This window comes from Miscanthus floridulus, chromosome 7, assembly GCF_019320115.1.
Source record: "Miscanthus floridulus cultivar M001 chromosome 7, ASM1932011v1, whole genome shotgun sequence".
Classification (NCBI taxonomy): Eukaryota; Viridiplantae; Streptophyta; class Magnoliopsida; order Poales; family Poaceae; genus Miscanthus; species Miscanthus floridulus.
This window is the reverse complement of record NC_089586.1, coordinates 36,797,253-36,869,341: the sequence shown is the minus strand read 5'-3', so window position 1 is coordinate 36,869,341 and position 72,089 is coordinate 36,797,253. Positions and strand designations below refer to the sequence as shown.

General features: G+C 46.5%; 2 protein-coding genes and 2 pseudogenes across 2 annotated transcripts; 1 reads left to right on the top strand and 3 right to left on the bottom strand.

The window, feature by feature from the left end:
- LOC136465359 (eukaryotic initiation factor 4A-2-like) overlaps nt 1-10,343 on the bottom strand; it is a 13,390-nt pseudogene extending 3,047 nt beyond the window's left edge.
- An 18,086-nt stretch (nt 10,344-28,429) lies between these two features.
- LOC136463048 (homeobox-leucine zipper protein ROC8-like) lies at nt 28,430-30,392 on the top strand. The gene is made up of 6 exons (XM_066462091.1): nt 28,430-28,521; nt 28,650-28,767; nt 28,902-29,087; nt 29,209-29,679; nt 29,769-29,867; nt 29,975-30,392. Exons 1-6 carry the CDS (start codon nt 28,436-28,438, stop codon nt 30,263-30,265), a joined length of 1,251 nt encoding a protein of 416 aa, XP_066318188.1. The 5' UTR covers nt 28,430-28,435; the 3' UTR covers nt 30,266-30,392.
- Nucleotides 30,393-54,918: 24,526 nt separating this feature from the next.
- LOC136465358 (uncharacterized) lies at nt 54,919-55,443 on the bottom strand. Its single transcript, XM_066464122.1, has one exon. It carries the CDS (start codon nt 55,441-55,443, stop codon nt 54,919-54,921), a length of 525 nt encoding a protein of 174 aa, XP_066320219.1.
- Nucleotides 55,444-57,274: 1,831 nt separating this feature from the next.
- On the bottom strand, nt 57,275-63,158 carry LOC136466888 (V-type proton ATPase subunit B 1-like; annotated as a pseudogene).
- Nucleotides 63,159-72,089: the final 8,931 nt, after the last annotated feature.

Genomic DNA, 72,089 nt, shown 5'->3' with positions numbered 1-72,089 from the left:
TCATATGTCTGAAATAACAAGAGCAAGTTATTAAGCCCATAATTAACTAAAACCACAAATTTTGTCATGATATTTTTTACGGGCGTTATGACTATGTCAAGCCTGTAATGTTGATTGGTTATGGGGAATGGTAGTAGCTAAAATTATTCGGGCTTTTATGTGTATATATATGGTCATCCACTGGTATTTTTATCATGGTATTTTTTGGCAGCTACTGGCAACAATTCAACAGCTTTTGGTTTCAGCTTATATTGAATAAGCTCAAAAGCAATACTTAGAAGTTAGTTCCCAGATGAAAGATCTTGAAACAAAATATAAACAATTTAAGGAATTCAAAGAGCAGTTAATATTTTTTTCTCCTTGCCATATTCTTTTAGGCATCTTCTTGATATTAGTTTTAGTTAAGTTTGTCTACAGGTCTTGAATCTTCTTGATATTAGTTTTAGTTAAAGGCGTGCAGTGTACCTGTTGACGCTGATTCAGTAATGGCTTCGTGTTCAGACCCTGAACCAGTTCTGTTCATTAATCCCCATTTTTCTTGATTAGTTGTAGCACGCACCTGCATTGCTCTGACAAGAGGTGTTTGAGGGAATGCCTATGAGGTAAATAGCATGTCCTTTGGTCTCCGTGTGTATGTCAGAATGCAAGTTTCAGTTAATTGCTATACATTTTCCTTTAGCAAATTATGGTTTTCATCTCTGAAATTTTGTAGATTGTTAATATGGAATAACTTTGGTTGATTGGTTCCGATCAATGCCTGTGATGCATCACTGGTTTTGTGTTCCTGGTATGTCAACCATATTTTCTGAAATCGGTGTTAAAAGGCTCAATATTTTTAGATGTTTTTGGTCAAATATATTGTACATGATCTAGGGAAGTTGTGATTCCAATTTCATGTCAATCGGAATTGGATTTTTTTTGTTGATTTTGTCAAATAGTGAAATAGATGGAGTGATTCCAATTTCATGTGAATTCTCCTTTCATTTGTTTTTCAGTGTGTCAGTCCACAGCAGCTCAACTCTCCTTTCATTTTCAGAATAATGGTAATAGCTTGCTCGATTTGATTTCATTTTTTTCTCTTTGCAGTACTTAGTAGCAACAGTTGGACACCTTTTTATTCTGGTGCCCAGCAATTCAACAATAGCAAAGCCAATAGAACCAGCAACTTGGAATCCTTCGCGGTTGGTTGCTCGACAGGAGCCACAGGTTTACTTCACAAATTGGTGCTCCTTTGATTCTATTTTTTTTTCATTACAAATACTGAATCTTTTCGTTCTATGATTCTTAGTGTTATGATTAATTTTTTCTAGAGACCACCGTAGCGTTAGCACAGGCAATATACTAGTCCAGTAAAAAGAACAGTATTACATCCAGTGATAGGAAATTGAAGTTTCCATGCATGGTTCTTCAAATTTCAACAAGCGCAAAGTTTCTTAAGAGAAAATAAACGCACATGCGGCCTAGCTTACTTTCCCTAGGCGTGCAAATAGCACTAGTCTGGTGACCACATCACAAGAAATAGTGACATACAGACAGAGACCTAATGGTAAACTTCAAAGCTTCCTTGCAGCTAGCCAGGAAGAACTTGTGCAGATACCTTTAGGACCAGTTCTGTATGTACTACTTCTGCACTCCATAGCCCACCAAGAGGTCATTTCAGATTTTCAGGTCGGAGGGTAGCTCCCCCACGGATCTATTGCAAAATCTCGTGATGGCAGCGAGGGTGCGTCGAGCAGCAGGAGTTACCAAATTAATGACCACACTTACTGGCTGCCTGAACTGTCTGTTTTGCTGCTGAAGACGACGGACGTATCGCATAGATTCTGTTGGAATATCGTAGTTGATGATAATGGGAACCTGCGGTATTGCACTGGTGCCTCGATGGTCAGTGGTTATGAGAATACTGGATGACCCAGACTTCAACTTCTGGATGGCTGTGGCCCTGGCACGCTGATCCATGCCATCATGGCTTGCCGAGACAGTGTAATGATTGCCAACATCTTTTGCGAGGGACACGGCCTTATCCTTTGTGTTCACATAGATGATAAGTCGTTGTTCCACCCCTGTGATATTGCAAAGATCATACAGTTTTCCTAGTTTCAGTTCTTCATTCTCAACTGTCAGATAGTACTGCTTGACATTCTTTAGTTCTTCATCTCTTGGGACAATGACTGCCACATGCTTATCCATGAATCTGTAGCTAGTCTGCATAGTTTCATTGGAATAGGTAGCAGAGAAGAGCCCAACCTGAATTTTCTTTGGGAGATGCAGGATAATATTATAGATCTGCAAGAAAGATGGCCAGTCATAAGTTAATCAAGTATGGGCAGGGCCATCAGATTGTAGCATATGAGCATAGCAAGATAGCTTATATTTGGCTCATGCATTCTATGATACTACTAGTCATACATTATGATTACCACAATAGAGATGGTAGGTAATAAAACTAACCTGATCCTTGGAACCTCCTGTGAGTAGTTCATCTGCTTCATCCAAAAAAAGCATTCTAATTGTTAGAATAATCTACTGCTTCCTTGTGTGAACACACAGCAAGGGAAGGCGGCGCCGAAAATGCCCGTGTTGTGGTACTGTAGCCGCTGTCAGAGGCAAGCGCCGAACGGCTCACCAGCCGCACTGTAGCCACATGCAGGGACAGGCACAGAAGTCAGTCCTGCTATGTTATCTAGTTACTGTTACAGCATGTGCGTTGTACTAGTACTAGATAGATAGAATTGTATAAATAGACTACCACGGCAACTCAGTAAAGAGAGTTCATATTTGACATCTCCCATACAGGGCTTCGGCCAACGCTGGGGTCTTGTATTGTGCGTGTATGCTCTGTTCTCCCTCTTCTTCAACCTCTAGCTATAGTGTGTGGGGACGGACAACGCTTGTTCGTGGTCGGCTTAGCTAGTGGGAGCTTAGCAACACTAGTGGGTGCTCGGCAAGACTGGTGAGTGGTTCACTCACCTGAGCCGATGATCCTATGGGCTAACTGTGTTCCAGCATCATCACCATTGGTCAGCTAGATGAGCGCGGTAGCAAGGTACTGATCAAGGACGGAGTCCTTAGGATCAGAGACCGGGAGCAGCGACTTCTTGCCAAGGTGAAGAGGTGCCTGCACTAGTTGTACCTGCTCGACCTCAAGGTAGAGCAGCCGGTGTGCCTGGCGGGAAGGCACACCGAGGAACCGTGGATGTGGCAAGTGCGGTTCGGACATCTCAGCTTCGACGCGCTTGGTCGGCTGGAGAAGATGGTCCAAGGGCTACCCCACATCAAGCACGGAGGCGAGCTGTGTGACAGCTGTCTGGCTGGGAAGCAGAGGAGGCTACCATTCCCAAAGGCGGCCAAGTATCGCGTGAAGGACGCTCTCGAGCTCGTCCACGGCGACCTCTGCGGGCCGATCACACTAGCTACAAACGATGGTCGGTGGTACTTCCTCCTGCTCGTGGATGATTGCAGTCGCTACATGTGGCTACAACTCCTAACGAGCAAGGACGAAGCGAAGGCGGCGATCAAGAAGTTCAAGACGCGCGTGGAGGCCCAGAGCGGCAAGAAGCTCCGCACGCTGAGGACTGATCGTGGCGGCGAATTCACTTCGGTGGAGTTCGCTGCGTACTGCGTGGATCAGGGTGTGGTGCGACACCACACCGCACCGTACTTGCCACAACAGAATGGCGTGGTGGAGAGGCGGAACCAGACGGTGGTCGGCATGGCCTGATCCATGATGAAGGCTAAAGGCATGCTGGCAAGGTTCTGGGGGGAGGCAGTGACCACGACGGTGTTCATCCTCAACCACGCTCCGACCAAGGCCCTGACGGGCAAGACGCCGTTCGAAGCTTGGTATGGGTGCAAGCCGATCGTGTCCTTCCTCCGGACATTCGGCCGCATCGGCCACGTCAGGAAGACGAAGCCGAACCTCACCAAGCTAGAGGACAGGAGAACACCCATGGTGTTCCTAGGCTACGCAGAGGGTGCCAAGGCATACTGGCTCTACGACCCACGCGGAGACAAGGTTCTTGTCTCGCGCAACGTCGTGTTCGACGAGAAGACGGCTTAGGACTGGAGCAGTCCGAGCACGGGGGAAGCTGGCGGCTTCACCAGCACCTTCGGCGTCGAGCACTTGGTCATCCACGGTGGTGGAGACGCTGGGGAAGGGGTGCCGAGCACCCCAGAAGGGGTGCCAAGCACTCCAGCGGCAGAGCCGAGCACTCCTAGGGCAGTGTTGAGCACTTCAAGAGGGATGCCGAGCACTTTGGGAGGAGTGCCGAGCACTTTGGGAGGAGTGCCGAGCACTTCGGGAGGAGTGTCGAGCACTCCTGGAGGGATGTCAAGCACGCTAGGAGTGGCGCCGGGAGGTTCTACAGTGGTGGCGACCACTCCAGGACACGTGCCGAGCACTCCCGTGGCGGAGCCAAGAGGTCTTGCAGTGGTGCCGACCTCTCCAAGACTGAGGCTGAGCACTCCTACAGTGGTGCCGAGCACTGCAGGAGTAGTGACGAACTGTCCAGAAGTAGTGTCGAGCACTACAACCAGGGTGCCGAGCACTCCAGGTGCTGTGCTGAGCACTCCGGCGGAACAGGGAACTCCATCGATGCCGATCGAGTTCGCCTCACCTCTAAGTGACATCACAGAGTTCATGGATGCCTTCCACGAAGGTGAGGAGGTGCGGTTCCATAGGCTGGATGACATCGTCGGTGGCACAGGACCCTCAGGACTGGTTGGTCGGCTGCTCAATGACGCAGAGCTGCTGCTCGTCAGTGCAGAGGAACCACCCATGTTCGCGCTGGCCGAGCGGGACGAAAACTGACGATGAGCAATGCTGGAGGAGATGAAGTCGATCGAGGAAAACGAGTCATGGCAGCTCGTGGATCCACCTCCAGAATGTCGTCCGGTCAGCTCGAAGTGGGTGTATAAGGTCAAGCGGGACGAGCTCGACGCCATTGTCAAGCAAAGGCGCACCTCGTCGCCCGAGGCTTTGTTCAGCGCGAGGGCATCGACTTCGAGGAGGTCTTTGCACCAGTAGCGCGCATGGAGTCGATCCGTTTGCTAGCCTTGGCAGCAGCAAAGGACTGGCGCGTCCATCACTTGGACGTTAAATCGGCCTTCCTCAACGGCGAGCTGGTGGAGACGGTCTTCGTCAGGCAACCTCCAGGTTTCACCGTCAAGGGAGAGGAGAACAGGGTGCTTCGACTACGCAAGGTGCTCTACAGATTGCGGCAGGCCCCACGAGCATGGAACGCCAAGCTTGACGCCATGCTAGGCGAGCTTGGGTTTCAACGGTGTGCAACCAAGCACGCGCGCTACACGCGGCGACGGGGGAAGGAGGAGCTCGTCGTCGGCGTGTATGTGGACGACTTGATCGTCACCGGCGCACGCACGGAGGACATCAACGGCTTCAAGCACGATATGGCGGCTCATTTTCGAATGAGTGATCTCGGCGCACTCTCCTACTACCTCGGCATCGAGGTGAGACAGGGGAAGGAGGAACTCACGCTCGGTCAGAGCGTGTATGCCTCCAAGCTGTTGGAGCGGAGCAGCACGACTGAGTGCAAGCCATGCATAACTCCAATGGAGGAGCGGCTGAAGCTGACGAAGGCCAGCACTGCGGCGAAGGTGGATGCAACACTCTACCAGAGCATCGTCGGCGATATGCGCTACCTAGTCCACACGAGGCCGGACATTGTGTTCGTCGTGGGCTACGTCAGTCGCTTCATGGAGGATCCCAGAGAGGATCACTGGGCTGCGGTGAAGCGGCTACTACGCTATGTCAAGGGGACGGTAGATCATGGGATCACCTTCCCAAAGACCGGTGGGAGTAGGCTGCAGCTCATGGTGTTCAGCGATGCAGACATGGCGGGGGTCATCGACGGACGACGGAGCACCTCGGGCGTGCTCGTCTTCCTTGGATCGGCCCCAATTTCATGGCTATCGCTGAAACAGAAGGTGGCGACGCTATCTATGTGCGAGGCGGAGTATGTAGCGACAGCCACAGCGGCATGCCTAGTTGTGTGGCTACGCCGACTGTTGGGCGAGCTGACCGGCGTGGAAGCTCACCCACCAGCACTGATGGTGGACAACCAGCCCGCCATCGCCCTCGCGAAGAATCCGGTTCTACACGACCAGAGGAAACACATCGACGTGAAATTCCACTTCCTCAGGGACTGTGTCGATGGAGGGCAGATCGTCATTGAGTTCGTCGAAACTAGTCGGCAACTCGCGGACGTCCTCACCAAGCCGCTCAGACGTCTTCGACTCACGGAGCTGAAGGAGATGATCGGCATGGAGGGGGTACAAGGGATAGCAGTAGGATTAGGGGAAGAATTGTTAGAATAATCTACTGTTTCCATGTGTGAACACACAGCAAGGGAAGACGGCGCCGAAAAGACCCCCTGCTGTGGTACTGTAGCCGCTGTCAGAGGCTGGCGCCGAACGGCTCACCTACCGCACTGTAGCCACATGTAGGGACAGACGCATAAGTCAGTCCTGCTGTGTTATCTAGTTACTGTTACAGCATGTGCGTTGTACTAGGACTAGATAGATAGAGTTGTATAAATAGACTAACACGACAACTCAGTAAAGAGAGTTCAGATTTGCCATCTCTCATACAGGGCTTCGGCCAACGTTGGTGTCTTGTACTGTGTGTGTATGCTCTGTTCTCCCTCTTCTTCAACCTCTAGCTATAATGTGTGGGGACGGACAACGCTTGTTCGTGGTCGGCTTAGCTAGTGGGTGCTCGGCAACATTAGTTGGTGCTCGGCAAGACTGGTGAGTGGTTCACTCACCTGAGCCGGTGATCCTATGGGCTAACACTAATGTGGTCTATAGACAATGCATGCCTTTGCAGCACGTCAAGAATGCAATCAGGGGTGCCAACTAAAACCTGAACTCTCCTTGACATAGTTTTGCTGCTCCGCATGGGCACTTGTTCCTCCTGTACAAGTTTGAGCTGTAACACCAAGGAATTGACCAAGTGCTCTAATAATTTTCAGTCTCTTGTGCTAAGTCGGGTGTTGGTACAAGGATCAAAGCCTGGCATTCTGCAGATCCATAATCAAGTCGCTGCAGTACACCGGTGCAAATTGTCTCAGTTGTTCCAGACAAAGACCGATGGACCACACCAAAGCCCTTGCATAACGGCACAATTCCTCTTTGATGGACCACCGAAGGCTTCCCCAGACCTTAAAAAAATGCACAAATAATGTTTCCAGCCCAGAAATAAATGCACAAATAATGCTGGTATAGGAATAATTACCATATTTATATATTCCCTTGAGTAGATTCTCCTGAAGACCCATCTCACTGAAACTTTCATAGATAACAACTTCCTTGGAACTTGAAAGTAGCCTATATCACACCATGTATATAGGAAAGTTAAATATATTTCTTATATGACAGCTAATGTGAATATGAATATGAATGTCATGGCTAATGAGTAAACAAATAAGCTGAAGCAAATAGACAAACAATAAAGTGGTAGATCCCGCCATACCGTGTGTCTATTTTGGATGCAAATGTAAGATATGGGATAAAAAACAAGTATCAACAAAGATATCTAATAACAGTTATGTTATAACAAAAAAAAGTAACAAATGGGACTGTTTACCAAATTTCCTAAGAAACATCATCAAAGCATTGCACTAAAGGGATGAGATCAAACCCTCTCGTTACTCATCTAAAATCCATCACAGGGAAATCAGTGCTTCCAAAAAAAACATAGCAGCTAATAGCTGCTAATAACTTCTAGGGTTTAGAATTGAGGCTTGAGTGATTGTCTAGAGTTGTATCTTTCATTCTTTCTTTGTGTGTGATTGTTTCAATTGGCTGTACTCTTTCATATGTGAATGCGGGAGGCCATAATGTTGTTATTCCCTAATCTAAAATAACTATTAGCTACCTAATTATTAGCAAGGGTTGTTTGGATCTACCTGCTAGGTAGTTGGATAGTTGATTGGATGTGCATATGAACTATTAGCACCTACTAGCACCCCTCCATCAACTAATGAACTAACTTTTATTAGGTTCACCGGCTAATAAGTGGCAGGTCTATTAATTAGCAGGCCTATTAGGATCCTCACCAGCTAATTGTAGCTGCTAACTATTAGCGGCTTACCGATAATGCAAGGATCCATACATGCCTATAGTGCCTAGTCAGGTTAGGGACTGATTAGCCTAACCAATTGCGATCAATTAGATGACCAAGTAACAATATTGCCAAATACATTGACGCATTTTCCTTCTACATTAAACTCACATAAATTATTTAAAGAAAGTAATGAACATTTCATTACAAAATTAGATGGATAAGGGATTCTCACTCACCTTTGGTATGTTTAGTGATCAACTCATCTCTCGGAGTTCTTGATGTGTTTCCTAATATTTGTGTCTTCTTCGAGTTGATTGTAGGGGCAGCTACATTATTGCACTCAGTATCTCTGCATGCTCCATGCTTTTCGGCCTTTTTACTTTCCCCTACTGGAGTTATTTCTTCCATAATCAGTTCCCTATTGGGTTCCATTTTTGAACAATCTTTTTGAGCCAGCATATCACATCCAGTTGAGGCTCCAGTCCTTGTGGCATTACTGCTGCTATGTGGAGCCACTTCTTTATCCATTTTATTTGATGGGCTCTTGTTTATTGCTTCAGTAACTTGCTGCTTCTTACCTCTCCTTTTGAATACATGTTTGATAGGAGGCTTTTGTATACCTTCAGGAAAGTGTCAACAAAATGATGTCAGAAAGCAAAAAAAAATGACCAAATAGTCCTATAACACCGAACACATTCTCCTACAGGTCTTTATATTAGGAATAAAATCTAAAAATCAAACCATCGTGCTTTTTCACCTCTAAAGTGCTCTTCTCCAATCATGCTTCATGGACTTGGGCCAATGGATTGCACCCCTTCAGGTTTTGAACTTTCTGTTGCTGTTTTCTCAGAGTTTGTTATTGTGGCTGCTGGAGCACTTATTTTGTTTTCTTTAGCCTTTCCATTTTATCTTGACTCTTCAATGCCCTTCGGCTCTTCCAGCACTATACTTTGTGTTGCTGTTTTCTCAGAGTTTGTTATTGTGGCTGCTAGAGCACTTATTTTGTTTTCTTTAGCCTTTCCATTTGATCTTGACTCTTCAATGCCCTTCAGCTTTTGTATACCTTTAGGAAAGTGTCAACAAAAATGATGTCAGAAAACCAAACAAAAATTGACCAAATTGCTAGTCCCATAACACCGAACACATTCTCCTACATTTTTTATATATTTTTTATTAGGAATAAAACCTACAAATAAAACCATCATGCTTATTCACCTCTGAAGTGCTCTTCTCCAATCATGCTTCGTGGATTTGGGGCTATGGGTTTTGAACTCTCTGTTATTGTTACCTTAGAGTTTGTTATTGTGGCTGCTGGAGCACTTATTTTGTTTTCTTTGGCCTTTCCATTTGATCTTTACTCTTCAATGCCCTTCGGCTCTTCCAGCAATATACTTTTTGCTGCATGCAGTTCCTTTTTATGCTCCTTGTCTAACTCCTTATTTTTATGTTTCATACCTTCTGTTTTGTCTTGTACTGCTGTGACCATTACTAGTTTTGAAGACCATCCAAATGCAAAGTAGTAAGAGAAGGGAGCACCATCAAAACTTCTGAATGATGTCTTCAGCCTAATAGGCTCCTTATCTCCAACTTCCAAACTTTCCTCATCCACATCCATCAACACTCCAAATGCAGAAGCAACCTGATATAACTCCTTCCAGTTTCTATATATTCTTGGGATCCCACACACTAAAAGCCACTCTTCAACCAAGTCAAGACTTCCATCGTCGCTTTCCTTCCACCTTGTTACAGTCAATTGCACCTCCTTATTATGCAGTAATGTTTCAATCTTAGTGTTCTTTAAACAACTTATTAAGTCATCCTCCGAGCTGAAGGCAGCCATGAAAGTCATATTGCATTCTCTCCTGAACTCCCAATTGCCAGAAAGCTTCCAAAACATATTGAGTTCATCTTTCAATATAACCTTGTCCAAGTTAGTGACATTAGATTTTATGAGAACATAGTGATGGTAAAATTTCTTCTTTGCAACAATCTCATCTGAAGGCTGAATAATGGTAAATGGAAATTTTGTAGCATAACCAAATTGATGTGCTGCAAAAACAAGTTTGTACTTTATCTTGCACTAATCCAAGTTGTGTGACCTCTCATTGCAAGCAAAACACCCCTTTTTATCAGATAAAGTAACACATAGTTCTTCTGGTGTGGCCTTTTCGATGCCCCTACTTTGCACAGCTTGTGATGAAATACATCCTTCAGTCCTTTCCAAAACCAGATGCATGCCCTCAGGCTGTCCTCCCATGTTATGCTACTTCTTGTATCAAAGCCAAGTAAGAAGCTGATGTCCAAAGAGAAAAAAGAGTGAAATCAGTGTAAACCTCAAATATGGAAAGCAAGGGTAACTTTGGATTCAGTAAAAAAAAATGAGATCTTTCTTCTACAGCACATGTTCACCATCGATATCAATAGCTATGCAGGCATGTACATCAGCTCATATGTATTGTCATGCAACACTATCATATATTTGTAACTATGAGAAAGTTGCTTGATGACAGATATCGTGAGTTCAAGATTTCTCAAAACTTGGCATAACAAAATAAACATAGTTACTGTATGCACTTCAACCAAAAGAAAATTGCAAACAATTTTTCCTCTACAATGTTAGACAAACACTTTAAAGTATTATTTCTAGGTTTTCACACAAAAACAAACACAATAGACATATGATTGAGTACTTGATGGCATCGAACGAAATAGTGGATACATAAACCTAAAAAAGAACAGTGGGTATATATGCAAGCTGAGCAAACAAGACAATTATTATTCTTGATTCAAATATACCATATTTGGTATCTTTCTTCTATGGCACATGTTCACTATCGATGTCTAATACACAGAAGTACTTGAGCACCCTCATGACCACACATTCTAAAAATAGTATGGTAGCTCAATTAGGAACTAGAAGATAGAAACTATATAGTGCCGGCAACCAACTACCATTACTAGATAATCACTAGCTACTATTGATTGAACAGAGTTACAGAGCTATAGAAACTCAAAGAACATTTAACATCAAGAGTAGATATGCATGCAAAAGAATCAATTGTTTCCATATTTAAAAACATCTTCAACACCGCCAACCCAAGAGCTAAACAAATAAATGATCGAAAATATTCGCTGGAGACCACCCTCACATAAGGACCAAGCTCCAAACAAGTAGATCAATGTAACACCCCAGGTGTTTGCCACCAGTTAAGCAATGGGTTTGAGCTCAAACTTGGCATATTAAGTGATGATGAAGATGTCAAGGTCAAACCTATAGAAACGAGCCCCAACCTAAACTTGGATATTGCACCTTTGCTCGCCTATAGACCCCTTTTCAAGATATATGCTTGGGTGGTGTGATTGGGATATCTTCATGTGTCTCACATCAATACCCATCTATATTGGGCACTCGAAAAGTTTCATGAAGTTTGGAATCAAGAAGTCACATGAAATGACGAGTTATGTCCTTGCTTGAATTATTTTATAAAGTGAATGGAATTCTCGATCGTCAACCAAATCTTGCAACCATGCCCAAATGACTCTAGATGAACTCTACAACAAAAGTCATGAAAGGTTCATGTTGGGCAAATGCCAAGAAAATGCTCCAATGGATCAAAAAGGATAATTTAAGCTTCATCGTGATCCTACTTTGGTCAAAGCAGAACAGCAGGATCTATATCAGTTTTGAGGATGGACATTAAATGAAAGTTGTAGTCCATATCATGTAGAACAAACTTTGTTTTTGGATGAAGAGCTAGATCATCTTGGAAGTAAGTCAAATCGAGGTCACAAGATCGAATTTGCTGCTGATTTCAGCACTTAGAAATATTCTAAGTCTAGAAATTCATCGCCATCGGCATTGACGTCTCGCGTTCTCCAAATTTTGTTAAGCAACTCGATTTGGTCCAAAGATAAAAATTGGAGTGTACATGATGGCGAAGAGCATGTATAAAGATGGCACTCAGTTGACTTCATTTTGGCTATCAATTTTTGGAAGTTGTTAATCGCCGTTAATGCAATGACAATGCTGTCTTGGAGTGTCATTAACCACTAATATGCTGCCCCAATGGCTATGACCCCTGAATCAAGTTTGTAGAGCATCAGAAGAAGAAGAATTTTGCTTCAAGGCCCATAGCCCAGTTCGGAGCAGAGCTGGCCCAAAAACGGACTCTAAGGCGGGCACAGTGACGCTCACCACGTTGAAAGCTCTAGTTTGGTTTTGATAAATTGATGAAACCCTAAGTGCTAACCTTGTTCATCAAGTGATCATGAGATAGGTAGCACACTTCAAGTAGAGAAGCAAATGAAGATCATAACATGACAATGGTGATAGCATGGAGATGATCAAGGGCTTAAACTTGAAGAGAAGAAAGAGAAAAACAAAAAGCTCAAGGCAAAGGTATAACTTGTAGGAGCTATTTTGTTTTGGTGATCAAGACACTTAGAGAGTGTGATCACATTTAGGTTTGATAGCCGTACTATTAAGAGGGGTGAAACTCGTATCGGAATGCGGTTATCAAAGTGCCACTAGATGCTCTAACTCATTGCATATGCATTTAGGATCTAGTGGAGTGCTAACACCCTTGATAATATTTGTGAAAATATGCTAACACATGTGCACAAGCTCGGTGGGATTCAACGCTTTCAGAAAAATGAAATGCCTATTTTCTATTGCGCCGGATGCAAATTCTTGGTGGTTGGCACATTGGAGCAAGGGTGGAGAAGATAGAAGTGAGAACAGAGTTGATGCCAGCGTCGGTCCAGTGACCGGACGATGAATCCAGAAGCACCGGACGCTGACTGCCTGCGTCCGGTCGCGTTGACTGTCGGTACAGTGGCTAGGGTTTACCATCGGACGCTGGCTATGTCCGGTCGAGGTGGACCGAATGCGTCCGGTCGAGGAAAACCAGGTTTCGACCCTTACTGTACTCGACCGGACGCTGAGGTTCCAGCGTCTGGTCAGTTTTAACCGGATGCGTCCGGTCGAGGTCGGTACCTTACTGGAAACGACCGGACGCTGGGGGTTCAGCGTCCGGTCAGTTGAAGCTGCTGCGTCCGGTCAGCGTCATAGCCGTTGGAATCTGACGAACAGCATTTGAAGGCGATGACACGTGGCGTCCATCGGGCGACCGGACGCTGAGGGTCAGCGTCCGGTCAGTATGACCGGAGCGTCCGGTCAGAGCACGTTTTGCCCAGTGAAGGGGTATAACGGCTCTATTTGATGGGGGCTCTATTTATAGCCCCATGGCCGGCTCAAGGGAAAACTCTTGCACATTTTCATTGACATAGCAACCTTGTGAGCCTAGCTAAAGGACTCCCACTCATCTACATCATTGACTCATCATCATAGTGAGATTGGGAGTGATCCAAGTGCATTGCTTGAGTGATTGCATCTAGAGGCACTTAGTGATCATGTTTCGCTGCGGATTTCGCTTGTTACTCTTGGTGGTTGCCGCCACCTAGACGGCTTGGAGCAGCAAGGATCGTTGAGTGGGTTTGGATCTACCTGCTAGGTAGTTGGATAGTTGATTGGATGTGCATATGAACTATTAGCACCTACTAGCACCCCTCCATCAACTAATGAACTAACTTTTATTAGGTTCACCGGCTAATAAGTGGCAGGTCTATTAATTAGCAGGCCTATTAGGATCCTCACCAGCTAATTGTAGCTGCTAACTATTAGCGGCTTACCGATAATGCAAGGATCCATACATGCCTATAGTGCCTAGTCAGGTTAGGGACTGATTAGCCTAACCAATTGCGATCAATTAGATGACCAAGTAACAATATTGCCAAATACATTGACGCATTTTCCTTCTACATTAAACTCACATAAATTATTTAAAGAAAGTAATGAACATTTCATTACAAAATTAGATGGATAAGGGATTCTCACTCACCTTTGGTATGTTTAGTGATCAACTCATCTCTCGGAGTTCTTGATGTGTTTCCTAATATTTGTGTCTTCTTCGAGTTGATTGTAGGGGCAGCTACATTATTGCACTCAGTATCTCTGCATGCTCCATGCTTTTCGGCCTTTTTACTTTCCCCTACTGGAGTTATTTCTTCCATAATCAGTTCCCTATTGGGTTCCATTTTTGAACAATCTTTTTGAGCCAGCATATCACATCCAGTTGAGGCTCCAGTCCTTGTGGCATTACTGCTGCTATGTGGAGCCACTTCTTTATCCATTTTATTTGATGGGCTCTTGTTTATTGCTTCAGTAACTTGCTGCTTCTTACCTCTCCTTTTGAATACATGTTTGATAGGAGGCTTTTGTATACCTTCAGGAAAGTGTCAACAAAATGATGTCAGAAAGCAAAAAAAAATGACCAAATAGTCCTATAACACCGAACACATTCTCCTACAGGTCTTTATATTAGGAATAAAATCTAAAAATCAAACCATCGTGCTTTTTCACCTCTAAAGTGCTCTTCTCCAATCATGCTTCATGGACTTGGGCCAATGGATTGCACCCCTTCAGGTTTTGAACTTTCTGTTGCTGTTTTCTCAGAGTTTGTTATTGTGGCTGCTGGAGCACTTATTTTGTTTTCTTTAGCCTTTCCATTTTATCTTGACTCTTCAATGCCCTTCGGCTCTTCCAGCACTATACTTTGTGTTGCTGTTTTCTCAGAGTTTGTTATTGTGGCTGCTAGAGCACTTATTTTGTTTTCTTTAGCCTTTCCATTTGATCTTGACTCTTCAATGCCCTTCAGCTTTTGTATACCTTTAGGAAAGTGTCAACAAAAATGATGTCAGAAAACCAAACAAAAATTGACCAAATTGCTAGTCCCATAACACCGAACACATTCTCCTACATTTTTTATATATTTTTTATTAGGAATAAAACCTACAAATAAAACCATCATGCTTATTCACCTCTGAAGTGCTCTTCTCCAATCATGCTTCGTGGATTTGGGGCTATGGGTTTTGAACTCTCTGTTATTGTTACCTTAGAGTTTGTTATTGTGGCTGCTGGAGCACTTATTTTGTTTTCTTTGGCCTTTCCATTTGATCTTTACTCTTCAATGCCCTTCGGCTCTTCCAGCAATATACTTTTTGCTGCATGCAGTTCCTTTTTATGCTCCTTGTCTAACTCCTTATTTTTATGTTTCATACCTTCTGTTTTGTCTTGTACTGCTGTGACCATTACTAGTTTTGAAGACCATCCAAATGCAAAGTAGTAAGAGAAGGGAGCACCATCAAAACTTCTGAATGATGTCTTCAGCCTAATAGGCTCCTTATCTCCAACTTCCAAACTTTCCTCATCCACATCCATCAACACTCCAAATGCAGAAGCAACCTGATATAACTCCTTCCAGTTTCTATATATTCTTGGGATCCCACACACTAAAAGCCACTCTTCAACCAAGTCAAGACTTCCATCGTCGCTTTCCTTCCACCTTGTTACAGTCAATTGCACCTCCTTATTATGCAGTAATGTTTCAATCTTAGTGTTCTTTAAACAACTTATTAAGTCATCCTCCGAGCTGAAGGCAGCCATGAAAGTCATATTGCATTCTCTCCTGAACTCCCAATTGCCAGAAAGCTTCCAAAACATATTGAGTTCATCTTTCAATATAACCTTGTCCAAGTTAGTGACATTAGATTTTATGAGAACATAGTGATGGTAAAATTTCTTCTTTGCAACAATCTCATCTGAAGGCTGAATAATGGTAAATGGAAATTTTGTAGCATAACCAAATTGATGTGCTGCAAAAACAAGTTTGTACTTTATCTTGCACTAATCCAAGTTGTGTGACCTCTCATTGCAAGCAAAACACCCCTTTTTATCAGATAAAGTAACACATAGTTCTTCTGGTGTGGCCTTTTCGATGCCCCTACTTTGCACAGCTTGTGATGAAATACATCCTTCAGTCCTTTCCAAAACCAGATGCATGCCCTCAGGCTGTCCTCCCATGTTATGCTACTTCTTGTATCAAAGCCAAGTAAGAAGCTGATGTCCAAAGAGAAAAAAGAGTGAAATCAGTGTAAACCTCAAATATGGAAAGCAAGGGTAACTTTGGATTCAGTAAAAAAAAATGAGATCTTTCTTCTACAGCACATGTTCACCATCGATATCAATAGCTATGCAGGCATGTACATCAGCTCATATGTATTGTCATGCAACACTATCATATATTTGTAACTATGAGAAAGTTGCTTGATGACAGATATCGTGAGTTCAAGATTTCTCAAAACTTGGCATAACAAAATAAACATAGTTACTGTATGCACTTCAACCAAAAGAAAATTGCAAACAATTTTTCCTCTACAATGTTAGACAAACACTTTAAAGTATTATTTCTAGGTTTTCACACAAAAACAAACACAATAGACATATGATTGAGTACTTGATGGCATCGAACGAAATAGTGGATACATAAACCTAAAAAAGAACAGTGGGTATATATGCAAGCTGAGCAAACAAGACAATTATTATTCTTGATTCAAATATACCATATTTGGTATCTTTCTTCTATGGCACATGTTCACTATCGATGTCTAATACACAGAAGTACTTGAGCACCCTCATGACCACACATTCTAAAAATAGTATGGTAGCTCAATTAGGAACTAGAAGATAGAAACTATATAGTGCCGGCAACCAACTACCATTACTAGATAATCACTAGCTACTATTGATTGAACAGAGTTACAGAGCTATAGAAACTCAAAGAACATTTAACATCAAGAGTAGATATGCATGCAAAAGAATCAATTGTTTCCATATTTAAAAACATCTTCAACACCGCCAACCCAAGAGCTAAACAAATAAATGATCGAAAATATTCGCTGGAGACCACCCTCACATAAGGACCAAGCTCCAAACAAGTAGATCAATGTAACACCCCAGGTGTTTGCCACCAGTTAAGCAATGGGTTTGAGCTCAAACTTGGCATATTAAGTGATGATGAAGATGTCAAGGTCAAACCTATAGAAACGAGCCCCAACCTAAACTTGGATATTGCACCTTTGCTCGCCTATAGACCCCTTTTCAAGATATATGCTTGGGTGGTGTGATTGGGATATCTTCATGTGTCTCACATCAATACCCATCTATATTGGGCACTCGAAAAGTTTCATGAAGTTTGGAATCAAGAAGTCACATGAAATGACGAGTTATGTCCTTGCTTGAATTATTTTATAAAGTGAATGGAATTCTCGATCGTCAACCAAATCTTGCAACCATGCCCAAATGACTCTAGATGAACTCTACAACAAAAGTCATGAAAGGTTCATGTTGGGCAAATGCCAAGAAAATGCTCCAATGGATCAAAAAGGATAATTTAAGCTTCATCGTGATCCTACTTTGGTCAAAGCAGAACAGCAGGATCTATATCAGTTTTGAGGATGGACATTAAATGAAAGTTGTAGTCCATATCATGTAGAACAAACTTTGTTTTTGGATGAAGAGCTAGATCATCTTGGAAGTAAGTCAAATCGAGGTCACAAGATCGAATTTGCTGCTGATTTCAGCACTTAGAAATATTCTAAGTCTAGAAATTCATCGCCATCGGCATTGACGTCTCGCGTTCTCCAAATTTTGTTAAGCAACTCGATTTGGTCCAAAGATAAAAATTGGAGTGTACATGATGGCGAAGAGCATGTATAAAGATGGCACTCAGTTGACTTCATTTTGGCTATCAATTTTTGGAAGTTGTTAATCGCCGTTAATGCAATGACAATGCTGTCTTGGAGTGTCATTAACCACTAATATGCTGCCCCAATGGCTATGACCCCTGAATCAAGTTTGTAGAGCATCAGAAGAAGAAGAATTTTGCTTCAAGGCCCATAGCCCAGTTCGGAGCAGAGCTGGCCCAAAAACGGACTCTAAGGCGGGCACAGTGACGCTCACCACGTTGAAAGCTCTAGTTTGGTTTTGATAAATTGATGAAACCCTAAGTGCTAACCTTGTTCATCAAGTGATCATGAGATAGGTAGCACACTTCAAGTAGAGAAGCAAATGAAGATCATAACATGACAATGGTGATAGCATGGAGATGATCAAGGGCTTAAACTTGAAGAGAAGAAAGAGAAAAACAAAAAGCTCAAGGCAAAGGTATAACTTGTAGGAGCTATTTTGTTTTGGTGATCAAGACACTTAGAGAGTGTGATCACATTTAGGTTTGATAGCCGTACTATTAAGAGGGGTGAAACTCGTATCGGAATGCGGTTATCAAAGTGCCACTAGATGCTCTAACTCATTGCATATGCATTTAGGATCTAGTGGAGTGCTAACACCCTTGATAATATTTGTGAAAATATGCTAACACATGTGCACAAGCTCGGTGGGATTCAACGCTTTCAGAAAAATGAAATGCCTATTTTCTATTGCGCCGGATGCAAATTCTTGGTGGTTGGCACATTGGAGCAAGGGTGGAGAAGATAGAAGTGAGAACAGAGTTGATGCCAGCGTCGGTCCAGTGACCGGACGATGAATCCAGAAGCACCGGACGCTGACTGCCTGCGTCCGGTCGCGTTGACTGTCGGTACAGTGGCTAGGGTTTACCATCGGACGCTGGCTATGTCCGGTCGAGGTGGACCGAATGCGTCCGGTCGAGGAAAACCAGGTTTCGACCCTTACTGTACTCGACCGGACGCTGAGGTTCCAGCGTCTGGTCAGTTTTAACCGGATGCGTCCGGTCGAGGTCGGTACCTTACTGGAAACGACCGGACGCTGGGGGTTCAGCGTCCGGTCAGTTGAAGCTGCTGCGTCCGGTCAGCGTCATAGCCGTTGGAATCTGACGAACAGCATTTGAAGGCGATGACACGTGGCGTCCATCGGGCGACCGGACGCTGAGGGTCAGCGTCCGGTCAGTATGACCGGAGCGTCCGGTCAGAGCACGTTTTGCCCAGTGAAGGGGTATAACGGCTCTATTTGATGGGGGCTCTATTTATAGCCCCATGGCCGGCTCAAGGGAAAACTCTTGCACATTTTCATTGACATAGCAACCTTGTGAGCCTAGCTAAAGGACTCCCACTCATCTACATCATTGACTCATCATCATAGTGAGATTGGGAGTGATCCAAGTGCATTGCTTGAGTGATTGCATCTAGAGGCACTTAGTGATCATGTTTCGCTGCGGATTTCGCTTGTTACTCTTGGTGGTTGCCGCCACCTAGACGGCTTGGAGCAGCAAGGATCGTTGAGTGGAGGAGGTGATTGTCTCTGACTCCGATCGTGGTGATTGTGAGGGGTTCTTGACCTTTCCCCGGCGGAGTGCCAAAAGGTACTCTAGTAAATTGCTTGTGGCTTGTGTGATCCTCATCTTGTGTTGGTTGTGCGGCACCCTATTGAGGGTTTGGCGAGTGATGCCAATCAGCGCGTGAACCTCCAAGTGAGTGAATCGCCACAACGAGGACTAGCTTGCCGGCAAGCAAGTGAACCTCGATAAAAATCATTGTGTTCATCATTTGATTCCGAGGTGATTGGTCATCATTGTTATTCATCTTCGTGATTGATTGGTTCATTCATCTACACGGCGGTATAACCCTCTTGATCACTCTCTTTACTTTACCTCAAACTAGTTGACAAGCTCTTTAGTGTAGCTAGTTGTGAGAGCTTGCATGCTTGGTTGGTGTGGCTCTTTAGTTAGCCTTTGAGAGCACACTAACATAGGGTAGTGTCATTGCTCTTGTGTGAATTGACACTATCTAAACTAGAATTGTGGTAGGTGGCTTTCATTTTTTAGTAGGCTAGCGCAACACTCGCTTCGCCTCATAATTGTCTAACCATTTGGTTAAGTGTTGTTGTAGAAATTTTTATTAGGCTATTCACCCCCCCCTCTAGCCATTAGGACCTTTCAAGTGGTATCGGAGCCGAGATCACCGTTAATTTGAGGCTTAACAACCTTCGGTGTAAAATGGCTCAAATCAACAACACCAAGAAGCCACCCCAATTTGATGGCTCAAATTATTCATATTGGAAGTCAAAGATGACTACACACATCAAGTCAATCAATAGAAAGGTGTGGAAGGTGGTAGAAACCAAAATTGAGATTGGTGATCCGGAAAATCCCACCGCCGCCGAAGAAGTGCTTCTCTAAAACAATGACATTGCTCTAAGTGCCATTCATGATGCAATTGATGTGAGAACATTTGAGCAAATCAAAAATATTGAGATGGCACATGAGGCTTGGAAGAAGTTGGAAGAATCATTTGAGGGTACTCAAGCCATGAAGGGTGCAAAGGCATACATCCTCAAAGAAAAGTTTGCAAGCTTCAAGATGAAGGAGGATGAGAGTGTGCCGGACATGTTCCATCGAATGGAGGTGATTGTAAATGATCTCAAAGCACTCGGTGAGAACATAGAGGACAAGGACTTCTCAAATAAGTTCTTGAGATGTTTGCCCGCAAGATTCAAGATATTGGTCACCTTGCTAGTAAGGAGTGGTTTGAACACAATGACACCAAACCAAGTCTTAGGAGATATCATGACCGATGATGCCTATAGAGATGATGATGAGAAGGAAGAAAAGAAAGAAAAGAAAGATGAGAAGAAGGATGACAAGAAGAAGAGCGTGGCTTTCAAGGCCACATCATCCAAGGGCAAAGCCAAGCAAGAAACATCAAGTGAGGATGATGATTCATGGGATGATGATGATGATGATGAGAGAATGGCTCTTTTTGTCAAGAGGTTTGGCAAGTTCATGGTAAAGAAGGGCTATCGAGCTAGAAGAAAGAAGTATTCATCCAAGAGCAAGGAAGAGGCAAGGAGATGCTTCAATTGTGGAAGCAAAGATCATCTTATTAGCAAATGTCCATACAATAGTGAGAAAGATGATGACAACAAGAACAAGAAGAAGGAGTGGAAAGAAAAGAAAGATAAGAAGGACAAGATGTCCTTCAAAAAGAAGAAGGGTGGTTCATATGTAGTCACTTGGGATAGTGATGCTTCCACAAGTGATGATGATGATAGTGATGACAACAAGACCACCAAGAAGAAGGCACTTGCAAGCATAGCAATCAATGAGAATCCTTCTCTCTTCGACTCTCCATCATGCTTCATGGCTAAGGCCACCAAGGTACAAACTTATGATGATGAAAGTGAGAGTGAACATGATAGTGATAGTGATAATGATGATGATGAACCTACTAAAGATGAATTAATTGACATGCTAGAAGATGCTAGAGAACACTTTAACATCTCAAGAAAGGAATGCAAAAGCTTGCGTAAGAAAGTAAAAGCCCTTAAGCAAGCCTTTGATGAGCTCAATGCATCTCATGAGAGGCAAGAGGATGCCCATGAGAAGCTTTGCAAGGCTCACAAAAAGCTTGAAAAAGCTCATTCTTCTTTGCTTAATGAACAAGATAAAAGGAAGCATGTTGAAACTTGTGATGTAGGTTTAACTTGTGATTTAATTGATACATCACTATCTATGCCTATCATTGTTCCTCCAACTAACCCTTCTTGTAGCACTTCCACTTCTACCTCATCTAGTAGTGATGGTCACACTTGTGATACCTCACTAGTGGTTGAGAATGAGAACCTCAAGAAGGAGGTAACTAAGCTCACTCACACCTTGGCTAAGGCTTATGGTGGTGAGGACCGCTTGCTTATGGCCTTGGGTAGCCAAAGAGCTTCTCTCTACAAAGAGGGATTGGGCTATACCCCCAAGAAAGGCAAGGCGGCCTTTACTCCTCACAAGACAAGTTTTGTGAAGAACAATGGTCGGTTTTGCACTAGTTGCAAGCAAGTTGGTCATAGAGAGCATGAATGCACCAACAAAAGCAAAAATGCTAATGTATCCTCTATTAAGCTTAATTCTTCCTATATGCTTGTTAAGGGTACAAATGGTGTGAAGGCTAAGTTCATTGGCAAACCATGGATGGGCTCAAAGAAGAAAGCCATTTGGGTGCCAAAGAGCTTGGTTACTAACCTTCAAGGACCCAAGCAAGTTTGGGTACCTAAAAAGAATTGATCTTCTTTTGTAGGTCAATTACAAAGTCGGAGGAAGGCATTGGGTTCTTGATAGTGGGTGCACTCAACACATGACCGGTGATGCTAGAATGTTCAACTCAATCAACACCAATGGCAATGATGGCTATGATAGTATCACATTTGGTGACAATGGCAAAGGCAAGGTCAAAGGGCTTGGTAAGATTGCAATATCCAATGACTTGAGCATATCCAATGTGTTGCTAGTAGAGAGCTTGAACTTCAATTTGCTATCCGTGGCTCAATTGTGTGATCTTGGATTCAAATGCATATTTGGGGTAGATGATGTAGAAATCATAAGTGTAGATGGCTCTAACTTGATCTTCAAAGGCTTTAGATATGAGAATCTATACTTGGTTGATTTCAATGCTAGTGAAGCTAGATTATCTACATGCTTGTTCACTAAGTCTAGCATGGGTTGGTTATGGCATAGAAGGCTTGGTCATGTTGGAATGAAACAATTGAATAGATTGATTAAGCATGACTCAGTTAAAGGATTGAAAGATGTTGTGTTTGAAAATGATAAGCTTTGTAGCTCTTGTCAAGCTGGCAAACAAGTTGGAAACACCCATCCTAAGAAAAGCATGATGAGCACTAGTAAAGCATTTGAGTTATTGCACATGGATTTGTTTGGGCCAACACAATACACTAGTATCGGTGGAAATAAATATGGATTTGTGATAGTGGATGACTACACTAGATACACATGGGTATTCTTTCTAGTAGACAAAAGTGATGTATTTGCAACATTCAAATCATTTGTCAAAGGCATTCACAATGAATTTGAAACAACCATCAAGAGAGTTAGAAGTGACAATGGTAGTGAGTTTAAGAACACTAGAATTGATGAGTTATGTGATGAATTTGGAATTAGACATCAATTCTCGGCCAAGTACACACCTCAATCAAATGGCCTTGTTGAGAGAAAGAATAGAACACTCATTGATATGGCAAGGTCTATGCTTAGTGAGTACAATGTGAGTCAATCTTTTTGGGCCGAAGCTATCAACACGGCTTGCTATTGTAGCAACCGCCTCTATTGTCACAAATTGAAAGAGAAGACACCATATGAGCTCTTGAATGGTAGAAAGCCCAACATTGCATATTTTCGGGTCTTTGGTTGCAAATGCTATATCTTGAAGAAAGGCACAAGATTGGGCAAGTTTGATAAGAAATGTGATGAAGGATTCCTACTTGGTTATTCCACCACAAGCAAAGCATATAGAGTTTGGAATTTGGATAGTGGTACTCTTGAGGAAGTTCATGATGTTGAATTTGATGAAACCAAGGGTTCACAAGTAGAGAATGAGAACTTGGAAGATGTTAGAGGCATTCAACTTTCAAATGCCATGAAGAACATGGATATTGGTGAATTGAGGCCAAGGCTAGTGATTGATGATGAAGATGATCAAGTGCAAGTGCTCTCCAACTCTAATGTGCAAGATGATACAAATCAAGCTAGTGCAAGTGACTCTCATGATATTGATCAAGATCAAATGGCTAGTACATCATCTCAACCAAATGATCAAGCAAGTGCAAGCAATCAAGTTCCAATCCTTCAAGCAACAAGTATTGCAAGAGATCATCCTTTGGATACAATCATTGGAGATATTTCAAGAGGTGTACAAACAAGATCAAGATTGGCATTATTTTGTGAACACTTCTCTTTTGTGTCATCCATTGAACCAAAGAAGATAGATGAAGCTTTGAAGGATGTTGATTGGGTGAATGCTATGCATGAAGAATTGAACAACTTCACAAGAAATCAAGTATGGGAATTGGTAGAAAGACCAAAGGGACACAATGTGATTGGAACCAAATGGGTCTTTAGAAACAAGCAAGATCAAGATGGGATAGTTGTAAGGAACAAAGCAAGATTGGTAGCACAAGGCTATACACAAGTTGAAGGTCTTGACTTTGGAGAAACATATGCCCCGGTTGCTAGATTAGAAGCAATTAGAATCTTGCTAGCCTATGCTTGTGCCCACAACATCAAGCTCTATCAAATGGATGTTAAGAGTGCATTTCTCAATGGTTATATCAATGAAGAAGTATATGTTGAGCAACCTCCTGGTTTTGAAGATGATAAGAAACCCAACCATGTGTACAAGTTGAAGAAAGCATTGTATGGCTTGAAGCAAGCACCTAGAGCATGGTATGAGAGATTGAGGGACTTCCTCCTCTCTAAAGGGTTCACAATGGGAAAGGTTGACACCACTCTTTTCATCAAGAAGATTGGAAAAGATCTATTTGTATTACAAATCTATGTAGATGACATCATATTTGGATCAACCAATCAAGAATTTTGTGATGAGTTTGGAAAGATGATGGCTAATGAGTTTGAGATGTCCATGATTGGAGAGTTGAGTTACTTCCTTGGTCTTCAAATCAAGCAATTGAAGAATGGTACATTTGTGAGTCAAGGCAAGTACATCAAGGACATGATCAAGAAGTTTGGAATGATTGATAGCAAAGTCATTAGCACACCAATGGGAACCAATGGCAACTTGGATAGTGATGCAAGTGGAAACATGGTGGATCAAAAGTTGTATCGGTCTATGATTGGAAGCCTACTCTATGTGACCGCATCAAGGCCGGATGTCATGTTTAGTGTATGCATGTGTGCAAGATTTCAAGCCTCACCAAGAGAAAGTCATTTGAAGGCTACAAAGAGGATATTGAGGTACTTGAAGCATACACCAAATGTTGGTTTGTGGTATCCCAAAGGAGCAAAGTTTGAGCTAGTTGGTTACTCCGACTCGGATTATGCGAGATGCAAGGTTGAAAGGAAGAGCACATCGGGCACATGTCAATTGTTGGGAAGATCACTTGTTTCATGGTCATCAAAGAAGCAAAATAGTGTTGCATTATCAACCGCCGAAGCCGAATACATATCCGCCGGTAGTTGTTGTGCACAAATACTTTGGATGAAGGCCACTTTGAGTGATTTTGGAATCAAGTTCAAGAAAGTGCCATTGCTATGTGACAATGAGAGTGCAATCAAGCTAACCAACAATCCGGTGCAACATGCAAGAACAAAGCACATTGATGTCCGCCACCATTTCATAAGAGATCACCAACAAAAAGGGGACATTTGCATTGAGAGTGTAGGCACCGAAGATCAACTTGCCGATATATTCACCAAGCCATTGGATGAGAAAAGGTTTTGCAAGCTAAGAAATGAGTTGAACATATTGGATTTCTCAAATATGTGTTGATGCAACCCCCACTCATATGACATGCCTCTCCTTCGAGCAATCTAAGGTAAAAGTTGATTGGCATGACATACATTCTTGTTAAGGACATGTTTAGTGCATCTAGTCATATTTTGAATCTCATTAGGACCTTGCAAGTGGTTCTATCTTATTAGGCTCATTCATGAAAATCAAATGAATTTTGATGTCAATATGGTATCACTATTGCTTCTATACTTGACTTGATCTAGTGATGGCATATGACATGTTTATGGGCTTGTAAACCTAGTGTTTAATCTAGAAAATGAACTATAAGTGTTTAACTCAACATGGTACAAGATAACCCTTATTTGGAGGTGTGAAGAAGCTTGTCCTTGGATCAAACCGAGTTAAATATCTTTGGGAAATAATCTAGAATTGAACCAAATTTGGGAAAATAACCCTCACCCCATTGATTGACATTGATAATCTCGACCCTACAAGTAATTCTATTTAGAACCTTTGTGGTCATTGATGAAAAAGGGGGAGAGAAACAAAGATAAAGGGGATAAGGGGGAGAGATATAACAAAGGAAAGGGATCAACTAAAATTTTGAGCACACAAGTAGGGGGAGCAAGCTCACGAACTTGTATGGTGCATTTGAACGTGCATTTCATATGTTTGCTTGCATGGCATAAGTTCCATATTTATAATATCCATGCTTGTATGATGTATGCTAGTTGTAGATTTGAATGATGAAATGCAAACTAGCATGTATAGGATATCTAGTGATTTCACTTCCAAATATTTCTAAGTGGTATTGAGCTAACCTTGATGCTAAGGATGGTATATTGGTGCACCCCGATTGGTATCACGCTTCAAAGGTCCATCTTTTATACCTTAGCATCATATGGTAGACATTGACTCCTACATTTCCTATCTAAGCATATGTGCAAGCGTCAATCCAAACTCTTAGCACATATGTAGGGGGAGCAATTGCTACCACTTAGGGTTCATGAAACTTGTCCATATCCTTTTACACATGGTAAATATGCTTGGGCAAGCAACATGGATTCAATTGAATTTCAATTCATATCTTTGTATAAGGGTTGTCATCAATTACCAAAAAGGGGGAGATTGAAAGCTCTAGTTTGGTTTTGGTAAATTGATGAAACCCTAAGTGCTAACCTTGTTCATCAAGTGATCATGAGATAGGTAGCACACTTCAAGTAGAGAAGCAAATGAAGATCATAACATGACAATGGTGATAGCATGGAGATGATCAAGGGCTTAAACTTGAAGAGAAGAAAGAGAAAAACAAAAAGCTCAAGGCAAAGGTATAACTTGTAGGAGCTATTTTGTTTTGGTGATCAAGACACTTAGAGAGTGTGATCACATTTAGGTTTGATAGCCGTACTATTAAGAGGGGTGAAACTCGTATCGGAATGCGGTTATCAAAGTGCCACTAGATGCTCTAACTCATTGCATATGCATTTAGGATCTAGTGGAGTGCTAACACCCTTGATAATATTTGTGAAAATATGCTAACACATGTGCACAAGCTCGGCGGGATTCGGCGCTTTTGGGAAAATGAAATGCCTATTTTCTATTGAGCCGGATGCAAATTCTTGGTGGTTGGCACATTGGAGCAAGGGTGGAGAAGATAGAAGTGAGAACAGAGCTGATGCCAGCGTCGGTCCAGTGACCGGACGCTGAATCCAGAAGCACCGGACACTGACTGCCTGCGTTCGGTCGCGTTGACTGTCGGTACAGTGGCTAGGGTTTACCACCGGACGCTGGCTGTGTCCGGTCGAGGTGGACCGGACGCGTCCGGTCGAGGAAAACCAGGTTTCGACCCTTACTGTACTCGACCGGACGCTGAGGTTCCAGCGTCTGGTCAGTTTTAACCGGACGCGTCCGGTCGAGGTCGGTACCTTACTGGAAACGACCGGACGCTGGGGGTTCAGCGTCCGGTCAGTTGAAGCTGCTGCGTCCGGTCAGCGTCATAGCCGTTGGAATCTGACGAACAGCGTTTGAAGGCAATGACACGTGGCGTCCATCGGGCGACCGGACGCTGAGGGTCAGCGTCCGGTCAGTATGACCAGAGCGTCCGATCAGAGCGCGTTTTGCCCAGTGAAGGGGTATAACGGCTCTATTTGATGGGGGCTCTATTTATAGCCCCATGGCTGGCTCAAGGGAAAACTCTTGCACATTTTCATTGACATAGCAACCTTGTGAGCCTAGCTAAAGGACTCCCACTCATCTACATCATTGACTCATCATCATAGTGAGATTGGGAGTGATCCAAGTGCATTGCTTGAGTGATTGCATCTAGAGGCACTTAGTGATCGTGTTTCGCTGCGGATTTCGCTTGTTACTCTTGGTGGTTGCCGCCACCTAGATGGCTTGGAGCAGCAAGGATCGTTGAGTGGAGGAGGTGATTGTCTCCGACTCCGATCGTGGTGATTGTGAGGGGTTCTTGACCTTTCCCCAGTGGAGCGCCAAAAGGTACTCTAGTAAATTGCTTGTGGCTTGTGTGATCCTCATCTTGTGTTGGCTGTGCGGCACCCTATTGAGGGTTTGGCGAGTGATGCCAATCAGCGCGTGAACCTCCAAGTGAGTGAATTGCCACAACGAGGACTAGCTTGCCGGCAAGCAAGTGAACCTCGGTAAAAATCATTGTGTTCATCATTTGATTCCGAGGTGATTGGTCATCATTGTTATTCATCTTCGTGATTGATTGGTTCATTCATCTACACGGCGGTATAATCCTCTTGATCACTCTCTTTACTTTACCTCAAACTAGTTGACAAGCTCTTTAGTGTAGCTAGTTGTGAGAGCTTGCATGCTTGGTTGGTGTGGCTCTTTAGTTAGCCTTTGAGAGCACACTAATATAGGGTAGTGTCATTGCTCTTGTGTGAATTGACACTATCTAAACTAGAATTGTGGTAGGTGGCTTGCATTTTTTAGTAGGCTAGCGCAACACTCGCTTCGCCTCATAATTGTCTAACCATTTGGTTAAGTGTTGTTGTAGAAATTTTTAGAGAGAATTATTTATTTGGCACTGAAACAAATCAGTGTTTCGTATTTGGCACTCGAAAATTTGAACTTTCTTATCTGGCATCAAGTTGAAATTTCCTTTCGTAAATGGCACTGCCGTCCATTTAGGACAGTAACGGTGTCAAATGACTGGTAAAAAGACATAAATATCCTCGTTTGCAGTAGAAATCCACGATGCCAAATAGGGAAGTTCGTATTTTCGTATGGACATATTGTCGGAGCTCTTGCGCAGTTCCGCGCCAGATTCAGCAGCTCGAAGCGTACGATTCTCTCTTGTTTCGTTTTGTTTCCATTTCTTTTGCTGTTTCTTCATCGTGTCCGGCCGTCGTTGTCGTCGTGATGGTTGACGGAGAGGAATGTAATGGTGCGTGTTCGCCGGTGACTGCAGGATGTTCAAGGAGTGCCCGCACCCCGACGAGAACCAGCACGCCGCGCTCAGCCGGGAGCTCGGCCTGGAGCCGCACCAGATCAAGTTCTGGTTCCAGAAACGCCGCACCCAGATGAAGGTAAAGTGTCCCAGTTCCTTTTTTTTCTTCTTCCATTCACGAGTTCGCCGTGTTTCATCTCAACCTTCTGTCGGCTTGTTTTCCACGGGTTCTTGATGGATGACGACGCTCCTGTGTGCTTGTGCGAGTTGCAGGCGCAGCACGAGCGCGCGGACAACTGCTTCCTCCGCGCGGAGAACGACAAGATCCGGTGCGAGAACATCACCATGCGCGAGGCGCTCAAGAATGTCGTCTGCCCCAACTGCGGCGGCCCACCCGTCGCCGAGGACTACTTCGACGAGCAGAAGCTACGCGTGGAGAACGCCCGCCTGAAAGAAGAGGTAAATCATGAGTTGACCAACCACGCGCTGTTTCCGGCGACGTCCTCGCCGGTCTGTCCGTCCCCGTGTATTTCTGTACTGTACGTCTGTCTCTGAATGATGCCTGCCTGCCGACCTGCAGCTGGACCGGGTGTCGAGCATGACGTCCAAGTACCTCGGCCGGCCGTTCACGCAGATGCCGCCGGTGCCGACCATGTCCGTGTCGTCGCTGGACCTGTCCATGGGCGGGATGCTCGGGCAACAGGGCCCCCTCGTTGGGCCATCGCTGGACCTGGACCTCCTCAGCGGCTGCTCGTCCGGGATGCCGTACCAGATGCCGGCGCCCGTGATGGAAATGGAGCGCCCCATGATGGTGGACATGGCGACGCGCGCCATGGACGAGCTTATCCGGCTCGCCCAGGCCAGCGACCAAATCTGGGTCAAGGGCATGCCCGGGGACGCCAAGGAGGTGCTCAACGTCGCCACCTACGACAGCCTCTTCGCCAAGCCCGGCGGCACGTTTCGCCCGCCGGACATGAACGTCGAGGGGTCTAGGGACTCGGGCCTCGTGTTCATGAGCGCCGTCGCGCTCATCGACGTCTTCATGGACACGGTACACTTGCACATTCCTTCCTTTCCCTTCGTCTTCCAGCGCCTCGCGCCCATGGCGATGGCTGATCGATGTCGTTGTTGTTGTTGCAGAACAAGTGGATGGAGTTCTTCCCCAGCATCGTGTCCAAGGCGCAGACCGTCGATGTTCTCGTGAACGGCTTGGGCGGGAGGAGCGACTCCTTGATCATGGTAATGCCGTCGAATCTCTGCATTGGAAACAATGCTGTGCCTTCTCGTCGTGTGAATATGTGATCACTGGAAGGAAAACTAATGGCTGGCGCCGTGTCGTCGCGCAGATGTACGAGGAGCTGCACATCATGACGCCGGTCGTCCCGACTCGCGAGCTGAGCTTCCTCCGCTACTGCAAGCAGATCGAGCAGGGGCTATGGGCCGTCGCCGACATCTCCATGGACAGGCAGCGCGACGCCCACTACGGCATGCCGTCCCGCTCCCGTCGCATGCCGTCGGGGTGCCTCATCGCCGACATGTCAAATGGCTACTCCAAGGTGATCGACGCGACGCGACGCGAGCAGCTCATGCCCCTGTGCAGGCTGTGCTCCACGTGCACGTGCATTGCTGTGTGCTAGTGCTACACTACAATGGTTGGTGCCCCTGGCCTGGCCTGACCTGACACACGTTCATGTCATGTGTGCCACAGCGCCGCCACCTCGGGAGAGAGAGAGGGTGAGGGAGAGAGGAAGGGGAGGCGATGGGAGCAACTGCGACGGCAACGGCGGCTGCATGGGCGGCGTGGAGGTTGGTAGAGGTGTAGCGGCGTGGGAGTCTTCTGTGTACAGGGGTATATCGGACACACGAAAAAAAACTGACATGGTCAAACAGTCAACTAATAGATTGATCTATGAAAGTGGACGGCAGTGCCATTTACGAAAGGAAATTTCAACTTGATGTCAGATAAGAAAGTTCATATTTTTTAGTGCCAAATACGAAACACTGATTTGTTTCAATGCCAAATAAATAATTCTCTCAAATTTTTATTAGGCTATTCACCCCCCCTCTAGCCATTAGGACCTTTCACACGTGTTCGACGATAGGGCGCCGTGGCAGCCATGCAGCAGAGCGCGCGCTTCATTGCCGCCGCGCGTCTGAGCTCCGCGCCACGCGCCGCCCTGCTCCCTGCACCTCCAAATGTGGATGCCCGAGCTGCCCTGGCATCCCGCACTCGCTTCCTCTGGCCTCCCTCGCTCTCCCAGCGCGCTCGCTCGCCCTGCTGCCGCGCGGCTGCTCGCCATGGCCATGGCCGCCATTGCCAAGTGACAGAGCTCCTCCCAACCACCGCCTTGCCCCTCTGCTGCGCCATGCCTTGCTGCCACTCCACCCGCCGCTCCCTTCTCCTTTCCCACCTCACGCAGAGCCTCCTGGCCGCCGGTGTCGCCTGCTCTGTTCGCCACCGCCGCCGAGCTTGCAGCGCCACTGTGCCCCCTCGCCTCTGCGCTCCACCGCTCCCCGCTGACAGTGGCACATCCTTGCGCAGCTCACGCCGCGCCTCTGGACCTCCTTGACCGGCGCCATTGGCCGCTGTTGCTCCCCGCCGTCGGAGCAGCTGCCGTCGCCGCCGCGGCTACTGTGGCCGCGCCACCACAGGCCGCGTTGGGCCAAGCTGAGCAGCCCAACGTGTGCGCGCGGGACCCCTGGTCCTCCCCGCAACTCCACCGCCACCGTCGACGACCACAGCCGGCCGGAGCCGCGAGCCGGCCGCTCCTCTGCTCCACCGTCGGGAGGAAGGAGAAGGTGGACCATGCGCAGAAATAGAAGTTTCTCCAAGGGGTTAAGTGAATAGACAGTGACTCTTGTGAATAGTGCCAGAAAGGATTCATTTGTTCATATTTAATATATGTTTTCTGCAGGGACCCCAGTGCAAGATTTAGATTCCTTTTCTTTTGATTTTTGGCAGATTTGAATGCTCCACTTTGAAAATTCGTAGTAATTTGTAGAAAAATCGTAAAATAGTAAATGAGGACTTTTTGGAATCCTTGTGAAATTATCTATGCACTAGATCTATAATAGGGCATGTTTTAGTTTCAATATTTTGCTGTAAAAACAGATCTATGCAGCTAGGTTCCTGTTACTTGTCATGTCTTGTCTTTTTCATAACTGCAGTTTTTATGCTCAAATAAATGTGAAATTTTTGTGGAGTGATACTAAGGTGATTGTTGTTTTCTGGTAAAAATTTCAGGAGTTTAGGATTTATAGTTTAAGAGTTATAAAAATAACAAATGCCCTGTATTGCTTTGCTTCTACTCTGAACAGTTCTGCATGTTTGAATTAATTGGCTCAGTTAAGTTATGAATCATGACTTGGTAAAAATACATGAGTTGTGGTAATTTTCTTAAGCTTTCCAAAAAGTTAAATATCATGATTTTTTGGTAAGTAGATCTTGAGTTATACTTGCTTAAATCTCTGTGGCTGTTTCTGCCCAAAACCAGAGAGGGTTTTCCTTGTTCTTATTGTGGGGCCTTCTTAGTAGTAGAATTAGCTTTAGGTGTTTACAACAAAGTTGTTTATAATTTGCTAAGCTTTCTAAAAAGTCTAGAACCACATTTATTGGACATGTATAACTCCATTTATAGCTGTTTAAAGTGGCATGTCAGTTTCTGTCTATGTTTTGGACAGAGATGCAATTATTGCATTAGTTGACCCTTCTAACTGTAAAATCATCTTAATATGAGAATAACAAAGTTGTAGATAATTCATTTATCTAGCTTCTATTAAAATTTGGTGGTATTTGGCCTTGTGGTTTGTGAGTTATGCCTGTTTAAAGTTGGGTTTCAGAAATGGCTGCTTTCTGTCAATTGTGGACCAGTTTCTGTAAATGGGTATAATTGACTTAGTTAACTTAAGAATCATGCTAAGAGGATTAAAGATGAATTGTAGAAAATTCCATAAGCTTTCCAGATTGTCTTATTGCATGTCTTTTGGATTAGTACAACTCCTGTTATGAGTAAAATTAGCTGCTGCTGTTTGCAGCCTTGACTCTATGATTGCCGTGAATAACTGGTTTGTCTTGAATGCTTATGTGATGCATCTTGTGTTACCATTCATCACATTCATACACATGCATCTTGCATCTCATCTAGGTGCGCTAGATGAACCACGTGAAGAACATGATGTTGGAGCCGAACCCGAAGACGATGTATGGAGGATCTATCCCGAAGATGGAAGGACTAAGCAAGTGCTAGGACCGGAGATGTCACCATGATGGTGCAAGCTAACGGAACTGACTTGTGTCGGATCCTAGGCAAGCCCCGGAGCATTCTAAGTCTCCTACTTTATAAAAGCAATTCTTTCTATATATGAGTTATATATTGTTGCATTAAGTTGTAGGAGTTGATTGAAACCGTTGATGCATTTATTAATATCCTTGCCTACCTTATTACCTTATTACCCTGTTAGGTCGGGATCGAATAACTGCTTAGCCTTGCTTAGACCGGTAGCAATCGGTGATATCCGGTCACCTACATTATAGGTGGTTACTAGAAGAGTTTAGCTATGGAAAGAATGATATCCTGGAATTAACCATGTGTGATGGATAATTGAAGATCGGACGGAAAAAAAGTTGGAGGCAACCAGACAGGGTTCTGGGGTGCTGTTAGTTTCCGTCAGTGTCGATTAAAGACCGACCGTTGCTCGTCCCTCTTGTCATGTTGAACGCATGCCTTACATTTAGCTGGCCGAAGAAAGTACCATTCGACCGCGAAGCTGGGAGATTATTCAGGCCGAGTAGATTGCCCGCAGCGCACTGTACCGAAGCAGGTGTGGTAGGACACGGGGGCGCGATGATAAGACCAAAGGGCAGTCGGTCGGCCCCCGGGTACATGTGGTTCCTGGCAAACTCGAGATTCCTAGATAGTTTACTCGGTGACCGATACCTCACTTTAGCGGGTGAGTGAGGTTTGTGTAAGGAATAAATCACCAGCTGGTTAGGAATCGATTCAAATCGCCATCGCTCCTGGATAGTGAGCACTTGACTCGAGTTACGGCATCGTAGTAATTATTATGGAACAAGGATGGTTATCGGGATGATATGGGATATGCTAAATCTAAGTTGGTAACTGGATGTTATTGGTTAATCAAGTGATTGCTATAGTACAGGTGCTTACCTAGATGGATAGGTCATAATAAAGATGATGCAAAGTACTTAAAATGGTTTCTTCATGATAGCTTATGCTTTTCGCAAACGAGTCAGCTAGCCCACTAAAGAAAGCCTTGCATAATCCTTGGTGTCGCTTTATTTTGGTTTAAGACGGGTAAGTCTGGCTGAGTACATTCGAGTACTCAGGGTTTATCCCACCTTGTTACAGGTGATGTTCTCGACCTGTTGATGATGGTGGCTAACCGCCGGTGGGCTCGGTGATTCTATACTTACTTCTCATCTATATGCTTTTGTCGGATGATGTCACTTATGCTAGCCATATATTTGGAACTTATATTAACGTATTCATTTGAAAGCTTTGTTGTTTTCACTAAATGGTTTTGAAGCCCAAACTTGTACTATTATTGTGAACCCATTTGTAATATTATTTCCGCTGTAACCCTATGTATGTGATGTGTATTTGCTTAATCACGCGATCTTGGTTGTGATGTTGATTTACCAAGGTCTTTCGGGACACTCGGCGGACTACCGGGTTTATATGAGTGAAAGTATGGGTGTGTCAACGTGTTAGCGGGGACAACCGTACTTGATCTTGTATAAATTGGGCGGTTCTGTCACAATCAACTATGATAAATCTATGACGTTCGAATTCAACAACCAGAACACCAAGCTGCCATTTTGTGACGGTTTATAGGAACCACGCTGAGGTGGCAACTAAGACTATCTCCAACATCCGCGACCCAAAATACAAGACACATTCGTCCTTTGGGTAGCGCTACAGTCAAAGGGTTCAATACCTATTTTTGGTATTCTCCAACAACAAGACCCAAAGGACAACCCTTTCTACAAATGGGTCTCCAGGAGAGAGGGTACTCAGATTTGGGTTATGCCTCTCCTGGCACCTAAAATGGGTCTTCCATATAGGTACTCTGTTAAAGGCTATAGGCATTGTGTTGGAGACCCATTTTGGATTTGGGTTCCACAATGGGTCTCCTGTTGGAGACAACCTAACAAAGGCTAACCACCACCTCCTCCAATACATATGTACTATTTTGCTTCACTATGACTTTATGAGAAAGTTGCTTATAGAAAACGTGAGTTTCATATTTTCCAAAACTTGGCAGAACAATTCACCATGCATGGTGATTAGTATGCGCTTCTACCACAAGAAAATTGCAAATAATTTTTCCTCTACATATTGGACAAACAATTTAAAGTAGTGTTTGTACACTTTCACAGTAACCAAATACAATGGACAATAATATACCCTTAATACATGATGGCATCGAATGAAATAGTGGATCTATATATCATTAAAAAAGTGGCATAAGCTGTCACAAGTAGACAGAGACAATGAAGAAGTAATGTGGAAAATGAAAAATAAATAGGATTGAAGTGTACCTTCAAACAGTAGACAGCAATATGTGGACCTTCAGAAACCTAAGAAACAATATAAGATTTATTAGAAAGCTGAAAACTATTAGAGTAAATAGAGAACTATCTTTAGATGAAGGAGAAATACAAAAAAAAAGTACATAGATCACAAAAAACAAGACAATTTCAAACAAGTCAAAGTAGAAAAGTTTTAAGAGTTATACGATAGGAAAGAGAGGAGAAAGATGCACAAAATAGAAAGAAGGATCCAACCATTGCTTTGCAAGTCAAAAGGAAAGAAGGGAGGTAACAGTGAAGAGAGAACACATCTTCTCAACTTCAATGAGCAAAGAACAAAGAATAATACAAGAAAACAAAGAACTCTATCTACAAGAAAGATAAATAGAAACCTCAAATTGACAACAGGAACAATAAGAAAATTGCTTGATTATGGAAAACATGAATTCAATTTCCCAAATCTAACTTATTGGAAGAACAAATCGAAATAGTGATTAGTATGTATTTCAACCAAAAGAGAATTGTAAACTTTTTCCTCTGTAATATTAGACAAGCACTTTAAAGTAGAGTCTAAATATATGCTTTCACATAAACAAAACTCAATGCAAAACATCTACTTTTGTACTTGATGTCATCAAATGAAACAGTGGATATATATAGCCCACACCCAACCCTCACAAAAAAAATGAAACATCGAATATATAGCATTTTGTGTCTACGGTGTAAAACTACTTGAACACCCTCACTTCTAGAATAGTATGGAAGGTCAACTAAAAACTCGAAGATAGAAACCATACAGTATCAACTACCAACTACCATTACGACAATCGGTGACACCTATCAATTAAACAAAGCTATAGAATCCCAAAAACATTAAACACCTAAAAGACAACATCCGACAAAAAAACATTAAACACCCAAGAGACAACATCCGGCAAAGGGTACAGATATGACAAGCGAAGGAATCAATCATTTTCCTATTAAAAATCCGACCTCCAGAGGTAAACAAATAAATGACCAACGAACTTCGCCCGCGGAGACTACCCTTGCATCAATCCTTAGATATACTACGGGTGATCTACGCCGTCCAAATCCAACGGTCGGAACACCTATCAGCCATACTGGGATGCCCTACAGGAATGCATGGTCTATAGGGGGAATCACTACTCGAAACCGGCACTTTGTCGAGTGTCTGCGGCACTCGGCAAAGCACGAAATACACTTTGCCGAGTGCCGCACTCGGCAAAGGCTTTGCCGAGTGCCGCACTCGGCAAAGGCTTTGCCGAGTGCCGCACTCGGCAAAGGGCACTCGGCAAAGAATTAATCGGCAAAGAAGCCTTTGCGAGTGCTTTTTGTCGGGCACTCGGCAAAGCCTTTGTCGAGTGCCGGAAAAGCACTCGGCAAAGATTTACACTCGGCAAAATAAAAATGCGAAAAAAACCCAAAAATAATAGCAAAAAAAAAATTTCGGGGAAGGCCGCCACCGGCCAACGCCCGTCCGTCCAGCGCCACTGGCCATCGAAGTCACTGCATTTTTTGGGCAAAATTCGCGACTAATGCGGCCGGTGGGATTCGAGCTCACGACCTCTCCCTCGCGTGCCAGCTGCTCTACCACTGCACTACACTGTCACTTGTGTCTAAATTCCGTTATCTATCCTCATATATTATACTAAACCGAGAGAAAATTGCTTGTTTGAGGCCCTAAACGAATTCAAATCAAAAAATGGTCAACTATAAAGTTCCATAACTTTTCGAGATCTACGATTGTCATTTAGGAAGTTTTTCCATCCGAAGTCGTTTGAAAAATTCGAATTTTAAATTTGAGAGATTCAAACGTAGTTTTGCATGATAAGATGATTTCAAATCAAAAGGTTGTCAACTACATAGTTTCATAACTTTTTGAGATCTACAACTTTCGTTTAGGAAGTTTTTCCATCCGAGGTCTTTTGAAAAATTCAAATTTTAAAATTTTCAAATTCAAACGCCGTTTTTGCATGACAAGATGATTTCAAATCAAAATGTTGCCAACTACAAAATTTCATAACTTCTCAAGATCTACAAAGTTTATTTTGGTCATTTGTTCATCCGACATAGTGGTAGTAACATTATTCACAAATCTTATATATCCCTCTTCTACTTTTATGAAACTAATATGAGACATGAGAGAGATGTAGATTTTATGAACAACGTTATTGTCGTTTTATCAAAAGAAGAAATGACCAAAATAAACTTTGTAGATCTTGAGAAGTTATGCAACTTTGTAGTTGAAAAGTTTTTCATTTGAATTCATTTCGGGCTTCAAAAATTGCTTTGAAAAAAATAATTTGCCGAGGGCAAAAAAAATGCACACGGCAAAATGTCTCTTTGCCAAGTGCAAAAAAAAGGCACTCAGCAAAGACACATTTTGCCGAGTGCCAAAAAAATGGCACTCGGTAAAATGCCTCTTTGCCGAGTGCCAAAAAAAGGCACTCGGCAAAAACGTATTTTGCCGAGTGCCAAAAAAATGGCACTCAGCAAAATACATCTTTACCGAGTGCCAGAAAAAAGGCACTCGGTAAAGACGCATTTTGCCGAGTGCCGAAAAATGGCACTCGGCAAAGATGTATTTTTGCCGAGTGCCAAAAAAAAAAAACACTCGGCAAAGCCATCTTTGCCGAGTGCCGAAAAAAACACTCGGCAAAGCCGTCTTTGCTGAGTGTCCGATAAAATACACTCGGCAAAGCTTCCGGCACTCGGTAAAGTGCCGGTTTCCGGTAGTGAATGCTGGGGTAACAGCTATAAAAATCCATCCACCATCTCTGAAACAATTTAGATCATGCTGGGTTAGTATGAGAGCAGGGACCGGATCAGATCCATGATCCTCATGCACATGGATATATACACAAGTTAGATCATGCTTCAGTCAGTTGTACGGATCACGACCAGAGCGTCGCTGCCAGGAGTGTTAAACCCCAAGAATTCACGTTTAGCTAGCTAGGCTCAACCGGATCTGAGGCCGAAGATGAGGCCCCATCCCACATGTCCCTGGCTCCGCCCCTATCTGCCATAGTGGGATGCACGTACTCTGGCGTACTGGGATAGCCTCTATAGGAAGCATGCAAGGGTAACAGCTGTAAAAAGCCATCCGCCATCTCCGAAACAAAGGTAGTACGAGAACAGGAACAGGATCAGATCCATGATCCTCATACACACGGATACACATGCTTCAATCAGTTGTGCGGATGACGACGAGCGTCTCTGCCCGGAGTGTTAAACCCCAAGAATTCACGTCTAGCTAGCTAGGCTAAACCGGATCGGAGGCCGATCGATCTCGGGTGATGAATCATGTCGAACAAGAAACGAAAATTCCTAGCGCGGCAAACAAATAAATCCACACGGACAGACTTGCCGGAGGGATAGCGCGTGCAAAGGTCAGGCGTCGTTAACGAGGCCAGATCGCGAGCAATCTAAGCGGGCTAGGTCTCTTTTGCTTACCAGCAAAGCGGTGCGTGTCAAAGTTCGATCGGCTTGCTCTCGACTCCACTTTCCACTCTCTAGTGACCAGTCTCCACTCCACGCGAGCGGCTGGGGCAAGGATCGGTGTTAGCGAGAGGGACGACGACGAAACCAACGCCGCGCGCGGTTGGGATGGACGAGGCGGCGCGTTCCACGGCAGCGCCGGCAAGTAGAAGGATCGCCCGCGGCGGATGTCTAGGCGTCTAGCTGGAGTCGATGTCATCTCGAGGACGACAGCCGAAATGAGTTGGTCATATCGATCTCAAGCTATATAAAAATCGAATCTAGATAGCTAGGCTCAACCGGATCGGAGGCCGATCTCGATCGGGCGCATCATATCGAACTAGAAACGAAAATTCTCAGCGCCGCAAACAAATCCATGGACCCAGACTTGGCCGAGGAAGAAATGAAGAATAGCCGCGTGCAATCCAGGACGTCGTGTACGAGGCGAGAACGCGAGCGATCTAGGCGGGTTAGGGACTTAGGGCTCTTGCTTACCAGCGAAGCGGAGCGTCCAAGTTCGGCTTGTTCTTGACTCCACGAAAACGGCTGGACCGTTGGAGCAAGGAGATGGCGAGAGGGACGACGACGAATTCGACGCCGCGCGGTTGGGCCAGACGAGGCGGAGGCGTGTTCCACGGCGCCAGCAAGGAGAGGGATCCCTGGCGGCGGAGGTCTGGCTGCAGTCGTGTCGCTGTCGTCTCGAGGGCGACGGCCGAAATGAGTTGGTCGCTGTCGACAGCCTCGACGACGGTTTTCACCTGCCAGATAACATATTTAATTCGGACCCGGCGGGGGGCATATTTCGGCCGCTTCCTATGACAAAAAGACAGCTAGGGCTGCGTGTGTGAAAAAGGCACAACGGCCAGAAAATGGTGAGCTCGCCACCAACCGCAAGTCATAACTCATAAGCGCGGGATTTCTGAAATAGGCAAATGTTTAGAGCGAGAGCGGCATTCTCAAATTTCTAGGGAAAAAGCAAAAAAAGGCAGAAAAATTCCAGCCATGGTGTGAGCGCGATTAAGACCTGCTGTGTAGTTAGTTTCGTTGTGTGACACAGTCTGGGAACCTAGGACCTCCAGCAATATTGCTTAAAACAGAGTCCCTACTTTTCTATTTGAGTAGCCATCTATTTTGATACTTTTTTTTTTGTTTCCTCTAGCAGCACTACCTAAAACAGACCCCAAAATCTATCCCAGTAGAGAATGACAAGAGGAACCCACATGTCATCCTCTTGCTCCTCTCATCACCATTGAAAAACTCAGCTGGCCTACAACAAAGGGCGCCTCTAGGGAAGCGGACGGCGGGGTTCTGAGGAAGGGCCGGCGGGATAGCAGGGCTAAGGGGAAAGTGCGCATCCAGGAAGGGCCGGCGGGACGGCGGGGCGCTCCCTGCAGTTTCACATGGGAAGCGCGACCAGCCGGCAGTGAGCAATGGCGTCGGCGGGGTGCTCCCCTGCGGGCTCGTGCCCATCTCCTTGCAACAGGCCGACAATGACACAATGCCAGTGGGAGGAGGCGTGACCAACCAACGGAGAGGAGGTACGCGCTCGAGGAGGCATCAACCCGCTTGCCGGCCTTGGTGACGCCAGCTGTGGGAGCGACGGATCCAGCGTTAGGGAGGGAGGCGCCGCACGCGCGGTATCATGGAGACAAGAAACTGTCGAAGAAAAATCCTGCACATTGTAGAATGTCCTCGGCACAGCACTGCTGCAAGAAGAAACCTGCAGGTGTTCGCTTGACCTCGATGCCGAAGAATCGAAGTTCACCAAGATCCTTCATGGCAAACTGAGCTCGGAGACACTCGATGATGCGTTGTAGGAGAGCCATGCTAGAGCCGATGAGCACCATGTCATCCATGTATAGAAGAAGGTAGGCGACGTCGTGACCACGTCGAAGGACGAACAACGACGATTCGGAGCGCGTCGGTTGGAAACCGATGCTGATTACGAACTTGGCGAAACGATCGAACTTGCCTGTGGTGCTTGTCGCAGTCCATAGAGAGACTTTTCAAGAAGACGTACTGCACCCAGTCATGAAAGGTTGACAAAGCCAGTGGGTTGTTGACAAAGAACGTGTTCTTGTTGATTGCCGTGAAGAAAGGCACTGGAAACATCGAGGTATCACGTCGGACATTGCTGGGACACAGCGATAGTGAGCACAATGCGGATGGTGGCCGATTTGATGACCAGCGTGAGCGTCTCACCGAAATCCACACCAGCACATTGCGTGAAGCCGCAAACAACCCATCAGGCCTTGTAGCAATCGAGAGAGCCGTCTGAATTGAGTTTGTGCGTGAAGACCCACTTCCCGGAGATAATGTGGGCACTGGGCGGTCGATCGACCAAACGCCACCTCACGTTGCATAACAGCATACCATTTGGGGTCGCAAAGAGCAACGTGAACTGATGTTGGCAAAGGAGAAACTGGCCGCCTGGAGATGAAGCGACAGGCGTGGAAGCTGTTGCGAGTGCATAGCGAGGATTAGGCTTGAAGATGCCAGCCGTGAACGGGTGAACATGGGATGTGCACCCACTTAAGGGAAAAAAGCATGTGGCGCTGGTGAACTGGTCGTCACTGACACTGAAGGTACGGTGACCATGTTCCCTGGACTTTCAGTGGAAGGAGAGGGTAATGGTGGGACTGGAGGCGGGGTTGGCAATGTGTCAGTCGAGGGTGATCTCGAACTGCCAAAAACAGCATCCGGTGGTAGTGGATTTGGTGGGGGTGCTTGCTGTATGACCATGACATCTATTGTCGGATTAGGAATAGTAGCCTGAGAAGATGTAGGCTAGATGTCGTGGAAGGGGAATTTGCTCTTATCAAAGACAACATGTCTAGATGTGATGACCCACCAGGTGTCGAGATCAAAGCAACGATAGTCGCGATAGACTGGAGGATAGCCTATAGGAAAACGCATGTTGCTGTGCACTAAGTTTGTTTGGAGCAGTGGCGGCTTGATTTGGGAAACAAATTAAAGGCAACCAAAGACCTAAAGATGATCGTAGCTGGGTGGGGCACCAAGCAGAAGCTAAAATAGGGTTTGCTTGCCACTAGCCTGACATGTACGGTGATTGAGGAGGTGTGTAGTTGTGTTCAGAGCCTCCACCCAGAACATCGGTGGCATGCTGGCGTGAAGAAGTAAGCTATGAACGCAGTCATTGAGCGTCCGAATAATACGCTCAACCTTCCCATTTGAGATGAAGTGTAGGTACAAGAGAGCCGAAAAGCGACGCCATGGGCAGCAAGATGCGTGCGCAAGGCATGGTTAACAAACTCTTTGTCATTATCGGACTAAAAAGATATCAGAGGGAGCTGAAACTGGGTGCCGACAAAAGCATGAAAAGACAATAAACAAGCAAGAACATCTGATTTGCAGCATAAAGGAAATGTCCACACATAGTGAGTGAGATCATCAACCAACACAAGATAGTACTTAAACCTAGAACAGCTAACTACTAGAGAGGTCCAAACATCATCATGAATAATCTGAAAGGGAACATAACTGACAGATTTCGAAGTCGAAAAGGGGAGTCTAACATGTTTCCCGCGTTGACAGGCCTGGCAAACATGGGACAAAGACTTAGAGCTGTTGAATGCTAGATGATGAAGTGTTTATTAATGCAGAGAACAACGCCCATGTCCCAACCGCTGGTGCCACAGATCGACAGTAGGCGCGGCGGCAACAAGAGCCTCCAGCGAAGAAGACGCCAGAGGGTACAAGTCGCTAGTACTATTACGTCGGAGGAGCACCGCTCGAGTCAGAAGATCCTTGATAGAAAAACCGAAGGGGTCAAACTCAACAGTCACACTGTTGTCACGAGTGAGTGAACGAACAGAAAAAAGATTCTTAACTAGAGAGGGAGACACAAGTATGTTGTTAAGAAGAAGGGGTGATTGTTAAGTGGCAAATGATGTGGAGGCTCAGTGTGTAACAGGCAGCAGGGCACCATTGCAAAAAGTAATCGGTGTAGAACGAGACAGGGGTTGGGAGGATTGGAAATTACCAGCATTGGACGCCATGTGAGATGTTGCGCCAGTGTCGAGGAACCACTCAGTGGCCTGCGGTCCAGACTATGGAATGCCTGAGGTAACCAGTGCGGCGAGCAGTGCCTAGTTGTTCCAAACATCAGCGGAGGAGGGTGGTGGCTGGATGACGCCAGGAGGGAGCTATGGCGGCGCACCGGCGAAGTAATCCTGCTGAGGTTAGCACGGGGACGAGGACTGAGGACGCTGGTGCCAGGGACACAAAACAGCATCGGCCATGCCTGAACCATACCAGTCCAAGGGTTGAGACCAGGTGCCCAGCTTGTGGGGGGACGAGGCATAGGAGCAGAGCTGGAACTACCCGGCTGCTGGTAACCGCCATGTCCGCGACCCCGCCCCTGACCCCGCTTGTTTTCATGGCGTGGAGGTGGGCCTTGGCCAACCGCCGTGGACCGTGAGACCGGAGGGTTGACGTAGGTGCTGGAGCCAGCACCACCGTCACCACAAGAAGCAGCGGGTGGATGAGAACCGTCGGTAGCGAGAAGAGCTTGATGCGCAACAGCCTTGGCATGCTTCTGGTCGTAGTGCTCCTCCAAGAGCTAGATGGAACGCGCCGAGAGGAATGTGTGCAGCGGTTGCTTCGCTGTGATCACCAGGATGGCATGGCGGTATTGGGAGCTAAGTCTGCGGAGCATGTTCAAGACTTGGCTAGTCTGCGAACAGGTTGGCCGACATCATGGAGTGCATCGACGAGGTGCTTTAGGCGACCCGTATAATGAGTAATGTTCATGTCTCCTTGGACAAGGTTCCTAAACTTGGCCTCAAGGTACACGGCATGGTGGAGTTCGTTGTCACGGAATTGATCGTGGATGGCATTCCAAATGACGTGTGTTGTGGCCTTTGGGACACGCACGATGGTGAGCACAGAGACGGAGTTGTATAGCCAACTCAGGAGGCACTGATCTCGGATGCGCCAAGCCGGATCATGGCGTTGCTCCAAAGTCGGTGGGGAGGAAAGGTGGGAGCCGAGGTCGAACTATGGGAACGCATCAAAGAAGCATCGCCATTCATCGTAGTTTGGACCGGCGAGCTTGAGAATGACAGGAACATGAGACTTAATGTTCATCATCTGGAGAGCAGCAGTGGAGGGTGGTTTGACAGGAGGAACATCATCGCTGATAGACAACGAGTCGGAACAAAAGTCGATGCTGGAGAGGTTGACCCTGAAGTGGGGATTTTCTTCCATGTCCACCATGGCAGAGGAGAGAATGTCGAGCAGCGAGAACAAGGAGACAACGAGCAATGGTGAGCGGCGGAGACGGAAGACAACGAGCAGCGTAGGCAGGATCACTCTGTGCTAACCGATACCATGAAGAAAATAGGAGCCAACATTGAATCGAGTTGATATATATCTGATGAATACTTATACAAGTTACAAACCGTGCACAAGGAGCGCACGAGTACACGTTGTGGGCGCCGTTGTGGCCACCACAAACATGCGCGTCTATGCTAACTGACTATAGCCGAGGCCCTGTGTGCATTGCTTCAACAAAGACGACCTTGTCTAAGTAAAGGGTCACGGCCAATCGCATAAATCAAATCATAACTTTACTTTTCATCATGTTCAATTGTTCATCCTCTAATCTAATGACCAGTAGTGATGCCCTAGGTTTGCCGGTCGGCCTAGGGCAAGCCACTGATGGCCCCTTCCAGGCTAGAGTTTTGACATTTCCTTTGCTAGTTTGTCCGAAAATTAGTCGTTCGTCATCACGTAAGCATGATATATAGTTAACCTTTGCAGATTTGCTCGTAAATTTAGCCGTTCTTCACCATGTAAGCATAATAGATACCTTTCCAAAGTGAAACATAGACAACCCTACTAGGTCTAACTGCAAAGTAGGCTAGGCTTAGTTCAAGTCGGCATGGTCAGGATCCAAACTTGGCTAAGCTGGATTTTGCATGCAGCCAGGGGGCGATTCCGGGCCTAGGGCCACGACCCTAGGCGTGGCCCAGAAAATATCTTATACCTATTTAAAATTTCTGGCCCAATCTAAAGTGGCTCCAGGCGTTGGGCTAAAATCTCTGGACTCCCAGACGGCCCAAGACAGAACACGCAGACCTCGACCTGCAACTTTCCGATTCGGTTCTTCCCTCAATCCCTTTGCTGTCCGACTCTAGACATCGGAACGCGGCTGCCACCTGGCAAGAGGTGCCGCGGTGGCTGGCCCCCGCCACTTGCTAGGCGCTAGCTAGGGGCAACCTCAAATGGACTAAGGGGCTGGGGAGCTAGGCGAGTGGCCTGCATCGCCGCAGCCACACCTGTACTGCTGGCTGTCGACTCGGCGAGCAGAAAGCCGACGACCCATCATCGTATCATCACGAGCCGAGGGCAGAGGTGCACGGCGACGCACAATTGACACCTCCGTAGTCTAAACCTCCATGATAATCGTAGAAAGCCAGCAAGCAGACGCCTTATGTGATCGGTGAGGGCGACTTTAAATTAGGTGTAGCGAATCTCTATTTTAATGTCAAACTCTCCGATCTAGACTCCATGATAATTAATTGATTAAGACAACCTTTTGGAGCTATACAATGAAAAGAACTAAAATAGTAAAATCTATTTTTCTCCCACTCCTGCTGCAATTATACATGCTATTGTTGCAAAGATATAAGGGGCGAGGGCGAACTAAACCATTATTAGTTAGGTTATTTTTTACCACATCCATGTGTTTCATGAATTTTGTTATAAATTTAAGCATGGATTGAGATATCATCTAAACCTATGCATTTGTGAGCTAGTTTTGTTAGCCCCTGGGCGTGATAATTGACCAGCTCCACCACTGCATGCAGCACCCGGCCAAGTGCTATACTTTGTGATCCGTACGTTGTAATTTGAGTGTGGGACCAATCTTTAGGTCAATAGTACGCTCTTCGGGTTCGCCATGCAGCGCAAGCAATGCCAGGAAATCAGGGTCACCGTGAGCGAGACCTCGCGCATGACATGCTCGACGAAATGGACCAGCCGGAGCTGCGAGGACGCGTTGAGCCTAGCTAGCAGCTTAGCCCTATTTGGATGTCATAGTATTCAGAAACCATGCCATTAAGAAACTGTGGTTTTAGACTCCATAAACATCTAAAATCATGGTTTAGGGAAAAAGAAGAGTAGATTAGAGTTATAAAACTCCATAAAGACTACACTTTTAACAATACTATGGTTTTAAAAATTGTACGATCAGTTCCATCCAAACACTTCATTACAGTTTAAAACTGAAGTCTTCTATAAAACCATGGTAATTTGTCTAATAAAACTACAAAAATACTTTGCAACCAAATAGAATCTTAGCCTAGATCCTTTCAGAGTTGGACTTAGATCAAGTTCAATGACCGCACATGTATAATTAACCTTGTAAGGTTTTGTTTTCTTTATTAAACCTGTACGCCTGCCAAGTTTGATTTTTAAAATGGGCTTGCTAGCGCCCGGATGTCCGGACGGACAGGGTGTCCGGACGCCCATGCATGCAGTCTGTTTTCCCGCACCGTTTTGCGCGTCCACACGGGGCCCATGCCACCCAGAACGGCACCAGCATTGAGAAATAGGGGAGGGAGTGGCGGATGCCCAGCCAGCGCCGGGAGGAGACACCGAGGCTAGGTAGCAGGAAAAACGAGGAGGGAAATGCAACACGTGACTACTTTTGAAACATCCAAATGCACACTTGCAACATACGTCTGAAAATAGATGAAACATTTGAAACATGCATCTGAAATACTTGCAAAAACACTTGAAACCCACGTAAAACATATGTAATATCCAGATAAAACACTTACAATATATGTCTGAAACATATGTAACATCCAAATAAACGCACTTGGGAACAAAAGCTTGCAACATACGTCTACAACCATTGCAACATATGCAACATCCTAATTTATTTTTGCAACATCCATCTGAAACATTTGAAACATACTCTTACAACATGCGTTTTTAGCACGCAATGTTACCTTACAACTTGGATGAATCACGGAGCTCAACGCCGATGCGAAGGTCAGCGACGACGCATGGAGCTCGTCGATGCACCCCTAGGCAAGGACTTGCTCTGCGGCCTGGGTGAGCACCTAGGCGAGGCGCGCGAACACCCTGGGCGAGCATATGCGCGAGCAACCCTGGGCGAGCACTTGCTCGGTGGCCAGGGCGCACCCTTGGCATGCACTTGCTCGGCGGCTAAGCAGGCAGCGGAGGTGGCTGCGGCAGGAGGATGGCGTGGCGCATGCGAGCGACGCGGTAGAGCGCAGAGTAGGGAAGGCAGGCGGCGCGGTGCAGTTAGGCGCGAAGGTCCGATGGAGTGGCGGATAAGGCCATGACAGTGGAGTCCGAGCGCACTAGAGAGAATTTTTTTGAAGAGGTGCGGACGGGAGCGAGTGGGAAAACCACGTCCGTCCGTCCCCGGATGCCCTCACGAGAGCATTACCGTTTTTAAAAGGGGAAATTGGCTAGCATACGCTAAAAGTGGAGGTCGTTTGCTGGCAGACACCTAAAATAAAACCATTTGCTGAAAGACACTCGTTGCTGACAATTATGTTGCTGGACACCGCATCCCTTATTTTATTCATTCCACCGGTTGAGAGAGAGAACAGTCGTGAAATGTCCTTTTTGCCCCTTTCTTCTTCACCTCTCCCTTCCCTTTTCTTTCACCTTCGCACTCGATCCCGGCCTGGAGAGCAGAGCAACGACGAGGGGAGGGAGCAACAACGGCAGGAGAGCAGCACCGCAGGGGAGGGGCGCGCTGGTCGAGCCCGACGGCGGGAGGGCTCACTGATGGCGGAGAGGCGGCGCAGCAGCAACAGCCAGGCAGGGAGAAGGTGTGTCGGCGGCGAGTAGCAGCGCGTGAGCAGGCCGGCTGTCTAGCCGCGCACGTGGATGGCCCACGACGACCTGGACGCGCACGCCGTGAACACACGGTTGCCTAGCCTCGGTGTCGGAGCGGGACCCGCACTGCACCGGTGCCTGCGCTGCCACTCCGGTAGGCCGCAACGGGCAGGTCCCCGGCTGTCCCTGCCTTCTCTCAAACGTGCACAGACAAAGGAGGAGGCGGCGGTGCTTCCTGCATGCTTGCCGATGGTGCTTCCCGACCTCACGCATGGCAGATCCAGCAGCAAGCCCCCTCCCGTCCCCTCCCCCGGCGGCGCCACCAATCCACCACGTGTCCTCAACCGGCGGCCGCGCAGGCGCCTCCTCCCCGACCGACACACGCTCCCCTTCCCCTTCCGGTGGTGGTGGCGTCTGCGCTCCATCCAGGGTCGCCATCCGTCAAAATCCCAGCCGGAGGCTAACGTGGTCCCGAAAGATGGCATGCAACGCGGATACGGGAGGAGGCCGCCGGTGCTTTTGGATCCGATGTACTGCAACCTGCACCAAGTTACTAGTTTTTCCCGTCCATCCCTTCCGAGCAAGCTGTTTGCATCTTCTGATCTTGGCATCCTGCAGGTGTGTGTGTACCGACGGACGGTCTCCCGACCACCGGCGGCTAGCTCGGAAGCCGGATGCCTGAGCTCCTCGTACTTCTGTATTTCAGTTTGATTTGTCATGAATGAATGGAAAAACTGAACTGATGCTACAGATTGCCGCACCTCCTGTGTGGTCGCCGGCGGTGCTTCCTGCATGCTCGCCGGCGGCCGGTGGTGTCCCGTGCACACCTGCCCGAGCCCAAACAGTGAGCAGGGGAGAAGAACAGGGAGAGAGAAAGAAGAAAGGGCAGGGGCAAGAATGTCATTTCCCCACCTTCCTCTCTCGTCAACCAGTGAAAATGAATAAAATAAGGGGCGCGGTGTCCAGCAGCATAATTGTCAGCAACGAGAGTGTCTTTCAGCAAATGACTCCATTTTGGGTGTCCGTCAGCAAATGACCTCCACTTTCAGTGTCCGCTAACCAATTTTCCCTTTTAAAAAAGAACTTCATTGTTGTGAAGATTTTCTTTCAAATCGACCGATGGAGCCAATTTTCCTAGACGTTCGGATGGACGGCGCGTCCGAACGCAGCTCCGGAGCCTCCTCCGTCACGCTCCTGCGAGAAAAACAACTCACCCACGCATGCACACACACAACAGCAGGCTTGGGGACCACCGAGCCCGCTCTGGAGTTTCACGTGCGCCCGCATGCACACATAGCAGCAGCCGCGTGGTCACATGCGCACAAGACCAATAGGCGGCATAGTGACCCACGCAGAAGAGCAACAGCATACTTTTGAAACATACCGTGGTGACCCACGCTCGCTTGCATACACATAGCACCATCACTAGCAGATGGTGTGGTCACGTGCCCGCATGCATGCATGCAACACCAAGGGACGCGGTGATCGACGGCGGCACGATAACCTACGTAGTAGAATACTTTTGAAAACATAAGGTGACCCATACAGCAGCAGCACGCAATTGCAACATGTGCTCCCCTGAGATCTATTTTGAAATATCCAAATGAAACACTTGCAACATACGTCTGAAATAAATAAAATACTTGAAACATGCGCTTGAAACATAGTGTATAGCCATAGCAACATATGCAATATTCAGATCTACTTTTGCAATATTTAGATGAAACATTTGTAACATAAGTCTGAAACATCTGAAACACTCGAAACATATGCTTAAAACATATGTGTATAGCCATAACAACATATGCAATACCCAGTTGAAACACTTGAAACATACGTCTGAAACACTTGAAACATAAGCTTGCAACATACGTATATTGTCATTGCAACATATGCATCGTCCCAGATCTACTTTGGCAACATCTAGCGAAACACATGAAATATAAGTCTGAAACACCTGAAACGCTTGAAACACAACGTCGGCGGCGACCACAGACCTACCTTGTGAGGAACTGTGGTAGCTAGCAAGCTTGGTGGGGGATGGGGCCCGGCCTCGATCGAGGCTTGGCCGGCCGATGCACGGCGCGGCGCAGGTGCCATGCGAACGGGGCGGGGCCGGCTCAGCTACCATGGCAGTGGCCGAGCGGCCATAGGCGACGGACATTTTGTATGCCACGTGCAGGAGAGGCCGGCGCGCGGGCCGCATCTGCATGGTAGAGGTGTGCGGGGCCTATGCGACAACGGCCCTAGGAGAGGCATCGGTCAGCTGCATGCGTGGGGTGGCGGACACAGGATGGAGGCGCGGCGCTGCATAGGATGGGGCGCGCGATGCGGCACAGAATGAGCTATTGGTGATGAACAGGAGACGCAGGCCATGAGTTCCACAGGATGGGAGTGAATGGATAAGACTTCGTGAGGGAAGGTGAGCAATGCGCTGCTTAGTGGGATATGGGCCTGCCACTACCGGATACAAGAGCTTGGCCGAGTGCCAGGGGCACTCGACGAAGCCCCAAAAACACTCGGCAAAGGGTTTGTCGAGTGTTACACTCGACAAACGGTTTGTCGAGTGTTACACTCGACAAACCCTTTTACGGCAAACGCTACTTTGTCGAGTGTTTTTTGTCGAGCACTCGGCAAAGACGTTGCCGAGTGCAAAAAAACACTTGGCAAACTTTTTTTTCAAAAAAAAATAAAAAAGGCACGCCGACACCACACCCGCACCGCCGCCGCCACCATCCACGCCTCGAGTTAATGCAAGTACCCAATCAGACCAAGTATGCAGGGGCACCAACCGAGGCGGCGACGATTTTACGCCGCAGGACAGCGTGAGCCCTGGCCGCCCTCCCGCTCCCCGCCGACGCCGTACTCAGCCCCAGCCCGAGCCGACCGCGGGGCGTCGTAGAAGCGACGACGAAGGAGAGGGACACCGTCGGCCGCAGCGCGCAGGAGGGCCGGCGAGTGGACCCGGCGAGGGGCGGCGCCGTCCTCGCAAGCGCGGCCGTGGACTCCATCCCTTTCCACGAGTCCGTGCGAAGCGAGCAGAAGGGAGGGGCCGGATCCAGGAGAGGGAGGGCCGGATCCAGGGGCGCCGCTTCTGGGAGAGGAGTGGAGGGGGCGCCGGGAGCGAGGGAGGGGGCGCCGGCGAAGGGAGGGGCGCCGGGAGAGGAGGGGACGCCGACGAGGGGAGGGGACGCCGGGAGAGGAGGGGAGGGGAGGGGCGCCGGCCGGGATTTGAGGGAAGGGGGCGTCGGCGAGGCGAGGGAAGGGAGGAGGTGCGCCGGCGAGGGCCGGCCGCCGACGGGGAGGGCAGGGAGAGGGAGCTGGGAGGGGAGGGAGGGAGGGGTGCGCGGTGTGCGAAGGGAGAGAGGGGGCGGTGTGCGAGGCAGTACGGGAAAGGAGGCGGGGTTTTATTTCTAGGAAAAAAAATCTTTGCCGAGTTTTCTAGATCGGGCACTTGGCAAAGTTTTTATTTTTTATTTTTTTTTCTTCTCCTTTTCTAGAAAAAAAAATTATTTCTTTACCGAGTGTTCTAGATCTGAGCACTCGGCAAAGTTTTTTTTATTTTTTTTCTTCTCCTTTTCCAGAAAAAAGATTTTATTTCTTTGCCGAGTGTTTTTTTTTTTTTGACACTCGGCAAACCCACTCTTTGCCGAGTGTTTTTTTTTTTTTTTGCCGAGTGTTTTTAGCGCAGCACTCGGCAAAGAACTTAGTCGCCGAGTGCCCAAGGGAATACACTCGGCAAACATAAAAACATTCGGCAAATTTAAGGATTCCGGTAGTGTGCGTCTGATGCATCCAAACATCAAGTAGCATTACCGTTCAAATCGCATAGTGCATATAAACATTCAATTATCCATACACAGTGGTGTATACCAACCCCTATGAACTCACATATACATACTCTACTCCTATGAATTGTTGTGAAGATGGTATACTTAAGAAAATATTGGTCAGAGGTCCAAATGGCTGTCACTTCAGCATAGATTGTGATCTCATGCGTTTATGTTTTCGTTAATTATCCTCAAAGTCAAACAAAAAGGGAAGGATTGTGCAATACAATGAGCAGCAGAAGCAACATAGATAAGGAGAGAAATATTACTAAGACATTTATTGTTTGATTAATTTACAAAGAGATAAACAAATATAACCAACACATTCGAGCATTTCAGCCAATACAACTTTACAGTGCTCCTACGCACTTGCATCCAACAATGAGATCCACCATAGGATTCAAGTATATACAGGCATAATATTACAAAAGCCGCCTGAGACTGAAAGAATAGGATGACTATATATATATATATATATATATATATATATATATATATATATATATATATATATATATATATATATATATATATATATAAACAAAAAAGACACAAGTCCTTGCACTCTCCTCTTTATTCAAGCAATCAAGCTGCGCTTCGGTGAAATGAGTTTTCTTTCTGTGCTGGATAAACAGATCAATGGGTGGCATCTCTGCTGTAGAGTCTTACCGCCTGTGTCCAGAAGATCCCGGGTTCAAGTCGCGTGTTAGAATAATCTACTGCTTCCTTGTGTGAACACACAGCAAGGGAAGACGGCGCCGAAAAGACCCCCTGTTGTGGTATTGTAGCCGCTGTCAGAGGCAGGCGCCGAACGGCTCACCTGCCGCACTATAACCACATGCAGGGACAGACGCAGAAGTCAGTCCTGCTGTGTTATCTAGTTACTGTTACAGGATGTGCATTGTACTAGGACTAGATAGATAGAGTTGTATAAATAGACTACCACAGCAACTCAGTAAAAAGAGTTCAGATTTGCCATTTTCCATACAGGGCTTCGGCCAACACTGGTGTCTTGTACTATGTGTGTATGCTCTGTTCTCCCTCTTCTTCAACCTCTAGCCATAGTGTGTGGGGACGGACAACGCTTGTTCGTGGTGGGCTTAGCTAGTGGGTGCTCGGCAACACTAGTGGATGCTCGGCAACACTGGTGAGTGGTTCACTCACCTGAGTCGGTGATCCTGTGGGCTAACAAGTGGTATCAGAGCCGTACAAGCGTCGTCGCCAGACTAACCGCTGGCGATGACGAACGGTTCGGAGATGGACGACAGCAGTGGCACTGATGTGGCTGCCCAGCCACGACTGGAGGTCGTTGTTCGTACGGTGCGGGAGGTCAGCGGCACCAGTTGGCCGACGCTGACTCGCACCAACTATGGAGAGTGGTCGGTGACCATGAAGGTCAAGCTCAGAGCCCGACGGCTCTGGAATGCTGTTGACAAGGGCACCGACAATGAGAAAGATGACATGTCAGCGTTGGAGGCTATCCTCGCTGCTGTACCAGCGGAGTACAGGAAGCCTGTGGGGACGAAGAGCTCTGCTAAGGAGGCATGGGAGGCTATTGCGGCGATGCGCGTCGGTTCCGACCGCGCAAAGAAGGCGACGGCCCAACTTCTGAAGCAGAAGTACGCCAACCTCAAGTTCAAGGATGGTGAAACGGTGGAGGACTTCTCCCTCCGCCTGCAGACGCTCATCAGCAAGCTGAAGAGCCATGGCGTCACCATCGACGAAGAGGAGGCGGTCTCCAAGTAACTCCACTCCGTGCCGGCAAAGTACATCCAGATCGCACTCTTCATAGAGACGATGCTGGACTTGTCCACCCTCACCATTGAGGATGTGATAGGCCGTCTGCGGGCGGTGGACGAGCGCCTGGAGCAGGCGACAGCAACGAAGGACAGCGGCAAACTGCTGCTGACGGAAGAGGAGTGGGCTGCTCGAAGGAACTCTGGGAAGGCAGCCTCCTCCAGCCACGGTGGCGATGGCAAACGCTGCGGCAAGGCTTCTTCGAAGAAGAAGCAGCAGGTCGACCCCAACGCCTATCGATGCTGCGGGAAGATGGGCCATTGGGCACGAGAGTGCCCAAACCGCAAGCAGGAGAAGAAGGCTGAGGCTCATCTGGCGCAAGCTGATGATGAGGACGAGGCCACTATCCTGATGGCGACGTTCTGTGTACTGCACGACGTCGAGGCCGAGAAGGAAGAGGCGACGACGGTAGAAGGACATGGGAAGGCCCTGAAGACTATCAACCTCGACGAACCACGAGCCCAAGTCCACCTCGGACGTGCGGGCACCGACCAGGAGCAGTGGTGGTATCTGGACTATGGTGCCAGCAACCACATAACGGGCTCCAAGGCATCCTTCTCCGAGCTCGGCGACGATGTTATCGGTACGGTGAAGTTTGGTGACGGCTCACGGGTGGAAATCCAAGGACACGGCACCATCATCTTCAGGTGTCAGAACGGGGAGCACCGCACGCTAACGGATGTATATTACATCCCGCAGCTACATTCCAACATCATCAGCATTAGTTAGCTGGATGAGCGCGGTAGCGAGGTACTGATCAAGGACGGAGTCCTTAGGATAAGGGAGCGGGAGCAGCGACTTCTTGCCAAGGTGAAGAGGTCCCTAAACCGGTTGTACCTGCTCAACCTCAAGGTAGAGCAACCGGTGTGCCTGGCGGCAAGGCACACCGAGGAACCGTGGATGTGGCATGCCCGGTTCAGACATCTCAGCTTCGACGCGCTTGGTCGGCTGGAGAAGATGGTCCGAGGGCTACCCCACATCAAGCACGAAGGCGAGCTGTGTGACAGCTGCCTGGCCAGGAAGCAGAGGAGGCTACCATTCCCAAAGGCGACCAAATATCGCGCGAAGGACACTCTCGAGCTCGTCCACGGCGACCTTTGCGAGCCGATCACGCTAGCTACAAACGGTGGTCGACGGTACTTCCTCCTGGTCGTGGATGATTGCAGTCGCTACATGTGGTTGCAACAACTGACGAGCAAGGACGAAGCGACGGCGGCGATCAAGAAGTTCAAGATGCGCATGGAGGCCGAGAGCGGCAAGAAGCTCTGCACGCTGAGGACTGATCGCGACGGCGAATTCACTTCGGTGGAGTTCGTTGCGTACTGCGCGGATCAGGATGTGGTGCAACACCACACCGCGCCGTACTCGCCACAACAGAATGGCGTGGTGGAGAGGCGGAACCAAACGGTGGTCGGCATGGCCCGATCCATGATGAAGGCCAAAGGTATGCCGGCAAGGTTCTGGGGGAGGCGGTGACCACGGCGGTGTTCATCCTCAACCGCGCTCCGACCAAGACCCTGACGGGCAAGACGCCGTTCGAAGCTTGATATGGGCGCAAGCCGAGCGTGTCCTTCCTCCGGACATTCGGTTGCATCGGCCATATCAGGAAGACAAAGCCGAACCTCACCAAGCTAGAGGACAGGAGCACACCCAAGGTGTTCCTGGGCTACGCGGAGGGTGCCAAGGTGTATCGGCTCTACGACCCACGCAGAGACAAGGTTCTTGTCTCGCGCAACGTCGTGTTCGATGAGAAGGCGGCTTGGGACTAGAGCAGTCCGAGCACAGGGGAAGCTGGCGGCTCCACCAGCACCTTCGGCGTTGAGCACTTGGTGATCCACGGTGGTGGAGACGCTGGGGAAGAGGTGCCGAGCACTCCGGAAGGGGTGCCGAGCACTCCAGCGGCAGAGCCGAGCACTCCTAGGGCAGTGCCGAGCACTTCGAAAGGGATGCCGAACACTTCTAGAGGAGTGCCGAGCACTCCTGGAGGGATGCCGAGCACGCCAGGAGTGGCGCCAGGAGGTTCTGCAATGGTGGCGACCACTCCAGGACGAGTGCCGAGCACTCCCGTGGTGGAGCCAAGAGGTCTTGTAGTGGTGCCGACCACTCCAAGGCTGAGGCTGAGCACTCCTACAGTGGTGCCGAGCACTGCAAGAGTAGTGACGAACTGTCCAGAAGTAGTGTCGAGCACTACAACCAGGGTGCCGAGCACTCCAGGTGTTGTGCCGAGCACCCCGACGGAACAGAGAACTCCATCGATGCCGATCGAGTTCGCCTCACCTCTAAGTGACATCACTGAGTTCGTGGATGCCTTCCACGAAGGTGAGGAGGTGCGGTTCCGTAGGCTAGATGACAACGTCGGCGGCACAGGACCCTCAGGACTGGCTGGTCGGCTGCTCAATGACGCAGAGGTGTTGCTCGTTAGTGCAGAGGAACCACCCACGTTCGTGCTGGCCGAGCAGGACGAAAACTGGCGACGGGCGATGCTGGAGGAGATGAAGTCGATCGAGGAAAACGAGTCATGGCAGCTCGTCGATCCACCTCCAGAAAGTCGTCCGATCAGCCTGAAGTGGGTGTACAAGGTCAAGCGGGACGAGCTCGACGCCATTGTCAAGCAAAGGCGCGCCTCGTCGCCCGAGGCTTTGTTCAGCGCGAGGGCATCGACTTCGAGGTCATTGCGCCAGTAGCGCGCATGGAGTCGGTCCGTTTGCTACTAGCCTTGGCAGCAGCAAAGGACTGGCGCGTCCATCACTTGGATGTTAAATCGGCCTTCCTCAACGGCGAGCTGGCGGAGACGGTCTTCGTCAGGCAACCTCCAGGTTTCGCCGTCAAGGGAGAGGAGCACAGGGTGCTCCGACTGCGCAAGACGCTCTACGGATTGCGGCAGGCCCCACGAGCATGGAACGCCAAGCTTGACGCCACGCTGGGCGAGCTTGGGTTTCAACGGTGCGCAACTGAGCACGTGCTCTACACGCAGCGACGGGGGAAGGAGGAGCTCGTCGTCGGCGTGTATGTGGACGACTTGATCGTCACCAGCGCGCGCACGGAGGACATCAACGGCTTCAAGCGCGAGATGGCGGCTCGTTTTCGAATGAGTGATCTCGGCGCACTCCTACTACCTCGGCATCGAGGTGAGACAGGGGAAGCAGAACTCACGCATGGTCAGAGCGTGTATGCCACCAAGCTGTTGGAGCGAAGCGGCATGGCTGAGTGCAAGCCATAAGTAACTCCGATGGAGGAGCGGCTGAAGCTGACGAAGGCCAGCACCGCGGCGAAGGTGGATGCAACACTCTACCGGAGCATCGTCGGCGGTCTTCGCTACCTAGTCCACATGAGGCCGGACATTGCTTTCGTCGTGGGCTACGTAAGTCGATTCATGGAGGATCCCAGAGAGGATCACTGGGCTATGGTGAAGCGGCTACTACGCTACGTCAAGGGAGCGGTAGATCATGGGATCACCTTCCCAAAGACCGGCGGAAGTAGGCTGCAACTCACGGTGTTCAGCGATGCAGACATGGCGGGGGACATCAACGAACGATAGAGCACCTCGGGCATGCTCGTCTTCCTCGGATCGGCCCTAATTTCATGGCTATCGCTGAAACAGAAGGTGGTGGCACTATCTACGTGCGAGGCGGAGTACGTATCGACGGCCACAGCGGCGTGCCTAGTTGTGTGGCTACGTCGACTACTAGGCGAGCTAACCGGCGTGGAAGCTCACCCACCAACACTGATGGTGGACAACCAGCCCACTATCGCCCTCGCGAAGAATCCGGTTCTACACGATCGGAGCAAACACATCAACGTGAAGTTCCACTTTCTCAGGGACTGTGTCGATGGAGGGCAGAGCGTCATCAAGTTCGTCGAAACTGGTCGGCAACTCACGGACGTCCTCACCAAGCCGCTCGTCTTCGACTCACGGAGCTGAAGGAGATGATCGGCATAGAGGGGGTACAAGGGATAGCAGTAGGATTAGGAGAAAAATTGTTAGAATAATCTACTGCTTCCTTGTGTGAACACACAGCAAGGAAAGACGGCGCCGAAAAGGCCCCCTGCTGTGGTACTGTAGCCGTTGTCAGAGGCAGACGCCGAACGGCTCACCTGCCGCACTGTAGCCACATGCAGGGACAGGCACAGAAGTCAGTCCTGCTGTGTTATCTAGTTACTTTTACAGCATATGCGCTGTACTAGGACTAGATAGATAGAGTTATATAGATAGACTACCACGGCAACTCAGTAAAGAAAGTTTAGATTTGCCATCTCCCATACAGGGCTTCGACCAACGCTGGTGTCTTATACTATGTGTGTATGCTCTGTTCTCCCTCTTCTTCAACCTCTATTCATAGCGTGTGGGGACGGACAACGTTTGTTCATGGTCGGCTTAGCTAGTGGGTGCTCCGCAACACTAGTGGATGCTCGGCAAGACTGATGAGTGGTTCACTCACCTGAGCCGGTGATCCTGTGGGCTAACATCGCGGCCTCCTCGCATTGCACAGGCGAGGGTAAGGCTTGCCACTGACGCCCTTCCCCAGACCCCGCACAGAGCAAGAGCTCTCTACACTGGGTACGCCCTTTATAAACAGATCAATGGGTGGCATCCCTGCTGTAGTATTGATCCAAGGTCTTTGCAGGAATACGGTGGAGAAGTTCACGAGGGAATATGCGAAGCAATGTCCAGGCCAGGTCAAGTGACTGGAAAATGTTCCGAGTGTCATGCACCTTGTGTTACAAACTTCCTCTCAAACTAAAAAAAAACTCGACGGGGGTTTAAGACTACCCCGCAGCATTACAAATAAGGACCTTCTCACCCGGCCGAGAAAACCCCTAAACCCCCGCCCCCACCCTTACACGGTGGCTTTCCGTCGCCCAAGTGAGAATTGGGCCGGTGCCCCCCCCCCCCCCCCCCCCCCCCCCCCCCCCAGTGCTTTGGTTATGGGGACGGACGAGGGAATTTTTTTAACCTCAGCCTGAAATTCGCTTCCACGGGGAGTCGAACCCAGGACCTGAGGAGTGCCGCTGGGTCACCTAACCGTTTGAGCTAGGCGCCCTTTGGCAACTTCCTCTCAAAGGAATTCTAGATAGAGCTGCATATAACAATAAAAAGAGAAGGCATAATGAATGAAACTTAGAAACTTAAAAAGAATATTTGAGCACAAGTTAGAAATCTATTGACAGACCAGATCCTCGGATGAAAGTGCTTCCTCTCCAACAACTGCTTTCATAGCTTGAACATCCTTCCCAATGGCATAGTTGGCATAAAGCTGAACAGCAAGTCATGTTGATCATTTAAAATATCAGAGGCAGAATGAATCCTAATCACTGCACTGAAAGGCTCAAACAAATACCTGATTAGACACATCTGAATGATCCCGACGTGTCATACCCTCACCAATAGCACTCTGCAGGTGAATAATTATGGCATTATTACTCATGTAATTTCACATTAAGAGAAACAACAGCGTAAAAAGATTGCAATGACTGGCACCTTCATCAACCGTGAGAGAGATGGCAGGACATTGATGGGTGGATATATCTAAGAGGCAAATAGAAAATCATACATCTCGTTAATGCCATGAAATGAAAGAAGAGAAGTAGAATGCAAGGCTATAAGAGAAGACACAGCTACTTCTACAATTAGAGTACACATGCAAACAAACTTGTCTATTATGGAGCTGTCTATCAATGTATATCTGCCCTTCAGTAATGTATCCAGTAAGATCTGGAGTTGGATGTGTGATATCTGTTGAGAAAACACCAAAGAACAAAGGATGTGGTATCATAATTTGGAAGTACAGAAAAGTAGTGTTCATGGGAAAAGAAAAGCTACAACCAAATCAACATTTAAGTAGTCCTCCCAGGAGGAAATATACTACACTGTGGCAGCAGGCGAGCCAATCCAAGCAGGAGCAATGTTTAAAAGGCGACTAGACGTCCAGGTGAGTGCTGGGTCCGCCTGGACGCCTAGGCGTCGCCTTTGAAACACTGAGCAGGAGTGCTACTTGCTAAGACACTAGACACTATGCTCATGCTAACTGCAAATTTATAGTTAGTTTCATGGCTTACCATCGTTAGGCATAGTTAGAATGGGAATTTGAGTAATTGAGCCTTTTCTACCTTCAATACACCCAGCTCGCTCATATATAGTTGCCAGATCAGTATACATATACCCAGGATAACCACGCCTACCAGGCACCTCTTCTCGTGCTGCTGAGACCTAGACATAAATGGCATTAACTTATAATTAAAATTAAAATTCCATTGATTTGTATTACCCAAAAAAATTGCAAGATGAAATTTGCTCCAAGTAACTCTAGAATAAGTTCAAAGAGTAAGTATTAAACGGATAGCTCATATAATATGAGAAAATATGGTAATACACAACAAATTCAATACCTCACGAAGCGCATCGGCATCTGAACTCATGTCTGTAAGAATGACAAGAACATGTTTCCCACATTCATATGCCAAATATTCTGCTGTTGTCAGAGCAATACGAGGAGTGATGATCCGTTCAATAGTGGGATCATTTGCCCGTAAATCAATAAAGAGAACAGAGAGCAAGAGTCAGCTTTAATACTAACACATTAACTCATCAAAATTTCATTTGTTACAATGTTAATAGCCATATAACAATAAATTTCGTACCAGATTCAGAAAAAGGGTGACCCGTTCCATTGAGCCATTTTCTTCAAAGTCACGTTTGAAAAATTGTGCTGTTTCCATGTTTACTCCCATAGCAGCAAACACAATGGCAAAGTTATCAACGCCACTCTGAAAGTAAAGTAAACCAGAATTAAAATGAGTGATAGAATCAATAATCTATTTTGGAGAACAAGTAAACAGACTAAACTTCACCAGATTGTGGTTAGTTACTTGGTTGTCACAGTATGTCAAAAATCCTGAGTTGAAAACTTCATAAGTGTTTTATCTATTTGATCAGCTAGAAACACATACGTAAATCTTTCACTAACAGAAAATACAACAATAGCACAACCAGCAAGTTTAGCTCAAAAGAACGGCATGATGAAATCAGGAACCTAAGATTGATGCCAAGCATATGTAAGCACTAGAGTAAGAACCAACCACATGTAGGTCAATCAATAAATAAAGTAGCAACATCAAACAGTAACTTACGTACTATTTTGAAAGTGCAATATCTTCTTTTAAAACATCTTATTAAGTTTATACTCTACCTCCTTGTGCTTGCCAGATTTCTCCAGAGTTTTAACAAGACCAGCCTGACGACATATCTGAGCAGCAATTTCATTGTGAGGAAGACCGGCAGCAGAAAAGAGAGGAATTTTTTGCCCTCATGCTATTGAGTTCATCACATCAATGGTGGATATTCCTGTTTGAATCATCTCCTCTGGATAGGTTCTCTCAATGGGATTGATAGAACTTCATGGAATAGTATCAGACCTTATAAGTCTATCATATGGTAAACAGGAAAGTTCGCCAAAAAAAATGGATGATTCAGCACCTCTCAGATCCTTCTAATGACCAAGTTCATTAGTGATTTTGTGCCCTTTAAAATACACGCTACAGCATTCTCAAAGTCTAAGATTTACACATAATGCAAAATAGCTCACCAGAAATATCCAAGTAAGCCTCAGGTAATATCAGGGGACCATTATCAATGGGTTTGCCCGAACCATTAAAAATGCGTCCAAGCATATCAAGTGAGACAGGAGTTTTCAAGACCTGTAGAATAAAAGGCACATGTCATAACATGCAAGTAAAGGGGCAAAGTAGTGAGGAAAGGCACATAGGGGAAAAAACTATGGATGGTTTTGAATGCCTGATGGACCCCTTCCATTCAGTTTAGAATGTTATGTGACTATATGCAAATATCATAACACTAACTGAGACAGCCCAATAAAGCCTAAGCTCAACACTAGAACTTTCAGCAGGAATATTGGATGTTTGCATTACCCAAATTCTACAATATCAGGTTCCATATAATTCACATAAATGAAATCAGGTTCATGTTCCGCAGAAACCAAGATTAAGGTCTAGATCAAGAAATTGGGCATTTGACTACATTATCTGAAACTTAAGTAGAAGAAAAATAACAAAGAACAAGAAATGAAATTAGCAAAAAATCAAATAAGCTGGAATAAAATGCTACCTCGCCAGTAAACTGCACAGTAGTATACTTGTTGTCTATCCCTGAGGTACCTTCAAAGACCTTTAATAGACATGTGGTTTAGTATCCAGATTAACTAGTCATAGTGTGTAAAGCAAAGCAGATTATTAAAAGAAGCGAAAATCTGATCATCATTCTCGCATCCATAGGAAAGAAGCAACCTGCACAACAGCCTTTTCACCATCGACTTCCAGGACCTGACCACGACGAGTAGTGCCATCTCCCAACCGAATGTTCACAATTTCCTGATACTTAGGACCCTAATATAGTTTTCAATAGAAAATAGTAATGAATACATGAGTGTGATCAGGGGGTTCTTTCATAATCATTTTGAGTGGGCAATCAGTGATAGCAACTGCAACTGTGTGAAACTAAAACTAACCATACCTTTACTTTGTCCAAGATAACGAGCGGTCCTGCCACACCGGAGACAGTTCTATACTCTGCTTATCAAGAAATCGTTTAGTACCATATAAACAAATGTGTCATTGCTTTGTCAATTAAAAGGATATTCTTTCGTATCCATGATGTCACTACAGAGGTTAACAAGAGCCAAAACTAATAATGACAGTGTAAACAGGCATGATCCCAGATGATAGAATCATACTACTTGCTGCCAGCGCTGAGGGCAATCTTTGGTGCAGTGCTGGAGCAAGAAAGCTCCAGGAACTCTTGGTCAGGGAGCCGGCCTTGGGGGTATAAGGCAGGCTGTTTGTGGCGCGCCTGTTTTAGTTAAGTGAGTGGGTGTGTGTTGGTGGTGTTTTTGTACTAGAGTATCGTCTAACCAGACTCCTGTATTTTATTTCTACCTTAATGAAATGACACGCAGCTCTCCTGTGTAGTTCGAGAGAAAAAAATACTGCATGATTTGCAACATAGGAACAATAGGATTCAAAAGTTCCTTAAACAGAATAATCACAGTGATATGTGATGCATGCAGAAAACCTCTACTATATTCCTCAATATAATTTACCTATACATACAAGGCACTGCAGATTAAGCATGTGAAACACATCATATATAATGATTTGCCACATTCGATTTTCATGTATGTGTTTTAATACAAGAACTGGGACCTGCATACCACACAACAACCAAGCTAAACAACTAACTTGCTAGCCTACTGGCAAAGACCTGCAAAATGTAATTGTGAAATATACTGATTGCCTAATATCTTATGATTATGTGATCATTTAGCACTTTTCAGAAAACATTCAACTGGAACAAATTTCACAAACCTATCTATTGCCCATTGGATCAGACAAGCAAATACAGTAAGAAATAACAACCTACAGTAAGAAATAACAACCTACACTAGATGCATGACCGAAGAAATGATAAACAAGCCTGGTGGTGAGTTTCTCAGCGAAGTCTCAAATCCGCACTTACCCATGCCAATCTCCAAGGACCCCTCCTCCAACTCGGCGCCATCCTTCGCCAGACCCATACTGGCGACCTAGCAAACAAGCAGCAGGCCAAGAGCCAATGGCAGCCATCAGAATCAGGAGCGGACACAGTGAAGGACATGGGTGTACACATATACATCGATAGTTTTTTGCCAAAATAAATCGAAGCTACTACATGTATACTACACTTGTAGCCACTAATCAGATCAGATCCGGATACAAATAGCCTAAGTTAGGGGAAGAAAAGGGGTAGGGCGTACCTTGTGGGTGCTCGTCGCCGGTGAAGGGCCCGAAGAAGACCCGGGCACCTGGCGTAGGTTGGAGGTGGCGGTCGCCCAGCCGTCGCCCAGAGAGAGAGAGAGAGAGCACGCGGGGGAACGGGAGATCAGACACGGCAAGACGGGAGAACACGATGCACGGACGCACGCCGCACGACGACACAAGGCCAGGTGCTTGCTAGCCCACAATAATTATTTTCGCCTCCACAAGACTGGAGTATTGGTTTATTAAATATTTAGATTAATTAACGATATCTAATCGTGGTTTCAGTCGGGGCCTATTTTTCTCTCCTAACAAACCAGCATCGCCGGATTTATCAGTCCATAAATCAACCAGCGAACAGGCTGATATCTATATTTTATTTTAACTAGCAAAAATGTCTATCTGTTGCTACCAGACGTATAGTTTGTAGTCAACTGATCGACATGAAGCTCAGAAGATTTATTCAACTATTATGTTATTGTCGATACAGGACCCACGGGATACCCCACAGGGAAGGGCGAAGATATAGTCTAATTAAGATTTTTTCCATGTAATCTTAGTAGTAGTATTATTCTGTAATCCTATTAGAAACTCTCATTGTAAACCGACTAGGACTCTGGCCTCCTGACTATATAAAGAAGGGCGGAGTTCCTGAGTGAGACAGAGATAACACAACGCAACACTTTACAATCAATCCAACGCAAAGGCTAACGCCGACAGGACGTAAGGCTATTACTCGATCACGATCGAGGGCCCGAACCAGGATAAATCGACTGTCTCTTGCGTTTACCGTCGAGTTCTGCATACGCTGAAGCCCGAACAAACTGCCCCGGGTACCCCTGTGGCAGGCTATCGGTGGTGAAACATCGATAGTTGGCGTGTCATGTAGGGGCTTTCGGCGCAATCACAATCAAGAACTCGAAGGACCTCGAGATCAACATGATGTTCTCCGCACGATCGTTCCTCGATTTTATACGAGAATTTTTTGGTCATCATCGTCCGCGACAATTGGACATCACGAGGGTGCCCGCCAACAGCCAAGATTGAATCGGCTAGACGAGGAAGCGATGACGTGCAACTCCTCAGCGGCGTCCGCGGCCACCCGGTTCCTAGCGGTAGTGTTTTGACCAGGGTACGACGGGACTCGGCCGGTGCGATCGATCAAGCTCCGACTACCTAGATTTCCGTTGAGATCATCGGCAGAAACAAGGCAACAAGCTGGTTCAGCCCACGCTATGCATGCTAGATCCAATCACAAGTTTCGGAGCGAAGACGGAGGATGAATTTCACTTTGCCTTACCTCCCCGCAACCGCACGCGCTGAGATCGGAATATCCAAGTCAACAGATGCAAAGCCAGAGATCGTACCGGAGAGTTTCACCTATTCTGGACTGCATCAAGGAGTCAGCCAAATAGTTCCCGAAGCCCAACTTGAATTGGTTACGTGCTTCCATCAGCAAATAAATAAAGAAAGAAAGCATCATGATGACGCAAGCAAGCTAGCTACTGGGAACTACGTACGTCAATACGAGATACATGTGTACAGGCCTCAACGGCAACGTCAAGCGGCTCCTGCACAAGAATCATTCGAGTGAGCATTGCTGTACCGGGTCCGTCACGACAAAACCCAACTCGGCACGCAACGTCCACAGATGAGATCGAGATGTACCACGAAGATCTCAGACCGCGCACCCATCCGACTACATCAAACCGTCCAAACCGGAAGCAAGCCAGTTGTCTGACTACTCGTCATATTTTCCAACTACTTTGGCTGCGGTGACCAACTACTCGACAGCTCATGTCCAAGTACTCGATGAGGTCCTCACATTTTCCGATTACTTTGGCTGCGGTGACCAACTACTCGACAGCTCATGTCCAAGTACTCGCAAGCTGATGCTCGAGGGCTACAACCACTGGGGTCTCCTGAGCACAAAATGTCAAGATCGCGCGCTGATTCTACCACGCGGCCGTCAATCAAGCTAAGTCATGGTTTAATATTTTTTCAAATATTCTTTAATCATCATATATCTCTGGATATATCCATACGCCTCCGCAGCTCTACTACAGTTGATTTACCTGGGTTGCTGAGGCCTTAATTCGTGAAGCCTACTCGCTGGAAAGGGAACCATTTTCTGAACCACGTCATCAAATAAGGAGCTCGCCCACCGCTGGCTGCCTTACTTGGCCACTACTTCGTTGGGTGAGACACACGCCCCGCGCTGTCTTATTCGGTTGCTGCTCTACAAGTCACCAGGACGTCCGACTACTCGGCCGCGGTGATCGACTACTTGGTTAGGGTGATCAACTACTCGACAGCTAAGGTCGACCTTGTTGCGGTGATTTGGAAATTCTAAGGTGGGGGTGATAGGGGGTCTCCGGTGAGGGGACTGCCCACCCGAAGCCTTTTGACGGATTATCTAGGTTGCCTTGCTCGGATCAGATCATGGTCGAACGAGAAGATTTTGCGTCATTAAGATGAGCACGAATATGAGGATACACGTGCATATTTATATGTGCTTTCATTACTCAAGCGAAACAAAGGAAGAGGCATGACATACAGCAGCATACAAGAAGACATCAAGCACGCAAGCTAATTATGGAAAGTACTCGGTGGCGCAACTGTGTTGACTTGCAATGGTATATGGATAGCCTACTGCAGTTCGCGGGTTACTTGGATACACCCTTGAGAATGTCTACAAGATCCTACATATCCTCCGAAGAGGTTTTTAGTTCTTTGAACAACTCAGATTCAAGACCCTCCAACTTTTTATTCCAAATAGTAAGAGGCTCGGGGGCTACACTCAGTGAGTGTACTTTTTCTTCCAAAAAGCGCACATCACTCAGAAAACTTCTTTAAGACAGCAGTTTTTAAACAACATAAGATTAAAGACCCTTCAACTTTTTGTTCCAAATAGCAAGAGGCTCAGGGGCTACACTCAGTGAGTGCACTTTTTTTTCTTCGAAAAAGCGCACGTCACCAAGAAGACTTCTTCAAGACAAACCACTTCAAGGACTCACGACAAAAAGGACCCGGACCGAGCTATATCCGAGTTCTTTTTGATAAATAACCCGGATATATGCTCGGGAGCCCTTCGACGAAGAATCAGAACAATTTCAAGACAAGACCCTACAGCTCCTTGTTCCAAATAGCAAGAGGCTCGGGGGCTACACCCAGACGGATGTACTTTTTCTTCAAAAAAACACATACCACTCGAAAATCCCAAGAAGCGCTACACGGTTTCACTCAGGAAAGCACTCGGACGACGTTTGTTCCTGCTCGACAAGACCGGAAGGAACAAGATGAGGCTTCCAGAGCTCAACCATGAAGTGCTCGAGGGCTTATCGATTTGGGACCCACGGGATACCCCACTGGGAAGGGCGAAGATCTAGTTTAACTAGGATTCTTTCCATGTAATCTTAGTAGTAGTATTATTTTGTAATCCTATTAGGAACTCTCATTGTAAACCGACTAGGACTCTGGCCTCCTGACTATATAAAGGAGGGTGAAGTTCCTAAGTGAGACAGAGATAACATAACACAACACTTTACAATCAATCCAACGCAAAGGCTAACGCCGACTGGACGTAGGGCTATTACTCGATCACGGTCGAGGGCCCGAACTAGGATAAATCGACTGTCTCTTGCGTTTTCTGTCGAGTTCTGCATACGCTGAAGCCCGAACAAACTGCCCCGGGTACCCCCGTGGCAGGCTATCGGTGGTGAAACATCGATAGTCATGTGTTTTTATTTATTTTGGAACCTAACTCTATAACATGTCCGGACACACTCTACTCGCATTCATATAGGCAAAGAATGCTTGAAGATTTATCCGGTCATGCGTTTCAATTTATATTGGGATCGAACTTCCCATCGTGTCTTGACACGCTGCTCTAACTCGTAAAAGTATGGAAGAGAGCAAATGATTAAAACCTCCATACCCTAATATTAATATATACTACTTTTTTAGAAAATATGGCTCATATTTCGAAATTCATCCAAAGCATTTTCTCTCCATACTTAAAAAGTAGGGATCAAACAAACAAAACTTAACGCTACTTATCTTGTATAAGACTCCACAGTGCAATTTTGGTGGAGATAGCATATAGGGAAAAAATATTAATTTATTGCTTAACTTGTGAAAATAATGATAACGATTCGATTTTTTTTGTTATTATATTGCAGGCAGGTTGAGCACCTACTATAACAATTAAAGAGGATAATTTGTGCACAAAAACTAACAAAACTATAGTTTGGCGGTGAAATTTATCTATATCTCTTATAAAACAAACCTCACTATCTTTCAATCTCCATGTACTATTTGTTTTTTCTATCACATTCTCCTATAATTTAGTTTAATATTCTACAAACGTTATATTTCAAAGTCACGCAGCAACGCGCGTGGTATTCTTCTAGTTTGTTGAAAACTAAAGTCATTAATTTAATTCCCTACTTTATATTAGAATTTAATTCCCTCCTCTACTTACATGGAGAAAGAGAGAGAAAAAACGAACAAAAAGAGACAAAACCTTAAAAATGAAAAAAAGAGACGAAATCGTAACAACGGCAAAAAAAAGAACCTATAAAGAGATGTATTGGAAAATAAAATAAAAACGGATGAAGAAGTCTTCTTCTGGATCAGACTCTTCTCCCTCTCCTTATTTGGTCATGACTCCTTGTTAGATATCAGGTGTGTTTTTCCTTGGCTCACAGAAACGACCGGAATTTGAGGATGCAAGACACACATGAGTTTTTGGGCTATGTGAAAATGGAATTGAAAAAAAGAACACTGTAGAAAGGAAAGATGGATTATAATAAGATATATAGGGATTTATTTGATTAGGATTCCTATTCAAGTTAGTCAGGATCAGAGGCTTATTATTAGGTATAGATAGATATAGATATTAGATAGAGATTAGGATTCATATTCAGCTTATTTGATATCGCAGAGTTCTATTTGGATTTGGATTCATAGCTATCCTAAACTTATCATATAAATCAGGACATAGAGTTAGTTAAGTGGAGGTGGACGAAAAAAATGTGAAAGGATGAAGATGCCCAAGAGGGGGGGTGAATTGGGCTAATTCTAAATTTTCTTGCAATAAGTAAATCCTACGGTTAGCCTAATTAACCCCTTGTGCCTAGAAACGTATTTCTATCAATCTAACGCACAAAGGACTTGCAACCTATGTTCCAAACTTACTCTAACATGGCAATTCTATGAATGTAAAAACACGTATTGAATTGCTCAAAGTAAATAGAGAGAGAGGAACGCGGTGATGTTTTGCTGAGGTATCGGAGAGTCGCCACTCCCCACTAGTCCTCGTTGGAGCACCCGCGCAAGGGTGTAGCTCCCCCTTGATCCGTGCAAGGATCAAGTACTCTCTACGGGTTGATTCTTCGACACTCCGTCGCGGTGAATCACCCAAAACCGCTCACAACTTGAGTTGGGTCACCCATAAGCTCCGCCGGGTGATCACCAAGCTCCCAATCACCACCAAGCCATCTAGGTGATGGTGATCACTAAGAGTAACAAGCACGAACTCTCACTTGACCATGCGAAGCCTAATGAGAACGGGGGATGCACACTTTGCTACTCTTGATTCACTAATGAGGCTACTCTCTTAGATTCTCAAATCTTAATCACCTCACTAGGACCTTGCTCTTCTTGACACTCACAAAGGTGTTTCTCAGCTGTTGGAATGAGCAAAAGTGACTCCACACACGAGTGGAGCTTCTATTTATAAGGCAGCCTAAAAAACGAACCGTTATGTGCCTCGGCGGGGTGACCGGACGCTCCAGTCATGTTGACCAGACGCTCCGGTCAGTTCAACCCGCACACCAGTGTTTACGTGTTGACCAGACATAGCCAGGGTCCGATCACCACTGACCGAACGTGTCCGGTCGCATTTAACCCTCACTAGAACCTTACTGTACTCGACCGGACGCTGAACCCCCAGAGTCCGGTCAGTACTGACCGGTCGCGTCCGATCACAGAATTCCTTCTCTAGAACCTTACTGGAGTTGACCAGACACTGGTCCTCAGTGTCCGGTCACTCGACCACTTAGCATCCAGTCGCACCGAACGCAATCTCCTTGGTCAAATGAACTGACCGGACCATGTGGCCAGCGTCCGGTCGCACCGGAGCCAACGTCCGGTCAGTACTTGACTCTCCATTCACTTCCAACTCTTGATCATATGTGAATGAAGTTTGCTCCATTGGATCTTAGGGCTGTTGTGGAGCTACCTAGTGCTAGTTTTAACAAGTGTGCACCACACCTAACTCACTAGACTCATCTAGGTCAAGCTACCTGTCCATACCCCCCTTAATAGTACGGCCAAAGAAAAAACAAAGTCCTAAACTACTCTAAGTGTCTCTCCAACTCCAATTGACACTTAGAACTAGTCATCCTTAACCTTGTCGTCCATCCTTTGAAACCGAAACGATTTCCATCATAGGGGCATGACCACCTTGATTGCCTAATTGATCTCCATTACCATGACCTAACTTAATTGCCTCTACAAAACACACGTTAGTCATAGTAATCTTGTATTGTCATTAATCACCGAAACCCAATTAGGGGCCTAGATGCTTTCAATCTCCCCCTTTTTGGTGATTGATGATAATACCACCTCGAGTATGTGAAAGAGTGAAGTTTTTGACATGCTTGGTTCATATAAGCTTTTGTCAATAAGAACAAAATAGTTAGGCAAGCTTTTATGACCCAAGCCAACACGATGTACTCAAAAGATAAGAAATAAGTATGAGTACAAGTGGTGAAGCTCATTTGCAACGGAGTAAAGCGCGGAAGCAAAAAGCAAATGAGCATAACACAAGTGATATGACATATAAAGAAATTCAAAGTAGAGAGCACGCATGTCATATATCACAATCACGTAGATATCACTATCACATAGATAAAGTAGTATGCATGAAAGTAAACACACGAATGCATAATAGTAATAGTGTATCACACAAATAAAACTCCAAATGTATATATAGTAGACTAAAAGCTAACTAGGCTCCCCCTAAAAGTCGCTCCCCCTGAGTCTACATACTCGAACCCTCTCCCCCTTTGGCGTCAAACACCAAAACCTAAGGGTCGGTCAGCGGGGCTGCAGCGGACGAGCCGGGCGCTGAGGTACGAGGGGCAAGCTAGAACTGGGCGCCATCATCATCTAACCCTGAGCTCTGTACTGACTGACCCTCTGTGGCTAGAAGCATCGCTGAAGAGGTCTGGGTCTGAGCTGGAGCAGGTGCTGCCTGTGATGCTGCAGGTATATCTATCGTAGGATCTGAAGATGCGATAGAAGAAGGGAGCCTCTAAGTAGTCATGACGATGGGAGCTGCTATAGGACCTGGGGCATACATATGTGGCGGTGTAGGCATCCCTGTCAACTCGCTAAAAGATGCTCCAAGACTCCTGGAGACTGACGTGTCAGGCACAAATAGCGAGGGTGACTGATCTGGTGTGAAGCCCGTCTGAAGTGGTGTGAACTACGGAGCTACCACTGGCGAGGATAACCACTAGGACACCTGTATTGTGGGGGAAGCAAACAGAGCTGGAGGTTGTCCCTGACTCTGAAGCCCACTGGGTTGTACTGCTAGAGTCATCATAGTGGTGGTAGGCTGACCAATCTGGGGCAAAAGCTGTGGCTGTGGGGCCCCAATGGCTGTCACTACATGCTGCATGAATCCCAAAAGCTGCTGCTGCATGAGTAACTGCTACTAATGCATCTGCTGCCACTGCTGCTGAAGGACCTACTGCTGTCACTGGAACTCGTCCTGATGAGTCTAGAACTGTGCAAAGTTGGCAGTGGTCTCCTAAGCCTTGTCTAGCCTGATCCTGCTGCATCCGCTCAAGGATAGCAATCAAAGCAGGGTCCGTCTATGGTGCAGGTGGAGCGGAGCTAGAACTGCCGGCCTCTGCATCATGTCTACGTGGAGGCATCTGAGGAATAGGCAGGTAGTCATCATCCGAACTATCACTAGACTCGCTCCTCTCCTCCTAAGCCTCAAGCTGCTCCTCCTCAGTAGCGGCTATGCCTTTGATAATCTCATCCTGCTGAGTGGGTGCCTGTGGAATGCTATGCCTGATCCTTTGTGCTATGTTATAAGCTGGAAACTCTGTGGTGGCACCTCTGTACTCTGCAACCATCTTTGGTGTCCTAACTTGCATAGCCTTGAGAATAAGGAATGTGATCCAATGTGCATATGGAAGCTACCTGCGACCCTTGAAGCCCTCTGCTATAGTATCCTCCATCTCTGATAGAAGGAGGTCTCAAATATCAAACACTGTCTGCTGCTTTAGGGCGTTGAGGAGCCAAAGCTGGAGGCGAGTCAAGCCCTCTCTGTATCTCATCCTAGGAAGAAGTGTCCTCCTTATGATAGCCTCTAGCACTCGAGCTGTAGGAGTAAGGTCACTGGGGTTCCTCCTCGACCCCTCACCAAAGGGCTCCTTGAAGCAATGGCGCACAAGATCTGTAGGGGGCACCATACCACCATGAGGACGCCTGGGAGGCTCTTGCTGTCTATAACATACCTCATGTAACCCGACAGGCTGCTCCTATAGCCTCAGTATCTCCCTAGCCCTCTGACTCATCATCCTGTAGTCTCTGTCTCTGAATGCAAAGTGTATAAAGTTATGATGCAGGTCAATGTAGAGCGAGGCATAGAACTGCCGAACCCAAGATGGTACATACAATCCTGTCCAGCCAATTAGATCTGTCAGCCCCGACAGATATGCAAGGTAGGGGTGAATGTGCTCTCCAGCTGCTGCGACTATAGCCTCTATGCTGCAGACCCTCTGAGATCTGAAGACTACTCCACTGTTCAGATAGGCATTATAGAAATCCTCCTGCAGTGGCGTGTAGAAACCCTCTGCAGCTCTCTCATCCCTCCTGGGTGGAAACCACACATCAAACTCCACAAAGCGAAGCTGCTGAACCTGCTTGGCCGTGGCAGCCCTCAAGTCAAGGTGGGTCACTGGAGGCAGACCCTATGGTCTAGGCGGTGGACGGGGTCCCCTCCGCTGTGTCGGTGGCCTCGGCGAGACTGGAACACTGGTACAACCAGAGTGGCATAGCTGTGGCTGGGGTGCCTGCTCGGTCTCCTTGGCCTCCTCGACCTAC

What these genes read in the sequence shown, in the direction of transcription:
- LOC136463048 (XM_066462091.1), top strand. Translation starts at nt 28,436, where the DNA reads ATGCCAAATAGGGAAGTTCGTATTTTCGTATGGACATATTGTCGGAGC. An exon ending in CAGATTCAGCAGCTCGAAGC is followed by an intron (nt 28,522 to 28,649) that starts GTACGATTCTCT and finishes CGGTGACTGCAG; the next exon opens with GATGTTCAAGGAGTGCCCGC. An exon ending in TCGACGTCTTCATGGACACG is followed by an intron (nt 29,680 to 29,768) that starts GTACACTTGCAC and finishes TTGTTGTTGCAG; the next exon opens with AACAAGTGGATGGAGTTCTT.
- LOC136465358 (XM_066464122.1), bottom strand. Translation starts at nt 55,443, where the DNA reads ATGTCACTTAGAGGTGAGGCGAACTCGATCGGCATCGATGGAGTTCTC.